This window comes from Planococcus citri, chromosome 1, assembly GCF_950023065.1.
Source record: "Planococcus citri chromosome 1, ihPlaCitr1.1, whole genome shotgun sequence".
Lineage (NCBI taxonomy): Eukaryota > Metazoa > Arthropoda > Insecta > Hemiptera > Pseudococcidae > Planococcus > Planococcus citri.
This window is the reverse complement of record NC_088677.1, coordinates 59,526,694-59,598,782: the sequence shown is the minus strand read 5'-3', so window position 1 is coordinate 59,598,782 and position 72,089 is coordinate 59,526,694. Positions and strand designations below refer to the sequence as shown.

At 35.4% G+C, this 72,089-nt stretch overlaps 3 protein-coding genes and 1 pseudogene across 3 annotated transcripts in view; all 4 read right to left on the bottom strand.

The window, feature by feature from the left end:
- Positions 1 to 31,280: 31,280 nt before the first annotated feature.
- Positions 31,281 to 60,102, bottom strand: LOC135835465 (uncharacterized). Its single transcript, XM_065349732.1, has 12 exons — positions 59,663 to 60,102; positions 58,955 to 59,449; positions 58,644 to 58,865; positions 58,314 to 58,562; positions 58,077 to 58,239; positions 56,962 to 57,041; positions 55,821 to 56,321; positions 55,511 to 55,732; positions 55,199 to 55,447; positions 54,957 to 55,116; positions 36,105 to 36,267; positions 31,281 to 31,466 (listed from the first exon to the last, which is right to left on the bottom strand). The coding sequence occupies exons 1-12, from the start codon at positions 60,033 to 60,035 to the stop codon at positions 31,281 to 31,283; spliced, it is 3,063 nt and encodes a 1,020-aa protein (XP_065205804.1). The 5' UTR covers positions 60,036 to 60,102.
- A 2,307-nt stretch (positions 60,103 to 62,409) lies between these two features.
- Positions 62,410 to 64,822, bottom strand: LOC135833132 (cytochrome P450 6k1-like). The gene is made up of 5 exons (XM_065346778.1): positions 63,967 to 64,822; positions 63,291 to 63,782; positions 62,984 to 63,205; positions 62,656 to 62,904; positions 62,410 to 62,579 (listed from the first exon to the last, which is right to left on the bottom strand). Exons 1-5 carry the CDS (start codon positions 64,337 to 64,339, stop codon positions 62,416 to 62,418), a joined length of 1,500 nt encoding a protein of 499 aa, XP_065202850.1. The 5' UTR covers positions 64,340 to 64,822; the 3' UTR covers positions 62,410 to 62,415.
- Positions 64,823 to 65,430: 608 nt separating this feature from the next.
- Positions 65,431 to 68,188, bottom strand: LOC135835455 (cytochrome P450 6k1-like; annotated as a pseudogene).
- A 2,168-nt stretch (positions 68,189 to 70,356) lies between these two features.
- The window catches only part of LOC135833131 (probable cytochrome P450 6a13), a 2,228-nt gene continuing 495 nt past the window's right edge, over positions 70,357 to 72,089 (bottom strand). The window contains exons 2-5 of the mRNA XM_065346777.1: positions 71,476 to 71,970; positions 71,161 to 71,382; positions 70,817 to 71,065; positions 70,357 to 70,740 (exon numbers count right to left, since the gene is read on the bottom strand). Coding sequence (XP_065202849.1) covers positions 70,577 to 70,740; positions 70,817 to 71,065; positions 71,161 to 71,382; positions 71,476 to 71,970 — 1,130 coding nt within the window. The 3' untranslated portion in view covers positions 70,357 to 70,576. The remainder of the gene's footprint in view (positions 70,741 to 70,816; positions 71,066 to 71,160; positions 71,383 to 71,475; positions 71,971 to 72,089) is intronic.

Here is a 72,089-nt window from a genome sequence, read left to right as displayed (position 1 = left end):
TATCTGAATTAATCATCCATCTGGCATAGTCCACTCCAATTTTTTCTTCTTTTGGGAATTGAACGCATAGACAGGAATCATTCGAGGATTTCGAAATTTTGGTGATCGATTCTGAATTTTAAATAAGGTAATGGAGACTCTGAAAAATTAAAAATATGATTTATTTTTCGTTACAGTGTAGTATGTATAATTATTAATTTCACGTTGATAGTGAAGTAGTCTGTTTTCTTAATTTTTTGACTTGTTTCAAATCATCAAATGCTCCTTCATTTTTCTATTTACGTATTTCCATCGTTTTTCGAGTGAAGTTTGTAACAAATTCATCTTGACTAGTTCGCATAATTAACTCAAAGTTGATTTTTTACTGCGTGCAGCATGTTTTCACAACTTTGAACTGTTATTATTTTCGAACGCTGGAACCTAAAGCTGCGAATAAAAATTCATCTTGAAGAGCACACAATTCTGAACATTTTTGTTTTTTGAAATACCTTTATACTTGCTGAAAATATCAAGTAATTTCAATATAAAGTTGAACATGCTGTAAAAATCCGAGAATAAAAACAATCATAAAACCGTTATTATTGCATTACATTCGACAAATTTTTATACCAGTTGATAGCAAATTTTAGTATCTTCAAATCTTGTTCAACAAAAATTTCACCTTAACCTCTTCAATTCGTTGAAAAATTGAAAAATCATGGGAAAATTACGCGACTATCATTGTAATAATGTGGAATCTTCTTCCAAGTGACGTCACACGTCTAGTGCGGAAAGAGGGACGTATGTAGTCGCCTTGTTTTTTCGTGTAAAACGAGTTTTGGTTTGGTGTAACCTCTTGCAAGGTATAGATGTTGATTTTTAGAATTCTGAAACGCTATCTGAATCGAGGCAATAAAATCCCCCCCTCCCCCCTAAAAAAAGACCAAAAAGTTGATGGTTTTTGTACTGAAATCTTTCCCTCTCATACCCAAGTTCGTACCATTCAACTAGCAGTTATCTGAAGATGAGTTCAAAATGTAAAAATCTTACGTGTGTATTTTTGAGGCTAACATTCACACATTTCTGGACTTGACTAATGCGATCTGAAAAGAAACCGAAAATTTTGTTCAATTCAAGAAGTTTTACCATTCCTATTTCTACTCTTATTTTCTGCGAATCGTTGGTGCCTTCGAATTCTTATCTTCGATCCGAGCGATAAGACGTGGTGAACAATTGTGTGGGTTTTTTCATTCGCATATCGCTATTTCGCTTCACTTCAGTTCTATTTCGTTGGTTGTAATCACGTCAAAATGTGCACGATGTCTTTTTGATCGGGTTCTCTGGTATTTTTCTCGTGAAATTTCTCAATTTTTTTCGATTGTCGTCGCGATTTGGTCAAGTTCTGTTCGCGAATCGTTCGCTTAAAATTTTTTCGTGATTTATCGAACCGTTTGATGTGAAATTCGTGTAGAATTGGCTCGTTTGGAGTGAACGAAAGTGGATATTTTGGTACCGAAGATGAAGGTGTCAAGTGTTGAAAACTTTCAATCAATTTTGACTCAATGGTGAGTGTTTTTTTCTGTATTGAAGTTGATGAAATGTGAGATTATTATTGTATTTGATGAAGTTGTAGGTATTTACGTAGTTTTTAGTCATTTGTGACTAATTTTTACGTTCATTGTGAATTATTGTGCTGCTTTGTTAGTTCTTGTTTGTTTACTTTCAAGTCTGATCTTGGCTGCGGTCTGAATTTTTTGCATTTAACTACGTCTACGTAATACCCTATGTGTGTATTTCTTTTTTGATTTTGTCAACTGTTTGTGTTATTGAAAATTGATTACACGTATGGATTCGTAGTGAAAAACTTACATATCGAAGTGTAGAAATTGTAAGGAGCTGATGTCGATTTTGAAAGCCATCTTGCCCCTGAATCAGAACTGAACTTCGTGTTGAATTTTTCAATATTTTAGATCCAATTTCTTGCGAAGGTACAGTTTGATTTTTTGGATAATTACAGGAAAAAAATCAAGTACTCGAAGAATTTGAATTTTGACTTCGATTGCATTTTTTAAAATTCTAGGTTTCGGCCCCTTACTTTTGATAGACGTGGTTATGATTTTTAGGGTCAACTGGTTTTTAGAATGAGAATTAACACGCCTTTATAAACCAATAATTCGATTTTCTTCATTTTTTTCTTCCTCATTAGGAAGCGATTTCATTCTAAGAAATACGACTTGATAAAATGTTTTTCACTGTGGGACAAAAAAAACCGTACGAATTATCCCGGATTTTCATGAAAATTTACAAAGCAGTTTCCTGTGAGTGGGAAACAATTTTGAAAAATTTTGAGCTTCCGTGTCGAGTCCTTCGAGCAAGGTTGCAACGAATTTACGTGTTAATTAGGTTCGAATCTGAATCCACGAATCACTATATGTACTTTTTGCTGGATTCAAATCATTGGGTGGATTCGTAGATTCGAATCCGGATTTTCTTTATCCAAGGAGTAATGGTTTATAGCTGCTGTGAAGATGAACAATATAAATTTTTCTTCTCAAATTTATCCTATTGAAAATTGCTATTGAAGAACAATGAAAATAATAGATAATGAACATTAAATTTGACGAAAATGAGAAAAACTTTGGTTTATATTTTTGAAAAAAAAATTTCAATGAAGTCACTATACTATACTTAAAAAATAAATATTGTATTAAAATTGAAAATTCGAATCTTAAATCAGATTGATCTGGCGGCGGCGCCGGTTGAAATGAATCTACATCAACGACGTCATCCATTAACTCTTCTTGACGTCTAGACTTCAATTTTTTGGAGAACTAAACTCTCTGTTAAGTTAGTTGACCTTGAGGACGACGATTATTTTTTATACGGTGATTTTTCATCGAAGTAATTTTCGATGACGATTTTGTCTCTGTGGTTGTTTGAATCTTTCATCCCTCAGGTCTATTTCGGTTAAGTTGGTTATTCGGAAAAAATTTATTATGGGATTGTTTTTCGATGACGATTTTATTCTCGCTTTTCAAATTGTTTCTGTTCGAATAAAACAGAGTAGAGCGTAAATGCCTCAATATTCGAGGGGAAAAGTTTTAGTTTTGTGAACTTGAACTTGGATGTTGTTTTCAGTTGATTTGAATAAAAAATTAGGTAATAAAAATGAGACAAATGAGTAAAATGAAAAAAAAAGTTGGAAACGAAAATTGAAAACGAACGAAACAAATCCATCAAACAGATTCGAATCATTTCAGGGGAATTTGTGAATCCCTGTCGGTTTTTCGGATCCAAGAGCGGATCCGAATATCCTGCCTGCAAATAGTCTTATCTCTCTTCTTTAACCATTGGCTCTGGAATTCGGTCCCTTCGTTAGCCTTCTACCAGCGGTTTTATGAGAGACTCAGAGGGGAAATGATGGGATCAAATATGATTTATTCGAGTTTGTTCAGATCAATTCAGATCTGGTCCGTTCTGATCAGATATAATTAGACCCGGGGAAAACTTTGCTTGCAAGCACTTATTGTCATTTACGAATTCAATGAATAAATTTTCTTCTCTGAGACGTTGCTGAAGTTGATTGTTGGTTAATTGATTCTTCGTTGTTCTTTTTCTGTCTACCAATTTTAAGAATTGAAGCCATATTTTCTTAATTTTTGATCCAATCATTGATGATCGAATATTACGAGAATATGAATCTGCGCGTGAATGAGCATTAAATTCCAGTTGACCGAAATGCCTGATCTTTTGTACCTATGCAATTGCACCAACTGCAGTTTAATTTTTCCCTCGAGACTTTATACCTAGCGTTGTTTTCATTTAATTAAGCTACAAAGCGAAAATAATTAAAGTACGGTTGTGTGTAACGGTAATTTATAATCTTTTGATTAGAACGTTGTACTACTTTTTAGCCAGCCGCGCCGGCGAGCTGAACTCGAGAGAGAGGCACAGGACCAGGGAAAGGTGTAAGTTTTCGAAGGATAAAATGCGGCCTCGGTGCGCGGACATGCAGCGGAGCGGGCTGGAAAAGTTATTCGCTTCTCTCGCCTCAACGATAAGTTAATGTAATGAACACATTAGATTAGGGATTTTACAGTTAGCAGACTTTTAAACGAGGCCAAAGTACAGCATACTCGTAGTCCGTGCAACGAGAACGTGGTCTTGTCGAGGGTTCTGGACGTGCAACTATAGGTAGTAGTCTGAGTAGGTAATAGGTACAGGGTGTTCCAGAATAACCTTTCACATTTTGGTGAGCACTGATCTGCGTTCAAATGGTGTTAGGGGAATGGTAAAAGCGGTTCCAGGTAGCCAACACATGCCGAATTATGTTTCAGTATTAATTTTTTACCATGGAGAAGTGGACGGCTGTGCAGCGCGCTTTTATTGTAAAGGCCTTTTTCAAAAATAATGACTCTTACATTAGTGCAATTCGTGCCTTCCGCAAACATTTTAAACTTACCGGTAAAAGTGAAGTGCCATCGAGGCCAACAGTGAAATTATGGGTAAAAAACTTCGAGAAAACCGCTCATGCTTGTAAAAATAAGCCTACAGGTCGGAAAAGATCAGTAAGAACGCCAGAAACAACGGACCGAGTAAGGCATTCAGTACAGACTACCCCTACCACTTCAATACGTAAACGAGCGTTAAATTTAAAAATCAAACCAACTTCTCTGCAACGAATTTTATCTGAAGACCTCAGTTTCCATCCATATAAGATTTTAATCATTCAAAAGTTACAAAAAACTGATTTTGTGAGAAGAAAATCATTTGCCGAGGATATGCTTACAAGAATTGATACTGGTGAGATTCCATTGAACTCGTTACTCTTTACTGATGAAGCTCATTTTTATCTAAACGGTGATGTGAATAAACAAAATATGCGCTACTGGTCGACAGAGAATCCGATGATAATACACGAGAAACCTCTACACTCCGCTAAGTTGACTGTTCGGATGGGCGTGGCTAAATTCGGTATAGTGGGACCGTATGTGTTTGATGAAACGGTGAACGGTGAGAGGTATCGCAAAATGTTAAACGAGTTTCTCATTCCTGAATTGAAACGCAGACACAAGTATAGAGTTACTTGGTTCCAACAGGATGGCGCTACCTGTCATTCCGCAACGGACACGATTTCTTTATTGCGTGAGCATTTTGGTCATCGAATAATTTCGCTGAACACAGAAATTTCATGGCCACCTCGATCCCCTGATTTTTCAGCATGTGATTTTTTTTTATGGGGTTACCTCAAGTCAAAAGTATATCAAGATGATCCTAGGACTCTGAAACAGCTCCTAGATAATATTATTCGTGAATCAAGACTGATTAGAAGAGAAATGCTCAACAAAGTGTTCAATAATTTTAAAAAACGTTTGGTCGATTGTGTCAAAAATGATGGAAAACATCTTGGTGGAATAATTTTTAAAACTTAATTTATAATGAAAACTCAAATATATGGTCTAAAAACGGCACATTTCTACTTCATTTTGGTTATAAAAAAATTTCCGTAACCATTTTTCTCTCAGAGCTACTAATAAAACAAAAGTGAAAGGTTATTCTGGAACACCCTGTATATGCAGAGAGGATGGGGTAGTAGATCTTTTATTTGGTTGGTTGGGCACTGGAGCTTGAGCCTATTAACGTTAAAGGCTGTATCGCTGACGTTTGCATTGCGGCCACACTTGGTTGCAAATTTTGCCTATTGCTATCTTTCGGAATTAAATATTCCCCTTTCCGTCGTGTTCCGGGTGCTCGCCGCTCGCCGAGTCGGCCAGTCCGCGTTTTCGCATTTGCCCACTTTCAAAGGAAATTATTACAAGTTTTGCGCGTTAATTTTGAATTTGTTTTATCGTCTCGATGCGAGATACCGCGTATCCCTTTTGAAAATTCCATCGCACGTTACCCTTTACCAAACCAGTGTTGCTAATTTATTCGCCTCGATGTAGCTAAATAGGGCGAAGAGACGGTTAGCTCCATACTTATACGTTCAAGTGTCGAGTACACATATTTCGATGAAAACAGAGTATTAATTATCGAATATTGTATACCCTGGTCCTCCTCCTAGCTGTGTTTACCTCATTAAAAATCATCGCGAAATAATTCGAGAAAACGAAGCTGCGAATAGGTAGCAACGTCCAGCTTACCTAAGTCAAAAGGAACAAGTTTATTGACCAAGAAACCAAACGTCAAATTGTTCGAGCAATTCGGCGAAGTTGCGTCGACGAGACGTATTTTCTAATCAACTCGTATAGTTTTGATGTCGGTGTAATAAACTTGTACGTGGCGACGATAAAGAGCTAACCTTTGAGCTGAACAGTTTCTCTAACAATATACACTTTCAACCCTCGACGACGCTGAATAATTTGCCAAAATCTATATTGGCAAAGTTTTCTTGACCTAGGCATCGTCTTACTCTTAGTCGCGACTGAGAGAGGTGAATTTGCAACTTGGACGATGCTGCTGGCGCTCAGCTCGTTGAATTTAATCGTCGTCGCCGGAGCGTGCTTCCGACGAATCCGATTGCTCAAATGCCAACTAAGCTCGTCGTTACGAGGTGTCATTCACTTGTTGCTCGAGATACGAGTATTCTATACCATTATTAAACGATGAGCCGACACTTTCATTAAGTATCAATTTTTACCCCTTCGAAAGTACCGTTTTGTAAAATTAATCAACTCGGATACAGCCTATGAAAGATTCATCTTTCAATACGTCTAATTATAAAGATCCTACCTGACACCTTGCAAAATTTCGGATAAAGGTGTAATTTTCGACGACCACGTCAAGGACATCCTGACATGTATCTTGATGTGTAATTGATGATTTGACGACCTTGATTTCATCAAATTCTCAACGGTGTCGTGTTACTAGGTAATGGGTGGACTGGTATAATTTAATTTTAGATCTACAGTGTACCCTTTTGCCTTTGGATTTGTATAGTGGTCTGGCCCAGGCTAATTTTACCATGTTTAATCTTCGGCTATTCAGACTGACAACCGACTAACGAGATAGCAATTATGTAACCCACAGGATACGTTAATAAGTCGCTTATTGACGCCTGCTATAATTACAAAACCTTGTTTGATGGTTTGTTCCTGGGTTACTAGAGAAGTCGAGTCGAAGTATGTGTTGTAAATGTAAATAGAGGACAGAAACCTCGTTTAAAAATTACTAAAAAATGGGAAACTATACCAAATAGTGCAAACAATATTGTCCCGTGTACATAAGTATAAATGTAATTGTATGGTTATGTTGAGGCACAAATCAAAAAGGGTGTTCGAATGTCGTAAAGTTATTACGAAGGGTGTTGAGCGTATAAGCAAGGGTGCCAGGGATGGTAGTTTTCATTCGTCTGAATGTACATTCAACGATGAATCTCCCCAGTTTAAAAGCTTGCTCAAATACGACCAAATATAAATTACTACAAATGAAAAATCTTTCCAAGGGTTGCATACGGAGTGTGCATTCCGGTACGATAAAACTTTTTGAAAAATTTTAGCATCTTTTTTGGCAGAAGGGGTATAGTCAAAGCTGATGCTTTATTGCAATTAGATACGCGTTTCCTTGCTCAGTTTATATTAAAACAATACGACAGACATTTTTTAACTGGACAGAGAAATTGAAAGAAGGCCCTGAAATACACCAAGCAACAAAAATCTCAAGATGCTGAAATTTATTTTTCGATTCTTGGCGAATTTTTGAGAATTCAAAGTGGGCCACTCTTTTCAGAAGAAGAAAAAAAACATCAAAATTTGATCAATTTAACATAAAGGGCTGAAATTTAGTTAGTGCCTGATTTTTGACCTCCCGAGTTGATTGATGATGGTTTTGAATAGTTTTAGCGCCTCTAGCGGATTTTTGGATATTTCAGTTTTCGAAAAAATGCTGTAAAGCTAGGATGGAAATGAAATTCAGCACATTTTTCATCCTTTCGATCAATTTAAGCACACATTTTTAAAATCTTTTTGTGCCAATGAAGAATCCGAAAATCCTCTAGATGCTCATAATAGGTCGAAACCATCGCCAATCGAATCGAGAGGTCGAAAACAGGGTACGAACAAAATTTTAGCATTTGATGTCAATTTGATCAGATTTTAATTTTTTGTAAAGTGGGAAATGGACCAAATTTGAATTTTCAAATATTCACTAAAAATCGAAAAATGAATAGACTTTGCGAGAACTCCTTCATTTTATGTACTTTGTTGGTTGTCAAGGCTTGTAGGAAATTTGCAAGTTCATCAACGTCAGGAATGTCACCAACTTGTGTCCAGATTTGTAAAATTTCATCTTTTTTCGCCTTGTTGAGCAATTTATTATTTTTCAGCAGTGGTGAGAATGGCCCAGTTAATTTAAATGAGTTGCGTAACTGTGTCGGAATGGATTTTTAAAATATTTAAATGTTATTACCTATATTTATAACTTTTGCTAAAAAAGCGAAAACCATTATTGATATATGTAATTTTTTCCCCATTATGAGATGATGGCCGATTAGCGAACAGTATCTCAACTGCAGCTTCCAAGCTCCTTTCTCTTGAGCTATCAAATCCTTGTTTCTCTCGTATTCTGCTACCTCGTCCCTTGACCCAATTTGAAATTTCGCTGAAGCCACTGCTGAAAATTACTTACCTAAGGAAGGTAAAAAAAACGAAAATCAGCAAAATGACAAACATACAAAATTAATTTGATTTTCAATTTCATTGTGGGATAAAATGAACGAATTTCATTCAATTATTCGAAAAAAAAATTCCGATTCAATCGCACCTCATGCTTCAGGAAGTAACCGAATATTGAAAAACAAATTCCAAAGTACATATGACCATACAGGTGTAGACACCATTTGAATGCTCCCTTACATTCTTACTCCAATTGGCGAAAATTCAAAGTACTTAATAAAATATGGAAAAATGAGTTGAAGAGATATTGATCAAACTCCTTGACCAAAAACAGGATTCAAAAAAATGCTCCTTACTCGCTTGATTCGTATCTACTTATTTAGTGTAAAAAAGTTTTTTGGGCCAACCAAAATTGGTATAGTTTTTCATCTTGTGAATGGATTTATTTGGATCAAACCGGTTGATGCAATTTTATCAAATCAGTACGTTCACAAGTATAAATCGTGATTGTGTATTTGAATAGATTAAACCTGATCATTTGAATTAATTAGATCCTTATAATTGAAGACGTCATAACAAAAAGGGGTATATATGACACATATGTCCTTTTTGAGACGAATCCATATTGTTATTCTTTAGACCTTTCTCTATCATATGAGACCACCCCCGCTTCATAAAGTCGAAAAACCAGTGAGCTATCGCCATTTTAAAACTGGGAAGTCGATTAAAAATTTACTTTTTCATAGATAATGGGTTACTCATGGTCGATTTTGTGTTGTTAACCATTATTTACCTGGTTTAAATCCAAAAATTTGCTCAAAAACATTTTTAAATCAAGAAAAAAAATTGGCCAAAAAAACTTGTCTTTTTTGCCATTTTTTTACTTAACATATTATAGCGATCATTTTCCAGAAATAATGGGTTACTCATGGTCGATTTTGTGTTGTCAACCATTATTTACCTGATTTATATCCAAAAATTTGCTCAAAAACATTTTTAAATCAAAAAAAAAATTGGCTGATTTTTCGCTTTAAAAAGGACATATAATTTGAAATGTTTGAGCGCTTCCCGCTAACACACAGTTTTCTCCAGACTGATGGTTCATAGCATTTTGTATGGTTGAGTAGTGGGAAAATAAGATAAAATCGTCACCATGTTCAAATATGCACATTTCTAAACTTGACAAGCACTCAAACTTTCAAACAGCTTTTTCTCAAAATACAACTTTCACACATATGTCCTTTTTGCTATGACGTCTTCAATTTCCACGTAGTATCTAGTATGTTTGTTTGTACGTGAATGTAGAATGCAGCGAATCAGCAGAAAGCAAAAACTCTTGCAATCAGAGTATTAGTTTTGCTGACGAATCTACGTAATTTGATAAACGGATGTTCGTACTATTATGCTTCTGTCTTGAAACGCTTCGCTTTCAAGCTTTACTATTATTTGAAGTTGGAGTAGCTTTTTTTCAGTAAAAAAAAGAAATGCGGAGATACAAATTGTTTTAGTACTTCCAATGAGTTATTCCTCCAGGAGAGAAGGTCCCAAAAAACATCAAAATTTGATCAATTTGACATGAAAGGCTGAAATTTAGTTAGTGCTTAATTTTTTACCTCCCATGTTGATTGGTAATGGTTTTGAACCTTTTTATGGCCTCCAGCGGATATTTGGAACCTCCAGTTTTTGAAAAAATTCTGTAAATCTAGAGTGGAAATGAAATTCAGCGCATGTTTTCATCCTTTCGATCAGTTTAGGCACATTTTTTCAAAATCGTTTTGTGCCTGTTCGAATCCAAAATTTTCTCCTGCGATTACATTTTTATCTGACGAAAATGAAGAATCCGAAAATCCTCTAGAGGCTCATAATAGATCAAACCATCGCCAATAGACACGAGAGGTCGAAAACAGGGTACAAACAAAATTTTGGTATTTGGTGTCAGTTTGGTCAGATTTTGACTCTTTGTAAAGTGGGAAATGAGTAAAATTTGAATTTTCCAAAATTCGCTAAAAATCGAAAAATATTTTTGTTGGTGGTGTATACTTTGGGATCCTCTTTCTGGTTCGAAAATGTTTGTATCGGTTGGGATACATTGAGAGATTGATTTGTCCGTTTGATATATTGTATTGTACCTAGTAGTGAGAATTGCCCAGCTATTTTAAAGAAGCAGGGTAACTGTGGGGGAATGGATTTCTACATAAAATATTTGAATGATATGTTACGTTTATAATTTTTGCTCAAAGAGCGAAAACCATTACTGAAATAATTTTTTTCTCAATTCATTATGAGATGATGGCCGATCAGCAATCGGTTCTTTTTTTTCAATTGAACCGAAACCACTGCTAAAGATTATAGAAATTTATCTAACAATCCAATCGTCCTTGAACTTTTTCTTTATTTGAAAAAACAAATAAAATCAGCAAAAGAACAAACATACCAAAGTTTTGTGATTTTCATTGTTAATTTTTGTTTCAATTTTATTATGGGGATAAATGATTATCTTTCATTCAATAATTCAATGAACGTCAGAAGAAAAATACCTACGTATTGAAAAGCGAACATTAGACCATAAATAAACCAAAAGTAAAAACCTTCTTGCAATCAGAAGTCGGGAAGAACAGACTTACCCTACGAATTCATCGTTATATGAGAAATAAGCTCGCGAGCTCGCTTGTTGCTTTTTAATGGAGTTCCATTCCTTTTTTTTCTCGTTCCTAACAGATGAAGAAGTGATTTTTCCAAAAATGTCAATAATAGTTTCGCCGTACCTAGCTATTGTTCGACATGCATTTTGTGAAATGGTATCATTTGGATAAAAGATGACCGATTTATTTTATCTTAATCGAAAATGGTCTTAACATACCCTCAGGAGTGTGTATGATTCTCTCGTAGAGTACGTATGAAGTTCACATAGCTGCAAATCTATATAAGAATCATACACACTGTGAATCTGGGTATGAGCCTTAATACGTAGCCTCGAAAGTGTGCTAAGAATTTTTTGAAACTTACCGGATACCGAATCTGACGTCAGTGTCCGATCCAGGTCTACCGCAGCATCATCATCAGAATGATACGTTTGTGTCCGATCCACCTTTATGCTTCTGGAAGTAGGTAATCGAATTGAAAAACAACTTCGAAAATATGGCCCTTGGTGTAGACGTCACTTGAATGTTCCTTTACATTCTCACTCTTAATTTGTCAGTTCCAAAACATGAGGAAAAATGAGTTAATGAGAGTTTGGACAAACTCCTTGACAAAAGACTGGACTCAAAAAAATACTCCTCACTCAACCTTCCTCACATTTTATGCATATTTGCGTGATTTAAAACAGTTTTTTGGGCTATCCAAAATTTCAAATCACAAAGAATACCTACTTTTGATACGGTAGATCAATCGATATAGTTTTTCATCTCGTGAATGGATCTTACTGGGTCAGATCTGTTGATGCAATTTTATCAAATCAGTTCACCACTAGGTATAAGTCATGGATTTATCAAGTTATTTCAACTTGGATTAATGTATATTTGAATAGATCAAACCTGATCACTTGAATCAATTAGACCAAAATAATTTACATGTATATTTTGTGCATAAATAAGTGGAATGCAGCCAATCAGTAAAAGGCCAAAACTCTCTTGCAATCTTTGAATAAGTTCATTGTTGCATTGATAGAGATAACGTTTATTATGTTTACTTGGGGGTCTTGGCTTTCTTACTGAATATACAGGAACTGGAACTGAGGTGGAATTTCACTTTTTGAGATTCATTTGCTTGTAGGAAATTTAATTCTCTGCAACTCTCGTTCTTTGCAATTTTGCCTTAGAACGCTTCGCTTTCAAGCTGCACTATTTTGAAGTCTGAGTAGCTTTTTTTACAGTAAAAAAAATGCAAAGATGCAAATTAATCGACACTTCTATAAAAAATTGACTTTCAGCTATTTTAATGAGTTATTCCATCAAATGTTGCCTATCATCAGACGGTAGTAGAATAAAACTTATTATTCAATTTTTTATAAGTTGGGTCCCAATTACCCCCTCTATTTTCACCGTATTACGTAATCATTTTCCAAGAAGTGCACACTTGATACAATTTTCATCTCCGAATGAGTCGAATTATTTTCGATGAAGATAAAATAAATCGGCCATCTTCTATCCAAATGATACGATTTCACAAAATACAAGTCGAACAATGTATAGCTATAGGTACAACGAAGCTATTATTGACATGTTTGGAAAAAGCGCTTCACCTGTTAGGAACGAGAAAAAAAAGGGAATGGAACTCCATTAAAAAGCAACAAGCGAGCTCGCGAGCTTTCGTACGTCACTAATCACAAGTAAATACGCGACAGGATGAAATTACCTCGCAGAATAAAAATTCCGCTTTGAGATGCCTGGAAATTTTTTTTCACTCTTCTACGTTTCGCTCGCCGAGCTGTTTTTTCGGTACAGAAATAAAATAACGTTTCCAATTCTGTTAGGCCCCTCATCGTCGTCGTCGTCGTCATCGTCGACAACGACGAGAAATAACAAGAATTTTCAATTTTTCACGGCAATCAACTACATTATATCGTAATATTCTTAAAAAAGTAATTTCAGAATAAGGCAATTTTCAGACTTTATGAACTAGAAATAATAAATACGACAAGACTTGATAATTTTCGGCCCTAGTATATTGTACGATACGAGATGGTGGAAAAAAGGAGTGGGGAAGAAAACTACGCTATGCTAGAGAATACCGACGAGGGAAAAAAAGAAGAAAAAACCTCTTGTAAAAAAAATACCTCATCAAAAGAACGTCTAAGCAGGGGTACCTATAGTATAGGTAGGTTTCTTCTTTCGAGTAAATGAGGTGATTTCTTGTGAATATGAAAAGATTTCTTCAGCGGCGTGGCGCGGGCGATGGCGGCACAGGCGAAAATCCGCCGCAAAGGATTATTAAGCAACGACTTTGTTGTTGGCAGTCCGCACACCGAGCCACGTTTCACCGTAGGATCTAATATACTCGTACTGTATAGGAGAGCCAGGCAACTCGTCGACTCTCTATCGATAATAAATTGCCAGCTTCCAAAGAAAAATTTACTCCGGCTTCTGTAGGTATCTTTTCTTCCCTTTCAATTAGGCCTTTTCACGTTTTTTTTTCATCTCTTCGCCACCCCTCCACTTTCTCGTTATCTGTTTCGACTTCGACTATACAGTACAGAAAGAGCCTCTCGTTAAATCACTCCATCCCTCTTTGCCATTTCATCATCGTGTGTATCGAGTTATCGCTTACAGGGGGGTTCACCCGGTCTAGATTCAGAATTGGTGGAGATGCTTTCTGTATATAATATAAGTAATACATCTGTGATCAACGCCCCAATATTCTTAATATTCCGTTAGCGCCAAGTACTTATACTCCGAAGTATAAGAAGTTGCCAAGCGAAGGGAGCATTTCCGCTTGTTTCTTTCGATATACCACTCAATCGCCTATCTGATATTTTGGTACGCAACGTGACTCCTGCAGTTTTTTCTATCTCGTTTGGCTCGGTTCGCTTTAACTTGTATTGGGCGATGTTTCGATATGATATTTTATCTCATTCTCGTACCCTTCTCGCATACAGTATCTTTTTATTTTATTCGCCATTTCGTATTATAGTATGACCTGCTCTGATCTCGGCATCAGTGTGTCATCATATATTCCCTATACACTTATCGTTTTGCCGAAAGCGAATTGACAGTTTTACTCGACTGTGTAGTAGGGTCGTCGAAATGTAAGAGTATGTGCTGTGGTGGAAATTGTGTAATGGGTAGGGCCGGAATTTCTCTATGAAGTATGTAGAATCTGTATTGTTTTTTTTTTTTCTAAAATCGATGAATTGAAAAATTAGGATCTGCCCATATTTTTCCATAATTTTCTTTTCGAGCATGAACAATTTTAACGACTATTCTGTCGGTTGAATTACAATGCAATTTGGTTTCAGTCTCGTATGTCTAGGATTTTCCCATAAGAGGTCAAAGTAAGAAGATTGTTGGTATGAAAAAGTTGAAATTTGAGATAATTTTCAAAAATTACATCTTACTCGATTAAATTGTCGTCTTCAGCACCCTTCAACAAGGAAGTCCATTGGAAATCTGAATCATCATTTTCTGAACGCGCATCTTTGGTTCTTTTTGTTCTCAGCTTCATACTTAATAATTATGTTTTGTATCTGAAATGAAAATTTGGTATTTTGTGCCATTGAATACCTTATAGGTATTATGGGGAGAAAATGAAACATTACTTACTCTTTTTTCTGTCTCATACAAGACGTTAAATAGCCTAGTTGCTGCAGGTATAGTAGTTGAAGAAAAAAATGGTCAACATTTTAGTTCGGGCGATGGCGTCTGCAGAATACATTTTAAGCTGCTTATATGTATCTGATATCGTTATTTTTTGGCTGTTGTTTGGAGTTCATCAGTTGTCACATTTTCTCGAGAAGATTTAATTCAATTTAGATAGCCCTTTGGAGGTTCTTTTGGTTTCCATGTTAGGTAAACAAATTGATTTGAAGAGTGTAATGGAGTATCCTGACCAATTGGCCAAATCACCAAAAAGTTGGAGCTTTTTCAAGTGTTTGATTTTCCAAAATGATTTTTCTTTGAAAGCTCAAATTTTTTGCGATTCGGTCAATTGGACAGAGTACCCTATTTACACTCTTCAAAGCTATTTGTTTCTTCAACATGGGAACCTAGAGAACCTCCAAAGGGTTAAGAAACCATCGCTGAAAATTATTTCAAATGAAACACAAATATTCACAATTGAAAAATCTAAAACGGAGGATAATGACATCGTTTTTGGATTAATTCTGCTATAATTAGTTTTTTTGTCAAAATCAATAAACGCCAACTGACGTTTTCCCATACGGCGTCCGTCCACTCAACTGATTCTAGTGAAAAAATTTGCCTGCTTTTTCACCAAATAATGAAATAAGAAATTATGTACCATGGGTTGGCCATCATTTGTTGGAGTAATTTTAACAAATTAACTCATAGGTGGGTCAAGCAGGTAGTCGCGGATAGTGGATCTAACGAACTTCGCCGGCTTTCAAGGAGAGCGGCTTTGCCGTTTCATACCCTGAAAACATCAATAAAAAATGAGTCGCAGTCTCTTGTAAAGTACAAGCACCCAGGATGAATACGATCCACTCAAAAAAAAATTTATTTGAATATAACTCACACAAGTACATACATGATTATTTGGATTTACTCGTAAAAGATATATAATTCTGTGAGATACTATTTTTTCTGTTATGGCTGGTACTTTGACCTCCGAGTGAAAATGAGGTTATTTCCTCCCAAATTTCAATCTGGTGAACTGTAAGACTCCTGTGTGCGGAACCGTTGCTCTTCCACTCTCTTGGTTTTTTTCTTGAGTTTTATTTCGATGTGACGTGACATTTTTTATGGAGATTGAAAGATGAGACGTCAACAAGAAAACGCGACGAAATGAACGCACCTCCAAGGTCTGATTTCTCATCAAGACAAGGTAGTACCAAGCTATCTAAAAGTAGCTTGGTTCATCATTAGTCGAAGGGACACTCAGTAAGCTCAACTGTTCTTTTTTTCTTTTCTGCTGCCATTTCTAGATCAGGGTGGACGCTGCGCTGGTTTTGAAGGCATTTCTAGCCTGCGAAAGGCCCTCGACATGTCCTTGTGTCTTCTCCCTTGGCCCGTAATTTCTCTGTTTTGGGTGAATCAAAACTGGCGAATCATGAATAGTCGGTATTTGGCTTTTTGCGAGTATCTTGGCCGTTGCAGGAATATTTATACCCTCGCTACAAATCAAAGAGACGAGGTCTTCAGATCTCTAGAAAGCCTAAAAGTCGTTTCTAGCAAAAAGAGACTTATTAACTCCGGGCGTCTTCGCATTAACGCCCTTATAACAATCGAAACTGAAGTTTGCAGTTTTCAGGAGCCAGATTCTTAAAACGCTGTCGAAACGAAAATTGGTGCATAATGAACAAATTTTGGGAGGGGAGGACAGGTCAGGTGAGAGAGAGTGCACGTGCACCAGACCCGCAAATTTTTGTCACATAACGACAGGAATGTCGGGGCCTGCGGCTTAAAATTACAAAACTGTAAAAAATTACTTACTGTCGTTATTGGTAAACAATTGAAAAATAGCCTTGTTCCATCATGAAGTTCAGGAGAATTTCAGATTTTTAAATTCGGGCGATCGCGTCTGCAGAATACATTTCAAGCTACTTATGTACTTATATCCGATATCATTATTTTTTGGCAGTTGTTTGGAGTTGAAAACGTACTTGTATACATTTCAAAAAATCATCTTTTTTTGAATAAATTTCAAAAGTGTTGAAAAACTGTTTCGATAGTTTTGATCATTTTTAGGAATAGTCACAAAAAGTGTACTTTCTATTAACCAAAAAATATAAAAATGGAACACTTTTCAGAAAAATGGAATTTGCACTTATCATGAAATTTCAGTTTTTTGAGGAAAAACTCAAAAACTATGCATTTTAGAAAGAAACTAACCGCATTACGCGACGATTGGAAATTTAATTCTTTAAAATTTTGGTCGTATGTAATTTTTTTGTGGAACCCTTAGTTTCGCCTCCAGATCGATTTTAATGAAAACGTACGACTAAAAATGTTTTCTTAACATTGAAATATTTCTTCTTTAAGAACTCCCCCCCCCCCCCCAATATTCCTATGCTAAATGAAGGTATGATTGTTTGATCTTTAAAATGAGGTACTTACTATTCATCCTCTACATTTAATTATAATTTGATGAAAATAAGGAATCAAGTGTTTGAAAAAAATGAAATCGCTTTCCAGTAAAATTTTATTTTTTTGAGATGCAACCTTATTACTTCAAAGGTGCGATTTTAGGTCCAAATTTGAAAAAGTTACCTGCAGTTGTTTTCCTCAATAATTATTTGAAATTTTGGGGCAGGATTCATAATGGTATATTTTTTGAATTCAATCTTATAAAAATCAAAAGTCTTTCTATCAACAAGAAATGGAACTGAAAAATCGGAAAAATTACTTTGTTAAATTGATGCCAAATGTTCAAGGTGAGATCATGTTGATTATGACATCAAACGTTGTTAGTTGAATGTTCTAATTTGCGAGTAGTAGGTAGGTACATTCTACTTGATAAAAATTATTAAAAAAATCAAGAATTGAAAAATCAGCTTCAAGTTGATATTTAAAAGCGAACTTAGCAATAGCCACCAATGCTACCATCAATCAATACGGTGAAAGCAAACGTACCTACAAACTCTCTTGCAATCAGCGAATAGCTGATGGCTTGTTATTTGCAATAGTGCAACTGGTGCTCCGTGGTGTGTACCTATATGTGTTTTTAATTATTTGACTTCATTTTAATAAACGTAGTAGGTACACATTCTACTTTATTAATTATAAAAAAGATCAAGAAATGAGAAATCAGCTTCAAGTTGATATTTAAATGCGAACTTACCAACCAATGCAACCATCAGTCAACATGATGAAAGCAAATGCAAAAACTATCTTGCAGTCAGCGAATAGCTGATGGCTTGTTTTCTTCTTGAATCGAGGCCTTTGACATGTCCGTGTGACGTGTGTCTTCTTCTTTGGCAGAGTATTTGGCTCTTTTGCGGGTGTTTATGGCTGTTTCTGAAATGTAAAAAAAAAGAGAAGATGAAAAATCTACAAGTTTGGAAGAGACTTGTAAATTCCGAGCTTCTCTGTATTAACATGGTTGAAAAAAATCTAAACAGAAGTTTGCAGTTTTCTAATAGTAGAGCCATATTCTCAAGTGATTAATTTTCCAATTGTGGTCACTTCAAAACCTCACAACCGACATCATTACAATAATAATTTTTTTTATCCGAAATGAAACATGAAAATGATAGGTACAATGAAATGATATACAAACGAGAAAAAAAGAAAACAATACTTTCTTCTCTTTAAAGATAAACAACAAAACATTTTTTTAAACCAAATTGGCGTTTTAATAATACAGAAAAACATTTAATAATACCTTACTTATTATTTTATTTGAATTCTACATGACCTATTAGCGCGTTGTAAAATATTGTCATATTATGTAGTATCTACGGGTTTAACATAGACAGAGAGAGCATCCCTGACTATAACTACGATCGCGCCGTCTGTCTTCTTAAACCTCAGACCCTACCCTTTGGAAAATCACTATATAGGAATTTCCATAAGCGGACACTTCAATATCTCCTTCAATATTGAATGCACATTTGCACAACTACATATTTTTGAATCTTAGACCTTACCCTTTCACTTTGTATACCTATACCTACTTACAAAAACACCATTGTTAATCACATTCTATCCAATGGTGAACTGATCGAGAATAATTGTGGTTGTAAATTTCTGGAAAAAATAACCGATTTCTAACATTTTGAGTGACATTGAACCAACTGAATCGTCTGGAAACGTTCTCTCGGGATATTCCCGAAAGCTTTTTCGGGCTCTGTGAAGCTTTTGAATGATAATGGAACAACTGAAACAAGAATTTTGAAGCTCAAGTCTGGTCATCTGGTGCCGAGAATGGAAGCGTTCTTTTTGTTCTTAGCTCCTACTTGATTGTTCTTTGTGTCTAAAATAAAAGTATGGTACATATTTTGTGTCATTGAATACCTTTACCTTCTAGGTATATGGGGGAAAAAATGAAACATTACTGACTGTTTTTTTTTCTGTCTCATACAAGATGTGAGATAGCCTTGTTGTAGTAGGAAGTTAAAGAAAAAGTTCGGGCGATAGCGTCTGCAGAATACATTATAAGCTATTTCAGCTACCTACACACTGCGACAGTGAATATTGCTGGACTTGAAATCTTAAAAAAAAGACAAAAAATAAGTTCAGAAAATACTTGCAAATTGAAGACGTCATAGCAAAAAGGACATATGTGTGAAAGTTGTATTTTGAGAAAAAACTGTTTGAAAGTTTGAGTGCTTGTGAAGTTCAGAAATGTGCATATTTGAACATGGTGACGATTTTATCTTATTTTCCCACTATCTAACTATATGAAATGCTATGCACCATCAGTCTGGAGGAAACTGTGTGTTAGCGGTAAGCGCTCAAACATTTCGAATTATATGTCCTTTTTGAAGCGAAAAATTGGCCAATTTTTTTTTTGATTTAAAAATGTTTTTGAGCAAATTTTTGGATTTAAACCAGGTAAATAATGGTTGATAACACAAAATCGACCATGAGTAACCCATTATCTCTGAAAAAAGATCGATATGTTGAGTAAAAAAAAAAAAAAAAAAAGACAAGTGTTTTGGCCAATTTTTTTTTATTGATTTAAAAATGTTTTTGAGCAAATTTTTGGATTTAAGCCAGGTAAATAATGGTTGACAACACAAAATCGACCATGAGTAACCCATTATCTCTGAAAAAGTAAATTTTTAATCGACTTCGCAGTTTTAAAATGGCGATATCTCACTGGTTTTTCGACTTTGTGAAGTGGGGGTGGTCTCATATGATAGAGGAAGGTCTGAAGAATAACAATATGGATTCGTCTCAAAAAGGACATATGTGTCATATATACCCCTTTTTGTTATGACGTCTTCAATTCCAAGCTGCGTTGTATTAACATCCTTGAAAAAAATCAAAACAGAAAATTACAGTTTTCAAATTGATGAAGCCAGATTCTTGAAACGCTGTCGAAACGAAAAGTGGTCCTTATAAAACAAAATTTGTGAGGGCGAACCGACCCGTGTGAGGGGGTGCAGAGGGTGCACATGAACCGGCAGGGCCATCACATTTTTGTCAGATGACGGTCCAGGAATGTAGGGACCCGCAATTGAAAATTTCAAAACTGTAAAAAAATTACCTACTGCCGTTTTTGGTCAACTCCACAATGTCAAATAATGGTCTTTGTTGGTATAGAAATGTTGAAGAAAATGTCAACATTTTGAAATTCGGGCGATGGCGTCCCTAGAATACACGTTAAGCTGCTCATATCTGATATCGTTATTTTTTTGGCAGTTGTTTGAAGTTAGAAATAGAAACGTATTATCTCTTTTTTTGAATACATTTCATGCACACAAAATGTTGAAACAGTTTCGGTTATACCTACTTAGTTTTGAACACTTTTAGATAGTACGATCGCGCTGTCTCCTTAAACCTCAGACCCTACCCTTTGGTCAACTTTTCAAAGCTGACACCCAGTAGCGGTCACTTTGATAAAAATTGAATAAAAGCTTCTAATTTTATTTTGATGTAAAATCGAACCCAAAGATGGTGTTCTAATGGCAAATCAACATTAAAGAATGTAAAAAAAAGAGTAAATTAAGTGATGAATTTTCCAATTGTGGCCAATTCAAAACCTCAAGACATATCAGTGTACAACTATTACGATCACGCCGTCTCCTTAAACCTCAGCCCATACCCCTTGGAAAATCACTATATTGGACTTTCCATTAGCGGACACGCTTCAATATCTCCCTCAATATTGAATGCACAACTACATCTTCTTGAATCTCAAATCTGAGACCTTATCCTTTCACTTCGTATATTTACAAAAAAAGGCTATAATTTGTTTATCACATTCTATCCAATTGTGAACTGATCAAAAATAATTGTCGTTCTAAACTTTTGGAAAAAATAACCTATTTCTAACATTTTGAGTGACGATGAAACAACTGAAACAAGACGTTTGAATCTGAAGTCGGGTGCAGAAAATGGAAGCGTTCTTTTTGATCTCAACTCTTACTTGATTGTTCTTTGTGTCTAAAATAAAATAAGTTATGGTATTTTGTGTCATTGAATACCTTCTAGGTATTATGAGGAAAAATGAAACATTACTTACTCTTTTTTTTGTCTCATAAAAGACGTTAAATATCCTTGTTCTAATAAGAAGTTGAGAAAAATGTCAACATTTTCAAGTTCGAGCGATGGCGTCTGCAGAATACATTTAAGCTGCTTATATCTGATATCGTTATTTTTTAGCCGTTGTTTGGAGTTGAAAACGCATTTCAAAAAATTCTCTTTTTTTTGAATAAATTTCATACATTATACTTACAAAGTGTTGAAAAATTTGACATTTTAAAGATAGAAATAGAGCCACAAAAATTGTATATTCTATTGCTTGGTACCAAAACAAAGTACGATTAAGTAACAAAGACTGGAAACAGCCATATATTTGACTTTCCATTGGCGGACACTTTAATATCTCCCACAGTATTGTGTGTCCAACTACATTTTCGTGAATCTTGGACCTCATCCTTCTCACTTCGTATGTTTACAAAAACGCTTCTCATGAATATTGGAATTGAATTGTGAACTTATCAAAAATAATATTGTTGTTGTAAACGTCTGGAAAAAATAACTTATTTCTAATATTTTGAGTGATATTGAAACAATTGAAATAAGACTTTTGAATCTCAAGTCTGGTACTGAAAATGGAAGCGTTCTTTTTGTTCTTAGCTCTTACTTGATTTTTCTTTGTGTCAAAAATAAAAATATGGTATTTTGTGTCATTGAATACCAAGGTATTATGGTGAAAAAATGAAACATTACTTACTCTTTTTTTTTGTTTCATAAAATACGTCAGATAGCCTTGCTCTAGGTAAAAGTTGAAAAAAATGTCAACATTTCTAAGTTCGGGCGATTGACGTCTGCAGAATACATTTTAAGCTACTTAGTGCTTATTATCTGATATCAGTTATTTTTTGGCCGTTGTTTGGAGCTGAAAATTAATAATTTCAAAAAATTCTGTTTTTTTGGATACACTTCATACATACGGAATGTTGAAAAACTGTTTAGATAGTTTTGTTGAACATTTTAAAGGTAAAAATAGCACAAAAAGTGTATTTTCTATTGGTTTGTACCAAAACAAAGTACCTACGAGTAAGTAACGAAGTCTGGAAGAAGCCATATATTTGACTTCCACTGTCAGAAACTCTAATATCTCCGACACTTCCAACAGTATTGAGTGCTTAACTACATTTTCTTAAATTATAACTTACCTCTTCACTTCGTATAATTACAAAATCGCTATAATTTCTTTATCATATTCTCATAGATATTGGATCCAATTGTGAGGTGATCAAAAATAATTGTCGTTGTAAACTTTTTGGAAAAAATTACCCATTTCCAACATTTTGAGTAATATTGAAACTATACTGAAACACGACTTTTGAATCTGAAGTCTGGTGCAGAAAATGGAAGGTTTTCTACTGTACTTAAGTACCTACATATGTATTTATTCTTCGGGTGTGACTGGTCATCCGCTAACCTATAAGCGAACCAAAACGTTCAGACGTAATGAATACGTAAATTAATTATATGTAACGCAGTGCTATACATATAACTCACCAAATTGGTAACGACGCATCGAAAACAGTTCAAGACTTTTGATTCTCAAGTTTGGTGCCGAAAATGGAAGCGTTTTTTTTGTTCTTAGTTCCTACTTGATTTTTCTTTGTGTCTAGAATAAAAATATCAAAGATGGTATTTTGTGTCATTGAATACCTTCTAGGTATATTATGGGGAAAAAATGAAACATCACTTACTCTTTTTTTTTTCTGTCTCATAAAAGTCGTCAAGTATCCTTCAGTGGCGAGGCGTGCGTTTTAATACTGGTAGGGAAGCAAAGTTGTAGTGACAATTTTCAAAAAATGAAGTACATACTCAAACTTCCATCCCTTGCAGAAATTCCTTGACAGTTTTTGTTAGTAAAAAATCTGACAGTTTTTTCGTCACCATCTAAGGATGTAAGTTACTGTTAGTCAAATTGTTAGTGATTTGACTGAAAATTACTCATATTTACTTTGTGAATGTAAAAAATGGAAATATATGGCTTGATGATTGAACTTGAGTGCTTCCCTGTAAGCTGCAGTGCTAGAATTGAAGAATTCTTTCCAAAAAAAATTTAAAAAACCTAAAAAATTTTCCACCTGGAGTGGGGATCGAACCCGTGATCTCCAGCACACCACTGTGTTATCCACCTGACTTACCTACTAGACCACTGGAGCTGATGGAAGGATTGGCGTTGAATGCTTTTATATGCACCTTTCAACACTCTGGACTTTGAAAATGTTCTAGTAGAATGATTTCAACTTTTTTTTTATCATTTACCAACATTGTACCACAAGCTGAATTTTGGTATATTGGCATATTTTTATACCCTGAACACGAATCCTGGGTGTACCCCACTTGTCCCTGGCTTTCTGCCCCCATTGTGGATTTTAACCCCCAAATGAGGTTTTTCTCCCGTATCTCCTCAAATTGCGGTTCTAGCCCAAAAATGGAGTCTATAAAAATTGTTCCACGTCAAATTTCCCATCAGATGGCCTACGAACCAACTTCGTCCCCCCGGGGGGGGGGGGGGTGGACCTGCAGTCGATTGAATATAGGGGTTTTTTGAATATGATCCACGATAGCTATGAAGGGTCATGGAAAGAGGTACTTCCCACTGGAATAATTTGAGGTCATAATCCATTTCCTACACTTGTGTGAGGTCAAAATTGTTGTAAAAACACATATTTCATACCTACCTATCAATTATCATGGACTCATATTCAAAAACCCCTTATATTAGATTGACTGCAGGTCCACCTCCCTCAGGGGGACGAAGTTGTTTTATAGATCATCTGATGGTGATAGGAAATTTTTTGTACAACAACTTTCATAGACCCCCCCCCCCCATTTTTGGGGTAGGACTGCAATTTAAGGGGGTAGGGGAAAACCTCATTGGGGGGCTGAAATCACAATTGGGGGAAAGGTCACTAGGAACCGGTGGGACACTAAGGAATAAGGATTCGTGTTTAGGGTGTTAAAATGGACCAGTATACCAAAATTCAGCTTCCCCCTGAGCGTTTTATTATTCGATGCTGATTGACTCTGGGTCCACCTCCCCTTGGGGGGACGAAGTTGGTTCATAGGTCATCTGACGAGAAATTAGACGTAGAACAACTTCTATAGACCTCATTTTTGGGCTAGGACCGCAATTTGAGAAGATATGGGAGAAAAACCTCATTTGGGGGGCTAAGATCCCCCTAATGAAAAAATAAATATCTAAAAATATAAAAAAGTGTCGCAAAAAGCAATAAATAAAATTTTTTGAGTCGTTGTTATTTTGCATTGTGAGCGAGAGTGAGTAATTGTTGGTAATTGTCATCACACTAGAAGTGACTATCAGAAACATTTAGACGCTGTCATGAAACTAACCGTAACTGTAAGTAACTATCAAGTAGCCACCTTGTCTCTGACAAAAACTGTTGGTAACATTTGGAAATCATCAAGAAACTAACTGTTACTGAGTACAACTGTCAGCAATTGATGAAAAACTGTTAATTACTAACAGTTCTTAACAGTAACTGTTATAAAATTGTAAATTACTGTCAGTCATTGTCACAGAATTTCTGCAAGGGATAGCCTATAATTTTTAAATCAAGGTAATTTGTATAACAAAAAAAAGTAACAATTGCACCTCGTCTCATCGCTCTCGATTCGGATCTTACAGAGCTATGAACGCGCGCATGCGCATAAAACGCAGAACCGTAAATATGAATTAGCAAACAACTAGAAGCAACTAGCGAGTTGCTTCCAAAGAATCACCGTTCGACGCTCTAACGCACGCGTTAAGGATGGCAAACATGATTCTTTTTTCCCTTGAAACTGGTTTTTTGGAAGCAATGTACAGTTTGCTTCCAACACACAGATTTATGATTTTTGTAGGTAATAGAAAGGGTGCATCGGATGACATTTGAACAAGATAGTATTTTGGATTGTTTTAAAATATTTTTTCATATTTTATTGTCAATTTGTACTGATATTTTTTAATTAATATAATTTTCTACAACTCGGAAACTTTAAAGGGAAGCATTGCTTCCCTTGCTTCGATGGACGCTTCGCCACTGGTATCCTTGTTCCATCAAGAAGTTTAAGAAAAAAAATGTCAACATTTTCAAGTTTTTAGCGATGGCGTCTGCAGAATACTTACATACATACAAAGTATTGAAAAACTGTTTAGATAAGTAGTTTTGAACATTTTTAAGATAGAAATAGCCACAAAAATTGTATTTTTCTATTGATTTGTACCAAAACAAAATATGAGTAAGTACCTATAAGTAACAAAGACTGGAAGAAGCCATGTACTTATGTATTTGACTTTCCATTGGCGGACATTTTAATATCTACGACATTAATGAGTGCCTAACTATATTTTCTGAAATCTTACGACCCCCTTCACTTTGTATATTCACAAAAACGCTATAATTTCTTCATCTCACTCTCATAGATATATTGGATCCAATTGATGAGCTGATCAAAAATAATTGTTACAGCTCTTGAGAAAGCGTTATTTTTGTTTTCAGCTCCTACTCGATTATTTTTTGTATCCAAAATGAGAATATGGTATTTTGTGCCATTGAATGCTTTCTAGGTATTATGGAGGAAAAAATGAAACATTAAATTACTTACTCTTTTTTTCTGTCTCATAAACAAATTTTCAACAAAAAAATAATACCGAATTATGTTGGCTGTTTTCGTTTTGTTTTGTTTACACTGCATTTTCAACTCGAACCGAACATGTTATCAGCCCATATGCCATAAAGAAGAAATACCTAACTTGTGTTTGGTATTCGTAAAAAACTAAAAATCACGAATTTTTGAATTTATTATTTAAATTTAATTATATGACAGCACAACTATTCATGTCAACTGAATGTATTTTTCGGCCCTGATACTCATTGCTACAAAGATCAAACCTAGAGATGTGCACTTTTCAGAAAAGTAATTTCGGTGAAATGAAAAGTGAAAAGTTCATTGAAAAGTGTGAAAAGTTGTGAAAAGTGTGAAAAGTAAATCGTGTGAGTCTCATTTTAAAGCTCTCCGCAAGAGCTTCAAATTGATGTATTTTTTGCCTATCTAAAACACAAAAAAACAAAATCATTTTTTTCCACGTAATTAATCGAATAGTGGTAGTTTTGAGCTTTTCTAGAGCCTCTAACATTTTTGGGGTTTTCAGTTTTGAAAAAAATGTAGTGAAAAATATCAAAAATGGGTGCTGAATTGCGAAGGTGGAGGAGTGGAGAGAGTGAAACTTGATATTTGACTTCATTAATGAGATCAGTGATCTCTGATGAGTAAATTGATTGGTCACTCGATTTTTTTTTTAGTAAAAACTGAAAAGTGAAGTGAAAAGTAGAAACTTTTCTTTTCAACTTTTCATTGAAAGAAAAGTACTTTTCACTTTTCACTTTTCAGACTGCACATCTCTAATCAAACCAGATTCGTCAAACGACTGACCAAATGTTAGGTACCTATATAGATAGCTGAATACTGGTAGGATGAACAAGACTTTTTATTAATAAAAATACGAGTAGTTTAAATTCAGATTTCTTTTAAAATTGATAATTTTTCAGCAAAATTTTAGAACCATCAACCAATTATGGTGAAAGCAAATGCAAAAACTATTTTGCAATCAGCGATTAGCTGCTGGCTTGTTTTCATCTTTATAGATGTACATATATTAAATTTACATCCTTGTTCGCTCGCTTCGATTTGAAGAGACGAGGTCCTCAGCCCACAGGAAGCTCAACAGCCGTTACTAGCCCCAACCACGTATATCTGTACCTCGCAAATTTTTCTCAGTTTGTTCAGCGACACTGCTACAGTGAATATTGCCGGACATGAATTGTAAAAAAAAGAGAAAATGAAAAATTTTCAAGTTCAAAACAGACTTGTAAATTCCGAGCTTCGCTGTATCAACACCGTTGAAAAAATCAAAACAGAAGTTTGCAGTTTTCAATTAGTGAAGCCAGATTCTTAAGTGATTAATTTTCCAATTGTGGTCGTTGTAAACTTTTGGGAAAAAATATCCTATTTATAACATTTTGAGTGACATTGAAACAACTGAAACAATGCTCCTGAATCTCAAGTCTAGTGTATGGCACCGTGGTAATAGTTGCAAGCTTGATGGACGACAGGAATGTACGTCGGGGCCCGTGGCTCAAAATTACAAAACTATAAAAAGTTACTTACTGCCGTTATTAGTTAACAATTGAAAAATACAATAAATTGTTGCTTGAGTAGGAAGTTCAACTCTCCAAAAGGGTTAAAAAACCATCACTGAAAATTATTGCTATAATTATGTAGTCTGTTTGTCAAAATCAATAAACGCCAACTGACGTTTTCCCATATGGTGTCTGTCCACTAAACTGATTTGAGCGAAAAAATTTACTTGCTTTTTCACCAAAAAACGACAATCGAAAAATACATTTTCCTTACTTCATCAGTAAATTCATAAAGATATCAACATTTTTAAGTTCGGGTGATGGCGTCTGCAGAATCATGGAATATTCAGCTATGAAAATGAGAGTGTTGTGTATTGAATCGAAATTATGATGGCATGTAAAATGTCTTAGGTGGACTTCAGCTCTTGAAATGTCTTTTAAATTCAACTGTTTTTTTGTTTTATTTTTTCGTTTTAGGCTGATCTTGTTTCGTTCAAACGTATTAGGTACGAGACATTTCGAACAATTTTTTCTTAAACAGCTTTCGGGGGGGGGGGGGTGCTGTGACAATAAAAATACCTACGTACACGGTAGGTATACGCTGAAATAGAAGAGTTTTCAAATTTAAACGCAAACAGGCCCACGAAATCAAGTTGTACGAGGTTTTTTTTTTTTGTTTTTATTATTGACTTTTTTGAGTCCAGTGTGTCTTCAACACACAAAGAAAAAACCCCTCTCTGCAAAAAGTATGTATACGTACTTATCTAAGGTGGTGTATAGGATTAGATGCACGTTTTTTTTTCCTTTCGTGTTCTGTGTAGCTTGTAGTAGTTGGATAAAATTTAACTATCGCATCTTATAGACTACACTTTCAGCTATATTTTCCACTATTGACGTTTATAAAGACGTGTAAAAAATCATCAGTCCTACCACACGAAAAAAATTTTTCAGAAAAAAACTCACAGTTTGGTTCAATTAACCTTATCATTAGGTTAAATTGACCAATGAAAACAATACACCAGAGTTCAGTTCACTATTTTTTACACGTTGATAGTGAAAAATATTGTTGAAAGCACACTCTACATGATACAATATTCAAGTTTTATGCAAACCAATCACAAACCACACACTGGACACAAAAAAGTCAATAAAAACCAAAAAAAAACCTCGTACAACTTGATTTCGTCGGCCTGTTTGCGTTTAAATTTGAAAACTCTTCTATTTCGGCGTGTACCGTGTACGTAGGTATTTTTATTGTCACAGTTTTTTCCCCTCACAGTCTTCTTCTTTCACAAAGCATGGTAAAGTTTAGATATAAACCGTACAATCTTTCGTATTTTTTTTTTCACCACCGTAGTTATTATTCTTTTCTCATTTTGTTCATTTTTTTTTCGGCTACGATTACTCGTCTGGTTGTTTTCGTCGTCGTTGTCGTTTTTTTTTCATCGCTGTCTTTTAACGTCTATGTGTGTGTGTTCATAACGAAAAGTACATTTTAACACGAATACGAAAATTACGATTTTAATCTTCGTTAATAAAAAGTTATTCGTTTCAAATGGTAAACTTTTTAAAGTTAGTTTGCCAGATGACGAGAGAAGGGTGGTAGGGCTGAAAGACGCACCGTAAACGACAACAAATAACAGTTTAACTTTCAAACAAGAGAAATAACGTTACCAAATTCGTCTTATACATAGTACGATGAGGAATTTCACCATTTTGCCGCCACCGTTATCGTCGTCGTCGTCGTCGCCTTCATCGTCGTCGTGTTAGACTTGTACAAAATAACGAGTTTTCCTCTTTCTCTCGCTATGTGTTTTTTTTTTTTTTCATTCGCTAATTATTTCACCCTAAAAGAACATCTCGGCTGGAATTTTTCCACCGCGTCAACGCTATTGAAAGATTTCCACGACTAAATTCTCTCTCTCTTTGCGCTCGCGTTTCGTTATAGGTAGTTAGTTAGGTACATGGAACATACCAGGGTGAGAGAAAAGTTGTATTTTTAAACGCCTCGTGCTTCTGCTTGGCTTTTTCGCGTTTTTCCTTTAGCTATGTTTGCTAAATACGCGTTATTGGTAACCCACGAAGTGTACGAGGAATTTTAAACGTGAAAAGGAGAAAATTTCGTGTAGGGTGGAAAAGCTGGCTCTGGCTGAAAAAAAAAGAACAACCTACGCGTTACCCAATGTTACGTTTTAATCAGCAAATTAACTTTTCGCCGTGTACGAAAAATCATCATCGCGCTCTCGCGGTTCATTTTACCAGCGCAGCGTAATTTAACGCGAACGAATGATTTGTACGATAGTTTTAGTACGAGTACAGTGAAGATGGTGAATTTTTTAATGCTTGTTTGTTTGTGTGTGTGTGTTTAAAGAACAGCAGCGGCGGTGTGGAATTAACGAACGGTGAAAATTTAAATATCATTTTCGCGAATCGAGAGTGTACTACGAGTACCTACGCTCGCTGTGTTCATTGTGGAAATTTAATTCCTTCCAGACGAGCATACGTCTTAATCTCTCGTACTCTATCTTCTCGTTCTCTTTCCTTATGCAGTCTGTTGATTATTCTGGCGCAGCGTCGACAGCTACGGCGATGCTGTTCGAACAACATTCGAGTATTGTAATTTATGTCGGTAAATATTTGGAGAAAATCACGAATAGTATATACCGGATCGTCGAAATTGCTTATGAATTTCGCGTCGTGCTGCGGAGAAATAGGTTGAGAGTGGAGAAGAAATTTTCTCATAGAAATGATGGCGTGTCTCGACGTCGTCTTAAGCGTTCGACTTATGTACGTAGGTACTTGGAGACCGAAGAAAATGGATGCGATTTTTTTTCTTTCGTTTGCTAAGTGACGAGGAAATTGATGCAACGAGATTGTGTGCAAAGGGTATCTGAAATTGTCTCGGAGTTTGTGAGCTTTCATTAAGCTCTCGTTTTATGCATTAAATTATCTGTAAAATGCTGAATTCATCTTACCAAAGAGGAAACTTTTGGGGAAGTCCAATATTACGGTGAAGTTCGACTTCACGAGGGGACTTCTGAAATCCGTGATTTTAAGGAGCATGGTCTGAAACCCTGATAATCAGAATTTTGGTGCTTAAACTGATTTTTAGGCAAATTTTTGATAATCTAAAATTCACAGTTTTCGGTCCTTGTGTTTTAAAAAAATTCATTTATTCAGTGAAAATGATGAAAATAAGTCCCGAAGCAAATATGAACTCCCTCGAACCGAATTTCACAATTTGGGGCTATTCCGGAGCCTCCAGCATGATTTTAAATTTCTCCAGAAATGGCGTAGGTAAATTAATTTGGACTATTAAAAATCACGCTGTGGCTTCTTTTCCACCCGATAAACGAGTTAATCCGCATTTCAGTCGATTTCCAGAAAGATATCTCCTATGATTTTTTGAATTTTGAATTTTTGCCCTTATTAAATTAATTGTGGGCTGGTCAAAAAAGCGCACTCGAAATGTCCGCCTGAGTGTCTTAAATGTGGGTAAGCTCGTTGAACCAGTCGAGAAAAGGCCACAATTCGATTTTCAGCGGCCCAAATTAATCCCCGCGTCTTCTAGAAAAATCGAAAATTGCGCTGCAGGCTCCAGAGGGTGACCGGAAGTAACGAAATTTTATTCGTAAGAGTTGGTTTCAGATTCAGGACCAATTTTCATCATTTTTTATTCATAGATAGACGTTTAGAAACAAAACAATTCAAATAACAAGACTTTAAAAAACTTACACATCTCGAAGTTTTTCGCTGATACTTCCGATTAAGGTGGATAACTTTTCCACATCAGTCTCCACATCAACTAGTCTAGGTAAACGACTCGTGCGAATTATGCCGCTGCCGTCGACGGATTCAGAGTATACTTGCGCTCTCCTAGCAGGTAGGGTCATCTCGAATTCTTGAGTTCTAATTCTCTAAATATACCAAGTACAAGTTGTTAGATGTAAATAGAATACTAGTAGCAAACACAACTGTACGTGATCAAAATGAACACAAATATCAAGTACATGTTAATATTGTTAATAGATACTAAATACAAATGAACGTGATCAAAAATTAATGAAGTTTTGCTTTTGGAGAAGGTTTCAAATTTTGAAAATAAAGAAGGGCATCTTGTGAAGAGAAAAAAATTTACAGATTGCATTCTTTCAGCTTGAAATCTTAAAGGGAGATTTTATGTTCTGTAAAATGTTATGTATGTGATGTACTACTGGAATTTCCTTCTAGCCCAGTCAAATAGCGGAGAAAAATAGGTGAACCCAAACATTATTGCGATCAAAGGTTTTTTTTGGTGAATATTGTGTAGGGTGGTGTGCTGAACAACATACTAAAAGTCCTCGCCCCTACCGCTCGAGCTAACCCCACCACAGTGGATCAAAGCCCCCCAAAATCAGTTTTTTGTCAAAAACTTCTAAAATATTGACTTTTGAGTAAAATGAGCTCAGTGGTGATTTTATGTCCTCTCCAATACCTATCAAATGAGCTATCGACCAACTCCCTAGCCCCAAGGGAGGTGGCGCTGCGACCCCTCAAAGCGCCACGATTTTAATAATTTCACAATTTACAACGTAGGACTTGGAACCTGATCTAATTGATTAAATTGAGTCAAACTTGGGGAATGGGATCCTTTTGAGAGCTAGAGTTGACCTCTGGAGTGGGAAGGGTCAAAGTTGAAAATTACCAAAAGGTCATTTTTTTTGGAGGCGCATAATATGACCTCAAATAGATGAAAAGGGTCCAAAATCATATCATTGGTCAGTACTCCCATTGTGATAAACATATTCAAATTTCAGCTTCCTAGGTCATCTCCACCACATTTGAGGCAAAATTAAGGTAGAAACTCCCTATCTTATTGCCCCTGTTTTTGGCTTTTTCCACCTTAAAAAGAGTGGGAATTATATAGGAAGCTGAAATTTGGATATGTTGATCACAATGAGGATAGGGACCAATGATATGGTTTTGGACCCTTTTCATCCATTTGAGGTCATATTATGCTCCTCCAAAAAAATGACCTTCTGGTAATTTTCAACTTTGACCCTCCCCACTCCAGAGGTCAACTATAGCTCTCAAAAGGATCCCATTCCCCAAGTTTTAGTCAATTTAATCAATTAGAACAGGTTCCAAGTCCCAAGTCATGAAATTTCAAAATATTAAAATAAAATTATGTCACTTTGAGGGGTCGTAGCGCCACCTCCCTTGGGGTAGAGAATTGGTTGACAGCTCATTTGATAGGTATTAGAGAGGAGATGAAATTATCACTAAGATCATTTTACTCGAAAGTTGATATTTCAGAAAATTTTGACAAAAAACTGATTTTGGAGGGCTTTGATCCACTGTTGAGGGGGGAGGGGGTTAGCTCGTGGTGTAGGGGCGGGGACTTTTAGTATGTTGTTCAGCATACCACCCGCCTACACGGTATTCACCAAAAAAACCTTCGATCGCAATTATGTTTGGGTCAAATTGAATTTTGACTGGACTATATCATGAATCGAGCCAATAGGTACAGGTTACTGTAGGTTGATTTGATTTGGTATACATTTCAAGTAGATGATCATTTTCTCGGTAGTTTTTTTGCGAAATTTTGAATGTATGGGCGCGATGTAGAATTGCAATTCTTTCGCATTGGAATTTGGTATACACTGAATGTAGTTCTTAAATGGTTGTTGTCCGTCCATAATACTGAATATTTTGGTGTGGAAGAATATTTGCATGAAAACTATTCTCAATTACGTGTCGATGCATGCATTTTAAACAAATTGACGTTTTCTGCACTCACTTGCGTTTCTTATTGGGTCGCCGAACTCCGTATAATGGAGTCGCATCATCTTTATGCCGATTACGAAAATGTTTGTGGTACGCTGACATGGATGCTGACAATTGTACTTGCTTTACCTGGTCTGTTGTGGTCCGTTTGAATTTCTCCAGAAGTAACCGAAATTAAATTGGATTAGGTATTAAAAATCATATGCTGTGGTTTTTTTTTTGCCCTGATAAAACGATTTAATCCGCATTTCTGCCGATTTCCAGGAAGATAAATTATTTCCAGTGCTTTATTTTGAATTTTTTCCCCTTATTAAATTGATTTTGCGTTGGTCAAAAAAACACACTCGAAGTGTCCGCCTGAAAATTATCTTAAATGTGGGTAAGCTCGTTGAACAAGTCAAGAATACGCCACAAGTTGATTTTCAGCTTCCCAAATTAATTCCCGCGTCTTCTGGAGAAATCTAAAACCGAGCTGCAAGCTTCGGAGTGACCGGAAGTAATGAAATTTTATTCGAAGCGTTGCTGTTTCAGATTCAGGACCGATTTTCGTAATTTTTTATGCATAAATATGCATTTTAAGAATGAAAAACAATAACACTAGTCACTGAAACTGGTCAACTTTGGATTTTCAAAAATTTGATCTAAAACAAAGACTCTTATTTTTTACTTGTAGGAATTTCATGCCACTTTTTCAATGTCTTTTTCATTTGCTCTTGCATTGGGTTTCGATTAGTTATTGATGCGTGATGTCATTTATCTAGTCAGACTCTTAGTCCTGACTCAAATGAGTAAATTTCGAGTAATATTGAATCTGATCACAAAATAGATATATGCCTGTACCTAATCACATGATAAAGAAAAAAAACTAACTCCAATTGTATTTTACTTTGTTTTAGGTGAGTTCAAATTTCCATCGTAAAGAGTAATAAAATATAGAACATGCGCCCTCATGTATTGAAATACGAGTAAGTAAGTCATTCGATGATCTATACTCGCTTTAGTTGACGGAACGAGGCGATTATCATTCATGCTTCAAACCTTTTAGCGTATTTCTTGATCATTTTATTGACGTTTAATAATTGATATTTTGAACTCGAGTGTTTTTTAAGTATACTTACTTTTCTCGCTGAAATTGGATATGATTTTTAAACCTTAGGTAAAGAACTCAAATTTTCTCGTTTTTACTTGTATTGAGCTTCAAGTGATTGGAGATGTGGTAATTTGTGTATGTACTTTTCCGCATTTCCAATGTTTAATGGTTTCTCAAAATGACACATGTCAAGTTCCAAAATCTTAATTTTGGATTCAACAACTCTATGAATCTGAGGATTTATCTAGAGCATTGAATTTTCAAGAGGTTGGAAACTTGACTGAAAACCGCGAATGAAAATTATTAACTTACTTTTGCTCTACGTGGGACACAATCTCGCTCAGTTAACTACCGGAAATCGATTTTGTTTTCGTGGCGGGATACTACCCTCTTCTTTTTTCGGGACGGTGCGATCCTGTTCTGGGGCGGAGACTTTTATTATACATAAATGTAGTAGCGTGGATCCCGGAGAAAAACGTGTTGAAAGATTTTGACCATATTCTGTGGAAACCTTCGTCGTTCATTTTGAGTTTAACTTCGCTAAAAAAAAATTTAGCTCTAGAAGTGCCCATGGAGGAGAGATATATTAGGTTCTCAAAGAGGGAACATTTTCGGAAAAAATCGTGGATTTTTCGCTTTAGCCTCTCTGAACGTGTCTTGGGAAAAATGGCTTAGTTTTAAATGATTCATGAACTGCAGTCTTCCGAATTAAATCTTTATCCGAATTACCTACTGAACAAGGTAGATTTTCTGGTTCTGGTGATTTTAAATGTTTCGAAATCGCCGAAGTATTTTTTCTCACAAAGTATTTTTTTGACGCTTCTTATGCCTACTCCACACACTTGGTGCACCAGGTCAATAATTTCGTATTCAAATTTTTCTGGGTTTTCGCGTTTCACTTGGCAGTAAGTGTTATAAACCAGTGTTTTTTCCTCTTTTAAAATGGGTTTACCTTTTTTATGCTTGATTGTGACGAGTTCTGCAGCACTTGATGACTCGGGAAATTCACTCGAATTCGCAATAGAATCACTCATTTTAAATATTATAATACATTAATTTAAAATTTTATTTTCAATCAAAATTCCAAAAACTAATTTAAAAAATGTAAAAATTGTAATTGATAAGTACTTGATCATATTATTTAAATTATTATAATACTTGAAACATTTTTACTTAAAAGACTATAGACGATAGATACGGCGTCTTCGGTGTTAATTACGTTGTCTTTTCTCCTTTCTTCTCCTTGAATTGTTGGAGAATTTTTATTTTTGCACATCGTAATTAATAATTATCCAATAGGACTTTAAAATCCTGATTCTAGTCGGTCGGGCGAAAAAAAAATGTGTGTGGTGTACGTGGACTTTATAATGTTGCTAGGTCGTCTAACCGAATGGCACACATATACAGTTACCTTACAACGAACCAATAAAACAATAGAAAAGACACAGATAGCAACTCTTCCATTGCTGGATGGTTAGTTACTCTGGGGAGGTAGGCAGTTATCTCTCCCAAAGCCATCATTCTCTTGTCCTGAGGCAGAAAAGGGACGACGAAGAGTCTATGCAATGCGATCAAAAATTCAAAGTCGACTTACTGTAAAATTTAAAATATTACTCACCATGGCTTATTTTTGAAATTTTCTAGCGAGTAGACAGCTAACCTCGAGAATGTAAAAGGGTGAAAAAATCCATATACTTACTTCTCTATCCGATGGCGGAGCCACAACAGCTGACTGAGGGCCTGCGACAATAGCTGGAACGATAGCTGGCACCTCTACGACAGGATCCTGAAAATTGACGATTTTACTCTGGCATTCGTAGAAGTATTTTCTACAATAGCAGTTCTTAGAAACGCATCCTCCGCTGAGGTTAAGAAAACAATTGGATGCAATAGGTTTTCACCTGATCTGATGCGTTTGAACACATCAGTGTAGTCCTTCAAATCATCGTTTTTGAGGAAAACGTAAATGAGTGGAAACTCCTAAAAAAAAATAACTACTCACGATGTAATGTTGTGACGAGAAAATTACCAAAATACGTTTTACTGAATCACATTGAAATTCCTCATAAGTTTTGCGAAAAACCGGACTCTTTGGGGATAGGTAAGGATTTCACTTTACCGCCAGTAATTTTTGATCCAGAACAGCGAGTGCTTGTTTTGTATCGTCATCGTCAATATTCATTGAAGAATTCGCACCAACCATAGAGGGTAATAGGATTTGAGAGATTGGTTAAATTCACCTCCCTCAATAATTCTTTAGATATTTTTGTTGCTGGTAGGTACCTTTACAATTTTTGGGTTTTCAGGGTTCTACTGAGCTGTTGAAAATTAGCCCAACGCTTATTTTTGTGTAAATTCGTGTTTTGAGACTTTTCCTTCTCAAATTGTAGGTAAGGTACCTACTTCGCAATTGAGCCAAAACATCGAAAGATATCATTTCTGATGCTTAGGAAATATTTCGGAATACAGTGGTGCAAATTTTTCGGTCATTATGGTCAATTTCAGAAAACCACAACTGTAATTTTTTTTGATACTTTTCTCGAGTTTTTAAAATTGGCAATAATGACCCATAACATTGGTACCACTGTATGTATTCCAAAGCATTTCACCTATTTGCAGAAATGATTCTTTACGTCTTGATTTAGCATAATTGATGCAAAAAATTTTCGGAAGATAAAATTTTTGAAGCTCAAATTTACTCAAAAATATTGCTATTTGCGATTTTTTAACCACTCAGTAGTAGTTCAACAGTGGACTCGGATTTTGAGGGCAATGGTCCAAGTCGACGCAGAATCTCAAATACTATCATTTGGACCGGAGTCATTTTTCCGTAACGGGTTAGGTATAGGGGATTGCGAGAAAAATTACAATTTTATCGACATGGGTCCCCTCTTTGAGAACCCTCATCTCCCCTCCCGAGGCATCTCCGGAGCTAAAATTTTTCTGGGTCAAGTTCGATTCAAATTGAAGGTCTCCACTGAATTTGGTTATAATCCTTCAACAAATTTTTTTGTGGTCTATTCCAAGATACGTTATCTTTTTTTCAGACTACCCTTTTTTTTTTTTTTGTTCTACACAAATAATTCTAATGCATACCAAAAGTAGGAATACATCTTACCATTGACTATTTTGTGTTTCCTAGCTTCCCATTGTGAGGATGCACGTACGGTTCGGACTTTTGAATTTTGATTGCCTTCTCACAAAGTGCGTTGTCGCAACGTAAGCGACCAACGCGCGCATTCTGAGACGCCTCAGCTCGTTTTACGTAATCGAAAAAACAGACACCTACTTCGGAACGGTGTTTTAAGACAAAACTAACGTTAAAGTGCGAGTGGTCGTCGAGCACATTCATTACGTAAGGTAGTTATTTTTTATTGAAAAATTGAAAATAGAAAGAGAAAAGTAAAAAGTACCTATGCACTCAATTGCTATCCGATTGAATGTTTTTCCAGGGAAAAGTTTAGGTGATTTTGATTGTTGAGGATAAATTGAATTAAACAATTTATTTTTTGGAGGCGAGGGATCACACATTATGTGCACTCCTTGTATTATAATTTGAGTAATGAGTATGTTCAAAAAGTCACCACGAACCACGATTTGGTTACTCGATTCTGCGAGATTTACTCGCAATTTTATGAAGAAAATCATCTTCGATTAACTTTAGAAACCAAACATAAACAACAGGCCTCGGAACTCGTCGACAGCTCGTCTTGTGTTATTTGTGTAAGCAGCACGAACTGCTACATTGGGCCATTATATGCACCATGAGAATGGAGAAGGCATTTGAGGAGAGTAATTTGCTGTACATGGTGATGAGGTAGTTGCGTTTGGTAACCCTGCTCTAATTTATACACGCCGTTAAACGGCTGACAGGTAGAAAAAGCTCGGCAGCTTGAGAGACTGGGTTGGGAATATAGGCGAAAAGGGCGGCGAATTATAAAGAGAATGAGAGATTCAGTCGAATACAACACCATACTACTACTACCTACTACTACATGTGCAGCATACTGCATACTCTAACGCCAACTGTAGGTAGTTGTATGTATTCGACAAACGTTTATTACATGTTAAAATGTTAATCGTCGGTAAAATGTAAATATGTCACACGCAACTGCGCGCCTGCCGCTCACGAGTTATACCATACCTACGACGACGAGCCGGGTCCAATGTGTTTAAATTAATAACCCGATGTTTATCTGCGTAATTATAAAACGAGAGAAGAGAACCGGTGGGCGTAATTGATGTTTTCGCACTTATCTTCGGTAATTTTACTATACTATTACTCGTTTTGCTTCGCGTCGCCTTATGTACGTGTGGGTACAGTTGTACTCGAGTCTTTGGGTGTTTAAAATTAACGTATTAAATATTAATAACTAAATATACTTACTTGCTTACTACAATGTTTCTGTGTAAGAAATATAGTAACCAATATTCGAGTACTAGCTTTGTAAATGTGAATTAGACACTTTTTTTCTGTTAACTAACCTTTTTCTAGCTAAATGATCGACATTATCAGTAATAGCGCCACTACTGGTGCACCCACGAACACCCATCAGCAGCAACACCAGCAGCAATACAGAAGGGGTTCTAAATCAACACTAATTACTCTCCACGATAGTATTCGGTGTTCTCTTTTTCATTTCCTTTGCTCGGTTTACTAAATTCATCACCTTTCTCCGTCGAACGCAACGCAATGTACAGAAAATCGTGTGTAGATGGGATTTTGAATAGAGCCTTTAATTCACTCATTGAAAACGTTTCTGGTTTACGATTCACGTTAACTCTCCGCCCACCTCACCTCTTGCTGTCCTACGTAACGTAGGTTAGGTAGGTACCTACTGTACCTTGTAATAGCATTGCAGCCTTTTCCATGGCGATGGCGTGTAAATGAAAAGCGCAACCAGCGGCAGAAATATGGAGAAAAAAACCCCTTCGAGTACCCGGAAACCAAAATCTAATACCTTTGTATAGAGCGAATGTTACTGGTTAACAAGGTCTTTAACGAACGATTGAATTTCATAAAACGATTAATAATTCGCCTTTTGCGCACCGCTCGACTCGTTCGTCGCGTACAGAGGTGCACCGTGCGCTTACTTAACTACTCTCATTTACAGACACACATGGAAACCTGATAAATGCTCGGGATTGATGATCACGAAAAACTCGTCGTCGTAGGGGTGAGTTTTTCTCTTTTTGCTCACCTCTAGTGAAACCACTTCGATTGTATTTCACCTAGGTCATGTTTTATGAGACCGATCGAGTTGCTGAAAATACGAGTATGAAGTGTATCGTTTATGTGGACAAAATGGTGGAAAATTTCGCAATTTTATATTGAAGTTGAAGAATTGGTGAAGTATTCAGAAACCGCCCCCGGGGGGGGGGTAGAAGAATCCCACGGGAATTTTTAAAAATGATAATAGTGAATAGTGCATCGTCTTAAAGTATAGTGATTGATATTATCGATGTCTGCTTTGATAGCGTATAAAAACTCGAAATATTACAAATGAGGAGGTGGATAGCAAAACGCAATAACTCCAAAATTACGAAAATTGAGTTTGATATCTATCCTTATGTAAAATTCAACGGGGAATCCATTCCCGGTGTCAGATTTTGTCCATCAGTTGAATATCATAGCGCAATCGAGGAAAACAAGTCTGATTTTAGAGCTAAATGCATTGAAAAATGAGATTTTGTTTGCAAAACGCAATAACTCCACTACTTTTTATACATTTCAGTTGCGCAGATGTGGTAACACTGTTTTTTTTCATCGGGTGGGTACTGAAAATCGTTGGGTAGGAGTTACTTAAAAAAATGGTGCTTTCGTTGCCACTCTCTGAATGCCATATCACACACAGGAATTGTTTGAATTTCACATTCCAGTTTTTTAATTGTTTTTTATCGAAAATTCTCGATTAAACATCAATTTTTTCAAATAAAAAATACGTTTTTTTTGCAGAAAAACACCAAAAAAAAAATTTTGCGTTCAAAACGCAATAACTTTTTTTTCTTTTCCTCACTGTGCTTACCCAGGTGACCGAAATTTTGAAATTGAGTGGAAATTTTATTTGTGGCACCTTCCCCTTTCATTTGACACCAATTTCGGAACTCGACCCCCCACCCTTCCCCTCCTGACAATTTTTCCTAATTTCCCAAAAAAACCAAAAATGGAGTTATTGCGTTTTGCTATCCACCTCCTCAAATGATCTGCACCATATTTGATGCATAGGTAGTTACTTAGTTAGGTACATCTAATGAGGTTCATCTTTTGTATTCTTAAACTGTGAAAAGCAATTGCGACAGCGACGATGTTTTTTGGTGAATATTTTATTTTTTTATTTTGTTAGGTACCTTCGACTAATTCGAGCTCTTGAAATACAAAGTCGATTAATTTGGTGTCTAGCCCAAAAAGTTATTTGATTGTTTGTAGAACTTGCGTTTCTTCGGATAATCTCCGATGAGATTCTTGATTCTTGAACAAGTTTCATAATCTGTCTCAAATTGTTGACCAGCAATCAAATGAGAAAAATCATCCTTCGCCGCATAGTTGTTTTTTAAATTTTGGGATGGCTGGTGTTGAACTTTTCAGTGATCGCGGAGTTGACGGTTCTTTTGAACAACGCTGCATTAGCTCCTTCAGCTCAGAAGAGTTTGAAATTATGCCGAACTCAGAAAAAAAAATTACATACTAATTTCTTGAAAAAAATCGTGGTTTTTTGCTCGAAACTGTTTTTTTGGGAAATGCTTCAGAGATGTCTTGAGATTCGGCGTCGACCTAGGCTACTTCCATCAAAATTCAACAGTGATCCGACCTTTAGAATTCTACTGAGCGGTTGAAAATTTGCTGATCCCGTATTTTTGGTAAAATTCTTTTTATACTAGTAAAAATGTTCTATCTTCTAATATTTCGCATTAATTAGTCGAAAAATATCATTTATGAACCCGAATAAAATATTTTGAAACGCATGTTTTGCCAATTTTTTGGTAATTTTTGTCAAATTCAAAAACCCTTGAAAAATTGGTCAATTTTTTTGCTACTTGTCTCAATTTTTTAAACATTGCGATAATTATGACCAAAGAATTAATAAAAATAGTACTTACCTAAAAAAAATTTACCTATTGATTTTTGCTTTTTTTTGAAATTGACGGACCTTAAAATTGGCACCACTGCGTTCCAAAATATTTTACTAGTTTAGAAAATATGATATCTGTCGTAATTAACGCGAAATATTACAGAGAAAAATACCAAAATACTAATTCATCCCCCAAAAAAAGAACGATTAGTAAATTTTTAACCGTTCAGTAGAACCCTAATAGTGGTCCAAGATTTCGATGGGAATTACCTAGGTCGTCGTAGAATCTCAAGTACTTTTTTCCCAAAACAAGTTGGGTAAAGGCTAGAGCGAAAAAGCTACGATTTTTTCAAAAATTTCCCCTCTGAGGACCTGTATTTCCTCTCTAGAGGCACCTCCAGACCTGAAAACTTTTCTGGGTAACATTGAACTAAGTTGAAGGTTTTCACTCAATTTGGTCAAAATATTCCGACGTTTTTTTTTCTTTTGCAAACCACCTTTAAGTAGGTACTTATAGTTTTGGAAAAAAAAATTGAAAAATTGAAAAGCAGTCGAGTTTCTGTATGATTTGAATTGTAAATGATTTGAACCATGGACAGTGGACACTCTTGATATAACTGAGTAGGTACTAGGTAGTACATATATATAGTTCACTCTAGAACAGGCCGACGGATCGGCGATACAAAGTGTCCGCGGGAGGGGGGTTGGTTAATCTAACGTTGGGTTGTGTTTTCAACTTGACAAGGTGCGGGAGGGGGGTTGGTTAATCTAACGTAGGGTTGTGTTTTCAACTTGACAAGGTGTTCTAAAGTTATTTGATGAATTCAATTTCTCGAATTTTCGCAAATTCTTGTAAGCTCAAATTTGGCTCATGATGAATTGTCAGATTTCATTTATAAAATGGGATTTCTCAACTTCTTAACGTTTTTGTGGAAATTCCCGCCCAGATGTGTACTTGAAAACATGAGTTTTTTTTTTAGGAACTTCGCATTGAGCTTTTTAAAAAAAAATTTCTGAAACTGAATATCAGAGAATCCGTAAAATTCTCTGGCCATAGTGAAAACTTCATTCAAAAACAATTTGCGATGAGCGATAGCTTTCTCGCAATCAGTATATCAAAGTGACAAACGAATGATCATTTTGTTAAGAAAAAGTTACTGGCAGTTGATTTCTCGTCAATGATGATTTGAAATTTTAGAGCGGGATTCATAAAAAAAATTGCATGGTACTCGTACAATAAAAGGAAGTGGAACTGAAAAATCAGAATTCTTTTTTAATTGATGCTACATGTCCAAGTTGAGATTACGTTGATTATTCCATCTAAAGTTGTTTAGTTGAATGTTCTAATTTACGAGAGACTTTTTCGACTTTATTTTTTTATAATAGGTAGGTAGTAGTAGTTACATTCTACTTTATAAATTATTTAAAAGATCAAGAAATGAGAAATCAGCTGCAAGTTGATATTTAAAATCGAACTTAGCAACCAATGCAACCATTAACCAATAAGTATGATGAAAGCAAATGCAAAAACTATCTTGCAATCATTTCAGGCTGGTGATATGAAAAGCCTAGAAAAGTGATAAACTCTTGATTGAATATATGTACTTGCTAAATGGTTTGAAGCGCATAAATTAACACCAAATCTCAATAAAACGAGTATTGTCCATTATCCGTTTAGAGAGGTTGTTCCAGATCTGAGTGGTAGTTGCTTCCTGCATGAATATTGAATGTGGAGGTGTTAGTTGCCACTGTAGCCCAATCAATCAGGTTGAAACTGTGAAATATCTGGGAGTTGTCCTGGATTCAAAATTGATGTAGGGGGAACATACTCGAGTTTTGCAGTCAAAATTAAGAAAATTAAATGGGTTGATTTACTATTTAGCTGGATTTTTTTCCTCTTTCCATATGAAAAAAATTTATTATGCACTGTTCCAACTCAGTTTTGAGGTATGGGATTTTAGCATGGGGGCGAGCTGCGCAACAGTACCTTGAGCCAATTAGACGACTGCAGAAGCACGCAATCAGAAATGTAACCGGTTTGGAAAGAAGAGATTCAACTGTTGAGGCATTCAAAAATTTGAAAATCTTGAATCTTGATCAAATTTATGTGCAGGTGTCGGCAGTATATGTGCATGAGAACAGAGATGCTTTTGGGGTTGGTACATTGAGGAGGGAGGGGCTGCGAAGTGCTGGCTTAGGGCCAGACCTCCGCTCATGGAAACAACAAGAGCAAATTTATGCAGATTCTGGTCTGATATTTTTCTATGTTTGTGTGTCCTGTAAAGGACAAGGAACCACGACGACGACGACGTCAGTTACGTAACCTATCGATACTCGTATATTATTGTATGTTATAGAGAAAGCCCCGCCGTTCGCGTCTTGGACGCATTGGTGTGTGGATATTTTAGTATTTGCAATTTGCATGTAAAAGAAAAAAGGAAATATACCTCTGATCTTGTTATCGCGAGTTAAAGGAACCAAGTAAAGAGGATCGATCGAACGATCCTTGACGGAGCGTCCGATCGTCATAAGAATTTTACAGGTTCACCTTGACCATATGGAGGGGTGGTTATATGAATCCCTCCCTAGAGGGGAAGCTACGTTATAACCACCAGAGGGGCAATTATGACGATTACCACCTCAGGCGGTTAGGCCATACTTGTTTATCACAATCTTTAATCATTTCTTTGATTTCAACGTTTTTAACACATACCTACATGTACGTGTACTTTTCCAATTCTGCGATTTTTTTTTAGCGTCTGATGCTGTAATAAGAACTAAAACAAAACAGGATTTTCATTGCAATAGATTGAATAATTCCGAACATATCGCGAACCTTCTTCTCCTGCTCTCATTATGGGACAAAATGCATTCTTTTCCTGTTTATTTTTTGGGCACCAAATATGAAAAATTCCGCACCTCAGTGCTTCGTGTCATTTCTACACTTGATAAAAAACATCTCGAAACAAAAATTGAGCAAAATCACTCTATCAGTATAGAAATTGACCAGCATTTTATTTCAAAAAGTTCTTCTCAAAATTCTTCCTTCTCCGCCTAAAGAATTCGTTTGTTTGGTAACACACCGACAAGTATGTGTTATTGAATTCACCTGTACACCAATACCAACCACCGAGTAACCGAATTTTCGGGGTTATTAGCAGGAAGAGAGTGGTGTGAAAATGGTGAAAAATACCAAAACGCCGTAAATATTTTATGTAGATGGTATAAAAATGGCGTAGGTATGATGCTGAAGGCATCGTGCGCATGTTTTTTTATAGCTGGTCAGTGTCTGAAATATTTATCATTTCGGTGATTTATTCGTGAAAACACGTTGACTCTTTTGTGTAGCTCTCTTTTATGTGTCTTGGGCCTTTGAGAAAATAAAAGAACCTGTGTAAGTTATAGGATACGTTTCTTCCTACTAGTGGTAAGTAATTATTGATATCATCATTTAGCTGGCATTCGAATGTGTACCTAATTCGTTTTCCATTAGATGGTATTTTTTGAGGAAATTTTCTCGAAATGCCCATTTACAAAAATACCCCCCCCCCCCTCTTCGAGAATAAAAATCTCAGATAATTCAATCCATTCAAACTTGTAGTATTCAAGCTGATGAAACTTTCTTGTATCAAAAAAATCGCAAACTCATCCCTACCCTGTTTTTTGCTATCAGTTTTCCTGTCTCCTCGCTGTTGAAGTTATGCTAAAGGGTAATTTTTTTGGTTACCCAATTTTCGCATTTGTTTGTGTAAGGTCAAGTCGCCAATCCAACCTTTCAAAAAATTACTTGCTCAAACGACAGTTTTGAATCAATTTGTGTGATGCTGAGGTTCTATGTATTTGTTCATTTCTGAAGCTTTGTTTTCAAAGTCAACGATGAAAAGGGGGATCAATTAGAGTTACTTTTTGTGAGATAATTCCACAATCAACGTTTATTATCGATCTATTAAAAAAAGTTAGGGTAGGCATGTTGTCGACTCGGGTTCATCTTGAAAACTCACCCTACGCATTAAACTGATCCGCGATGTGTATTTTGTAACGCTTCGCAATTACATAGTATCGATCGGTCTCGAATGAACAGCTTTATCGCCCTCATATAGTATATAGAGTATAGTTAAACCGATGAAGCCAAAGAAAGACTTAATACAAGATCAAATTACCGCGCCCATTCCTTGTCTGTGCTATGCCCATAGTCTAATAGTCGTTCACACTCACACATACGAGGCGACATCTCGAAGAAAGTACGTATGTATTGAGGTGCTTAACTCAGCTACTTTAATATCGTTCGCGAACAGGCTTAAACATCTGCAATAATTTCCGCTCGAATGGAAATAAATAAGAAATGGCCATGCGCCAAACACTATAATATAATAAAATACCTACTACAATATAGTGTAAAGGTATAAAGTAATAGGTATGTAGTAGTTTCTTAAGTAGAGTACTATAGAGAGATAGTACGTAGACGAATATTAGGACCCGATTTTCATTACCCAACGTTTTAACCAACTGACTATTCTATTCTACTGTCGTGTTATTGAATTACCTGCTCGGTGTGCCGATTCGAAGACGACTTCTGAGAGATGCCGAATTACCTCTGTTTCTCTCGGCGACATGATTTTCTTATATTATTCGCCCTCTTATATAATGCGACAAGAATTAAGCAAAAGCGGTACAGCAAAATGCGTAGTTGATGTTTCATTATTATTATTACGATTATTAATTATCACGTCAAAGTATATTTACGCCGATTTCAAACTTTTCGCAAAGGTTTTCTCTCTTTGAACGTTCGTTATTCGTCGTGTGTTATTTTATCGTCGTCGTCTTCGTCGTAGCAGATGAAGAACTTGTGACTGGAAATTTCAACACGCTAGCATCAAAGCTTCTCCGGTATATTTATTTTTAAAAAAATACAAAATTTTCAGTCGCCAACCCTTTCTAAGCGGTCGAAGAGGTGAAGAAAGGGAGCAGACTGGTGAAAAATAACGAGAATTGAGATCATGTTTCAAAATGAGCGAAAATATCGTCTGTAATGAAGGACTCGTGACGAAGAACGATGAAAAATAACGACTCGATTGTACGAGGTATTATGACAAAATTATGACGAAGGAATGGGAGAAAAAAGCGAAAAGCAAATTTCGATAAATTTTCATATTACAGCGAAGTGAATATTGGTATCGTGTTGCTGCGCTAAAGAACATTATCAATTGTTTTTATCATTGGGGTTTTGTTCTTGGAAGCAAAATATGTAGTGTGATTTGTCGTATCAAGGTGTATATGAATTTTACTTTCTGGGTAAATTTTTCTATAATTTGTGATTTGTGGGTTATTTTTCCATTTAGAGAAGGGGGGTTTCAAGATGTTAATTTAACCTTAGGTATATATGTATTTTAGGGTGGAAATCGGAAACGAAATCTCGAAAAGTGCGAATCAACAGCTGCATTTGAGCCTCATAAATGCGTTTTTTCTTCCTCATGTCGGAGTAAACTTCTAACAGGATTACTGAAAAGATTGTTTTCGAATTGGGGCTCTGAAAATGATTCAAGTTTCTAAAAGTTGATGGATTTTATGAAAAAATAAGTATTTACGATCTGCCAATAATGGGATTTTTACCCACTTATTATCGTCATTATTTTTTCCAAAGTTTTGGAACTACAAAACGTGATAGGTTCCTGAAAAAAGTAGTGGGTAATTTGCATCTCTTTGTTTACAATTTTTTGAAAATATAATATTTTGAATTTAATATTATAAAGATCAGGTAGATACAGGGCTGGCACTTTTTCATTTTCCCGCCCGGTGCAAACTCTAAATGTTCATAATTTGGTGAAAAGTGTGAATCACTTTTGTAAGGGGGGGGGGGGGGTAAACAAAAAGCACAAAAATCTTGTAGACGATTAGCTGTGATGAAAGGAAAGAGGTGAGATTGCAGCAGTACCACTGCGTTTTTTATACAAACACCTGAGCATGGAAAGAAAACTGAAAATGTTTCTATTGTTTTGATTTTTCAAATTCTGATATGGATTGAACAAAATTTCGAATTGAACTTCAGAATTTCTTTTGAGCTGAAAAAAATCGATTGATCCCTTAATTTTTAATGAATTTTTGATATTTAATACAAAATATAGCTTCAAACTCCCCATCTTCCAAAATTGGTTTTTGAGATCGGCCCAATTTTTTCACAACTTTCTCAAGTACGCATGAGGGACGTTTCAAAAATATAAAAAATTACATAATAGATCAGATTTCATTCAACAGAATTTTCCAAGTTCGAAAAAATTCAATAGGCAGGAACTCAGGGTCAATTTTCAACAAGAATAAAATTGAATGATTTTTAAAAGAAGAGAATGATGAAAACTGGAACTCCGAAAAAATATTGTGAGCTACCTTTAACTATGTATGTAATCAAAAAAGTATAATTTGAATTCGAATCATCATATCAGTTTTGGCATTTTTTTGGGGAAGGGGGTTTGTATAAAAACTTGTGTATTTCTTTTACACAAAGGACCTCATTTTCTGAGTAATCTCCCACTCCTTTCATCGCCAATTTTTCGTAAAAATTCAAGATATTATTTTTCTTTTTACCTACTACTTCTTTACATGACAGAGTGGTCAGCTATGCAATCTATGCAACAGAAATAAAACTTCCATTTTTTTTAAAAATTGAAATAATTTCAATTTGAGGGGTGAATTTTGATTTATTTTGAAATTTTTATGCAAGAAATAGGGTTATTTTTGGAAATGTTTTGCTATATTTTTTTTAAAATTGAAATATTTTTTAAATTTGAGGGATTTTGATTTGATTTGTATACAAAAAATAGGTTCAATTTTTGAAATTTTGGCCCGGTGCATTGCACCGGGTGAAAATCTTCGCCCGGTGCAAGCGCCCGCTTGCACATGGACTTCCGCCGGCCCTGGGTAGATATGTGACTGTCAAGAAATGAAGAATCAATTTTTAAATTGATGCTAAATGGGTGAAGCTATTTTAATCATACCATTAAGAGTTCTCCAAAGAAAAGGTTGAAAGCATTTATAAATTCATAATAATACATAATGCATTCAAGAAACCAATTAAGGAAGAAACAATAATGCAAAAATTCTCTGGCAATCATGAACCTGCTTTCTATACTTCTCCAATTTTATGGCAAACCTTTGATTGTGACTGAGTGTTGTCATCCGAGCTGTTCGATTATATTTGATAGGGATGACCTGGTTGGATTTATGATCAGATCCGAATCCCCACATCCAATATGATCAGAATTCAGATCAATGTTTTGATCAGATACGATCTTCTCACACCTGATCAAATTTAATAGGGAAGACCTGATTAACCTTATCAGATCAGAATGAAGCTGATACATATAACTTGCTTGATAAAATCAGATCGGATCCGAACATTTCTCAAATCTGATTTGATCAGATCTGATCATTTGATCAGATATTCAGATCAAAGTTTTGATCTTATTGGATCCGCCCAGACCTGACCAGATTTTTAATAGGGAGATCTGAGCGGATCTGATCAGATCTGATGTGACCTGATTGGATATGATCAGATTCGAACATTCCCTAGATCGAATTTGATCAAATCTGCTCAGAATTCAGATCAACGTTTTGATCGGATTGATCTGTTCAGACCTACAAATCAGATTTGATAGGAAAGACCTGATGGAATCTGATTAGATTCGAATAGATCTGCAAGGAAGCTGCTTAATCAGACCAGAGAAGATAAGATCCGGACATTCCTATATCACGTTTGCCCAGATCTGATCAGAATTCAGAATTTAGATCTAAGGTTCAATCAGATTGCACCTATTCAAACCTGAACAGATTTCATATAGGAGAGACATGACTAGATCTGATTTGAACATTTCCCTGATCCAATTTAATCAGATGTAATCAGAATTCAGATCAACGTTTTGATGGGTTTAGGTCTGTTATACCTGATCAGATTTGCTAGAAACCTGATACGACCTGCTTCATGATTAGATTCGTAAATTCTCCAGATCTAATCAGATCTGGATTCTGACCGAATTAGGTATGTTTGGACCTGATCGGATCTAATGAGAGGGGGAGGGAGAAGACTTGATTGCATCTGATCAAATCTGAGTTCACGTCCCTGCTCAAACTTTGACAGTAGATTCCCCACACTTTGTAGATTCATATGGCACCTCATAGCAAAGTCACATCCTAAAAAAGTTACGAGATTACTGCCTAGAATATTTATTTCTAAGAAATTTTATAAAATCATTTGTACATAAAGCAAAATCATAAATAATATTAATATACTTAATGTACTAATTAAAAATTGAATTCAACTCTCGATGTATTCGAAGTTGGAGGAAATCGAGTGAAGAAGAGGGATTGAGATTAAACAATTTTCCATGCATTTTTACGTAGATTCAAGTTGTATGGTGCATTTGATTCATCATCATCCACCTCGAGTTTCCTTTCCTGTCATCTCAATCACTATACATACTCGTATTTCAACCAACTTCGACTATACGCTGTATCGCAGGTCGATGTACTTGACTCCGCGACCTCGTCAATTTCCCCAATCGCTACGATTTCTGGGTGGCTTGTTTTCATTTTAATAATTTTGATTCCACAATTACATCAATTAACTCGACTAACTCAACCGTTGTTTATTACATTCCTGAGCCGGCTTATAATGTGGGCAGCTTTAATTTACTATTTTGCATGTACATGAGACTCGACAGCTGATCACTGATCAGCGATGTACAATCGAGCAGAATGTCCGCAATTATGTAATTATTACGTGTATGGATGCTCGTAATAATAAACACGTACTCGTTGCTACGATATCTTTTCCCAACACTCGAGTAAATATTATTAGCTCATGCGATACTCCATTCGTATCGTGTAAGTGCTCGTATTATTATGTAGACGAGAACTGATCATGTGGACAGTCGTCTGACCACAATCTGCGGACCACAGTTCGAGTTGTTTAAATATTCGCATCTGTTGGTATTTTTTATAATACGGAATTCGCCGAGAATATACCTTACCTACTTCGAAGCCTCCTTATTTTCACTATTCATTATTATAATGAGAATTTACTACTTACAGTTTTAAAAGTGGACCTTACACGCTGATATGTGGTACTTTAATCTGATCGAACCTCGAACCCTTATCACTTGTGAGTTTTAATCGCCACAGAACAACAAAACGCAAACCAATCTCTGGTCCCTGAAACCACTAAGTATGTAGGTGTAATGTGGGTAGCCTTTTTAGATGTTCCTTTGAATTACTCCAGCCTCAGAACCTACGCTTTAGTTTGTCTGTCCCGTTAATGTGTAGCAGGTTTTTTAAAATATGACAGACACACGACTCTGAAGGTCGATATATAATAGAGGGGTGGCTGCCTTATATTAAGGTGCATGTGTAATATACAATACACTCATAGTACGTATATACGAGTCATATGCGTTAAATAATAAGGGTAAGTTATTTACGATTAGGAAAACGAACGTATGTTTTGAAAAAAAAAAAAAAAAAAAAGGCAACCTAGTCGATGCTAATGGTGGGTTTGTGTATACGATAGGCGGGAATATCGCTGCTGTTTTTTTTAATTTTATCGCTAATTTCACACATCGTATCACGATGGTGCAAAGTGTTACGAAGCGAATTACCTACTAGAGTGAATACTTATTACAAATGTAATACTGTATTTTTCTTATACAGTTGTATTTTTTTTTCACGAACGATTTACGATTCTGGTAAGTAGCTGGTATAATACTCGTATTCGATCCAGAGAGCAATTCTTCTTTATGATATGGTTTAATCAATCGGTGTTGTATGCGAGTATTATTACAACTTACAAGCACGGCCTATCCGGTACGATTACAGGATATTTATCCCCTTTGGCTTCGGCCCATCGCGGTATTCTTTCTCGGTATGGTAATGAATGCTCGATAGCTCGATGCACGATTTAAAATAACCGTGAATTAACACGAACCGTTTAATTTTTGCCAGCTAAATGGTCTCTGCTGCTGATCTCGTTACGTGTAAATTGAGAACGCACTTGTTCGAATGGCTTTTATTGGATTTAAACTACGAGACATATATTTCATTGTGCAGTATTATGAGCTGTAGAAGGAGGGGGAGAGGGTTGAGAGTATTAATGAGGGGATTACACTTATTGGTACATTTGTAAGGAATTTTTTTTTCTAGCATGGTAGGAGCACATTTGTGTTTGGCGAATTACTGTTGGTATCTATTGGAGGAAGTTTTCTTTCTTTTTATTTTGACTTGTTGGAAAATTGAAGAGTGCTTCCTGCCAATAACGTTGATATGTGAAAACAAATTATTTTGAAGGCGTGGCTTTCCGATCTTGAAGCTTTGAACGGATTTTTTTGAGTTTCCACATTTCAAAAAATTGCAAAATTTGTTACAGCTGGTTCAAATCTGTTTGTTTTCTGGTAATGGTAATTGCTCATTTTTAAAATGAGAAAAGTAGGAAATTCTGCGTTTAGGAAACAAAAATTTTAGAATATAGAGAGAATGATGAAAACAAATTTTATTTAACAAGGGGGCCCATTGAAACCTGATTTTACGATTGAAAAAAATCTAGTGCTTTTTATCGAAATATCCTGCTTTTTTCAATTAGGCTTTAAATTTTCAATTTATTTCCTTTTTTGTAAAATTTTGAAAAAAATGTTGACGTTTTTCCACTTTGCTGATTTTTTAAAAAAATTTCAGAAATAGTCTTTAACAGATTGAAAGTACAAAAAATTTCAACCAAATTTTCGCCTTTAGGCAGAAACACATTCATTAACGTTCTCTCCTTTTTGAAGAATGAGGATGTTTTTTTTTTTTTTTTGAAGAAACGTTCAAAAAGTATGATAAAAGCGCTTTTTTTGTTACTCCAAACTGGTGATTTCCCAGAATTGTTATTTGGGAAAAAAATTTGAAATCATTACGCAATCACCTATGGCGCAATGAAGTATCTAATAACCAAAAAATCAAGTGCAAAAACTCTCTTACAATCAGCGAATAGGTAAATAGCTTGTTACAGTTGAAGCTTCAAAACGAAAAAATTCAGATGGTGTATCTCTTGGAGGGAGTTTTTTTTTCTTTTAAGTATTTGACTTGTTGAAAAATTAAAGAGTGCTTACTGCCAATAACGTTGATATATTGTAAAAACAAATTATCTTGACGGTGTAGATTGGATCATGATGAATAGTTTTGGTAAAAAGTTGAAATTTGATTCATGCTCTTATCGGATTTCATCACCGTTTCGAACCGTTGTGTAGCTTTAAACGGATTTTTTAGGCTTTCCAAATTTCAAAAAAATTCAAAATTTGTTACACCTGGTGCAAATCTGTTTGTTTTCTGGTAATTAATTGCTCATTTTTAAAATGAGGAAAGTAGGAAATTTTGAAAAATTTGAAATCATTACGCAATCAGCTATTATAGCGCATTAAAGCATCTAATAACCAAAAAATCAAATGCAAAAACTCTCTTAGCTTGTTAAAGTGTATTCCTTGTACAAACGTGAAAAAAGTCAGATGGTGAAAAAATTTTCAACTATTTCCTCTTCAAAGAATATTGAAATGCTTCATTAACGATGAAGAAGTGAAAAATTTATGTGTTAGATTTTAACCCTCTCCTATCCCCCCCCCCCTCCTCAGAAAAAAGTTGTGAAGTGTTTGCAGAAATACCTTGCCAATGACGAATTGAAATGGTAAAAGTATTTTTGACACCTTCTTCACTCCGAAAAAATCCCAGAATGTCCAAAAACATTGAAAAAGCGACAAATTAACGGGCAAAATATCCCCCTCCCCTCCTCCTTACGAAGAAGTCGTAAAGTGTTTGAAAAATGCCCTGCCAAAAGTTCTGCTTGATTCCTGCTTTTTCATTTTGAAATTTTGTTGGACACTTTGCAATAAGGCAATAAGCAGAAACCCTCTTGCAATCAGTTACTTCTTTTAAAAAATAAAAATTCCTGTGTCCGTTTTTATGTAAGAATTTCCTAATCCAATTCAAGAGTGCTGTAGTTACCTGTACAGGTAACAAACACGTGAAAAAGTCACCAAAAATGGAAAAATCAACTCCAGTTGCTGAAAAAGTTGAGGAATAGAGGGGTTTAATTCAAGTTTATGAATCCAATTATTTCAGGCTTTTCTGCTCGGTTTAATCAGATTTTGTTTTTTGTTTTCGTTATCATGGGGGAGCAAATTGATCAGAATAGAAGTTCTGAAAATTCTTCAATAGTCGAGAAGTGAAACTCAGAGTTTGAAATTTTAGTTGATGATGATTTTGAAAAAAAGAATACTTTATTGCTTGTACTGTTTGCAAAACATCTAACGCATAGCAATTTTTCAATTTTTGTTTCAATTTTTCGAGCTGCAGTTCTTTTGTTGAAAAAAAAAATAGAAAATGTTTTAGTTGTCACGTTACAAACTTGCAAGTTATAAAATTTTTCTGAAATTTTTTCTCCGCTCTCTTCAATTCAACTTTATGAAATGGGTATCTTGGCTTGGTATCTACGTGACATTTCACCCCTTCTACCCCTCTCCTGGGCGAAAAAATTCATCTTTCATCCAAAGCACTTGTTCTTTTTTAAAAAATGAAGAAGTAAGGAAATAGGAAGTAAATAAATCCTAATTTGCAATCCGTACGAAAAAAATTCCCTTATCGTTGATTTATATCACGATACACGAGAAAAATGTGTGCGACTCCAGCAACCACATTAAGTTGGGCGCGAAAAAGAAGGAAAAAAAGACCTAGCATCCAAGCTGTCACTTATTGTATCTCTCTGAACTGCAACGAGAGCAAAGGCGACAACATGAAAACGTGGCCAACAGTGTGGAGGGAAAAAGCAAAGCTCTTCTTCGCTTTCTTTACTCTCAACGGGCGAACGATTTTTGCGTCTTTTTATTCCATTACTCGACTGTCTAAATTTAATTTCAGCCGTTCGTTAATCTGGCTGTTTTTCTCGTCGTTTTCTTCCCCGTTCTGCGGCCAGTCCGCGACACTCTGAGCTCTAACAACTTCCTTATTTGCGAAGCATTGACCGTGTCTAAGGATGTGATTTTTTTAGCTGGCCTTTTGTACAGTTCTCGTATACTCGAGTCGTCCGACATCAAAAGAGACTTTGAGAGTTGTTGTCGAAATTTTATAAATTGCTCGAATGATTTTAATTAGTCGAGTTGGTAGTTTTAAAAGGGTACGGAGCTGAGTGGATTTGCTCATCGTGAGGGGAAGGGGTGCGTTTTGCTCTTTGCTATTATGGTGATTTTTTTTGAGTGCTGAAAATTTATCCTACATAAGTTGATGTTTTTAGATGTCTTATGACCTATCTGTTATAGAACAATGTGTAAATGAGAAATCGGAAAATTCTTATTTATTCGGGAAAGAAGTTAATTACGAACTGAAAAAAAATTTAAAATAACTTCCCTGGACACTTCCGTTTGATTCAGTTTAAGAAAACTGTCATTGATTGAATAACTACGAGTAACATTCACTTTTTTCTACATTTTAAAAATATCTCATGTTTGACAGAAGTGGTAATCCGGAAAGGTTTATATTCTAACGGATTTCGAGTCATCGAGCACGATTCGAAATTAAAATCTCGAAGTAAATATACCAAAGCCAATTTAACAGTCATTTGGCCAAATCTTGATCCTGGAAACATTTAAAAAAGAAGTATAAAAATTAAGAAATATTATTCTTCACGTTTTACGTTGAAAAATGTCTTCTCTTTTACCGATGCAATTTCTGGGACCATCTCCAAAAGGTAGGTATGCATTTCGTCCCGGATAACTACATGGATCTTTGAACCGATCTGGGTCAAATAGTTCAGGATTCGGAAAATACTCAGGATCTGAATGTAATCCTGCAATAGGAATCAGCACCTCGGTACCTTTTTCGATTACCACTTCAGAATTAGGTATTTGGTAATTTTTAGCACAGACTCTGCTCAAACTTCCTACAATTGGGTATTTCCTCAGAGCTTCTGTAACGTATCGTGTGTTTAGGTTCATCCAGAAAACCTAACTCTAAAGTGTTTGGTTGTTACCTGAGACCACTTGATTCAGATATGGCATGCAATGTACCATTTCATAGGTAATTTTTTGATCGTATTTTTGCAAATACTCGTCGATTTCATGTTGAACTCTTCTCTGCACATCTGTATAGAGAGCCAGTTCGAATAAAGCTCCGTTCAGTACCATACTCGACGAATCAAATCCAGCAATAAAAAATAAGAAGCTCTGCGCTGTCATGAGTTCATTGGTCATGACTAAAAAGTGAATCAAAATTAATAAATTTTTGTTTCGAAAAAATTATGTATAGGACAGGTGCAATAGAAAAATAAAAATTTGTCTTACTTAGCTTGTCTTGGTCTTGCTTCTTGATTACGACGTGTTGTTCACCATCACAATCTCTCATGTTGATCAACAATTGGAAGAAGTCGTTCCTGCTCACAGCATTATTTTCACGATGGTGAAGTAGATCTTGAGTAAGTTTATAGAAAAAGTTTATCGCCGATTTATTGAACAAACGCAATCCTAGTTTGTTTTTTAACCATGGGAATGCTGACCCAATAATCCAAGATAGTCTGTTGTATAAGCGAGTATCAAAAATGCTCAAAGCCATTGATCTGAATATCGAACTGCCATCTTGAATGGTACGAGCTTTTAGGCCGAAAGCACACGAAGATATTACTTCAATTGTGTAACGAGCGGTGAACTCTTTCATGTCAATTGTGTTGTTGATTTCGATTTGTTTGCTGATCTCTTCGCTCAACTCTTTGGCGCATTCTTCCACCAAACTGAACATATATTTCATTTTTCCAGAAGTGAAAGTGGGTGTCAATTTGGTCCTTAGTTCTGTGGGAAAATTAAAGGATTATGAGTTGTTTTCTGAATGAAAATAAATTCAAGAAGAAACCCTTCCCTCATTGACTTCATTTTATCAGTGGGTAGGAGGGATAATTTTTGGAATCGAAGTCTTCATAAAATTTCATCTTGTGAAGCTAGGATGCTAAAATTTGGTACTGAGCTTATTTTCAAGTCCTAGCAAAATTAATTGAAAGCAGTCTCAAATAATTCTCTGAGATTCTGGAGCCTCCAACAAATTTTTGAAATTTGCAAATCCTCATCAGAATTTTATTCGTAAAGTCAGGTCACCTAAATTCAGTATGGGTGCTATTTTCAACGCCTTCTCAGACCGACGCGACTGAATGTGATTTGGAGTCGTCTTGAGCAGTTCTGGAGCTCCAAGTGAATTTTTGAACATTATATAGTTCTTATTGAATTCAACTTAATGAAGGTACGAAGCTCAAATTTGGTATAGATCATATTTTGACACGCCCTTTTCATCGATAGAAAGCGATTTGGTAAATTTTTGAGCAGTTCATGGAGTCTCCAGAAATTTTTGAAAATTTCAATCCTCGCAAAATTTTATCTACCTGATTATAATTTCAACGCTTATTTATTAATTAAAAAATGAACGCAACTTCGCACTTACTTCTCCAAAGTGATCCATGAGCACCAAAGATATGCATAGTGATCGGTTCACTTCTCGTCGAATATTTCCAATCCTCCTCGCTGGTAAAAGAACTCGAAATCTTTGATTAAAATTCTCTTGATCAATTCCGAATCACAAAGCATCAATTTAGGAGTAAATTTCATGTAAAATCCGCCGAATTTATGACCTTTCAAACGGCGATAAATTTTCGAATAAAAATCGACCATTGGTAAATTGAACCAATCAAGATCGAGTGTATTTGAAGCCACATACGGAATTTTTTTACGTTTCCAGTAATTATAATGGTACTTTAGAGCGACATTAATTGCCAACAGCGTTATAAATATGAACTGCAACACAGTTATCCACATTCTTTCGAATCACTTCTTCGCACTTTTAAAAATGAAAATTTACTGAAAATTGTTTTGTTTTTTTTTTTCACACGAAGCTTTGTTTGGTGCTTATTTTACAGTTCAGTGGTTACCTACATGAGATTATGGTATCAATATTTGAATGGTGTAAAATTGAAAAAAAAAAAGTAAATGTGCTGATAAATTATCTTACATTTTCCTGGTTCGATTGTTTTTAATGTTTATGGCAGTTTTAAGTAGATAGGTACCACATACTCATTTATGATCGCTGGTCAGCGAGCTACAGAATTATTACCAGTGTTACCATTTACATTTTTTTCAATGTCCAGTGGAGAGGAAGACTGAGTTTGAGAATTTCTGAATTTTGTAATGCTAGATTTCTAAAGCTGTGATTGCTGGTTGGTTTTGAAAATTTTGACCACGTGAAAAAAAAATTCAAGTTTTTTTCCCGCCAATTTGAAAAACAATGTTTTTAGGGCTCTTCTTCAAAAACATTTTTAAAAAAAACAACAAACAAACTATTCAGGTTGAAATGCTTCATGTGTTTGCCTAACGAAAAAAAAAGAACTGATGCATTTTTTTCAAGCACATTTGCAAATTTTTATTCAAAAACATTCACCGGTTGATGACATTTTTCAGGGTATATGATTAATGCAGCTTATTACAATGAGGAATGCAGTTAAATAAATCGACACAATAAATGAAAATTATTCGTTATCAAAAAATTTCAAACTAAGGAGTATTCATCTTTTACTACATTTTAAAAATATCCCGTGATTAAGAGAGGTTGCAACCCTGAAAGGTTTATATTCTAAAGGAATCTGAGTCATCGAACACGGTTCGAAATTGAAATCTCGAAGCAAATATACCAAAGCTAATTTAACAGTCATTTGGCCAAATCTGGATCCTAGAAACATTAAAAAATGAAAATAAAAAATCAGAAATATTATTCTTTATTTTGAAAAATGTCTTCTCTCTTACCGATACAACTCCTGGGACCATCTCCAAAAGGTAAGTATGCATTCCGACCAGGAGAACTATTAAAATCTTTGAATCGATCTGGATCGAACTGCTCAGGATTCGGAAAATACTGAGGATCTGATTGTAATCCAGCAATAGGAATATATACTTCGGTACCCTTTTCGATTACCACTTCGGTGTTTGGTATTTGATAATCTCTAACGCAGATTCTACTCAAACCTCCGAATACTGGGAATTTCCTCAAGGCTTCTGTAAAAAGATGAAATCATCTAACCTCCTGTCTCAGAGCCCAGGGGGAAGGGAAGAGTTACCTTTGCTGATACATCTCACCTGAAACCACTTGATTCAAATATGGCATGCTTTTGACCATTTCGTAGGTAATTTTATCATCGTATTTTTGCAAATACTCGTCGATTTCGTCTTTAAGTTTTTTCTGTATATCTGTCAGGAGAGCCAGTTCGAATAAAGTTCCACTCAGTACGAGATTGGACGTACCAAACCCAGCGACGAAAAAAAAGAAACTCTGCGCTGTCATGAGTTCATCGGTCATTGCTGGAAAACGAATCAAAGTTCATAAATTGTTATTTCAGGGGGTTTGAAATGAGTAATAGCGCTGACAACTCATCATACTAGTATCTTACCTAAGTTATCTTCACCTTGCTTCTGACCTTTTTGTTGATCATCATCATCTCTCATATTGAGTAACAACTGAAAGAAGTCATTTCTGCTTTCGGAATTATTTCTGCGATAATGAACCAAATCTTTGGTAAGTTTATGGAAAAAGTGTATAGCCAATTTATCAGATAAATATAATCCGAAAATTTTTTTGAACAAAGGGAATACTGTGGCAATATTCGCTAATAGTCTTTTTGGTAAATTACTATCAAAAATGCTTAAAGTCATTGATCTGAATATCGAGCTGCCATCTTGAATAGTTCGAGCTTTCAAGCCAAAAGCACACGAAGATATTACTTCGATGGTGTAACGAAGAGTGTAATGTTCTACGTCCATTACGTCGTTGTTTCTAGTTTGTTCTTCCATCTTTATGCTCAACTCTTTGGCGCATTCTTCCACTAAACTGAACATGTGTTTCATCCTCCCGGTAGTAAAAGTGGGTGCTAATTTGACTCTTAGTTCTGCGACAAAATTTTAAAAAAGTGGGTCATTTTTTCATTGAATAAGGTTGATAGGTGATCGCTGAATCGTCAGCACGATAGGTGGATGAGTAGGTATTTTATTAGAAAGGTGCAGGGAAGAGAAAAATCAATTGAATAATGGATTCACTTGAAATGATTAAGAGATGAGTAATAATCTGGCATTTTTATTCATTAATTTAAAATTGTACTTACTTTTCCAAAATGGTCCATGAGCATGATACATATGCATAGTAAGAGGTTCTTTTTCATCGTGAACAACTATACCAGCACGTTTATTAAAGTACTCGAAATCTTTGATTAAAATACGTTTAATGAGTTCCGGATCGCGAACCATCAACTTGGGAACAAATTTATGGTAAAATCCGCCAAATTTGTGACCTTCCAAGCGATGATAAATCCGCGAGTAGTATTTCACCTCTGGTAAATTATACCAATCAAGATCGAGTGCATTAGAAGCCACGTATGGAATCTGTTTACGCTTCCAGTGATTGTAATGATATTTCAGACCAAAATAAATTATCAAAAGTGTCGAACTGAGCAAAACCTGAACCACGACCAGCCACATTTCCGTTTGGAGTCACTTTTTGACACTTTTAAGAACAGAAACGAATGAATATACCGACGTAACTGAATTTTTTTTTTTCGTCGCTAGTAGCTCTATTCAGCTTTTATTTTACAATAATTTCGAGTTTACATAAGATAAGATATTTATTCCCTATACTTGAGCGGTGTAAAATTAAATATGATCTATGCGGACGTGTTGATAATGAATTAATTATCGATATGTCTTTTTTCTCTTTCGATTGTTTTTCAATTGTTTTGACCTCATGAGTGTTTGAGTTTATACTTACTAGGATAAGATATTTATTTTATTCTTTATACTTGTGCGGTGTAATATTAAGTAGGTACCGATATGTGTTTTCTCACTTTAAATTGTTTTCAATTTTATTGTTTGGATGTTACGAGTGTTTGAGTATTCATACCTACATTATCATCGCCTCTCTTTTTTCACTGCTCAGATCAAAGAATTTCGAATCTCTATTGCTGATTCCACAAAGAACTGATTCTGATGGTTTGAAAATTCATCAAGGGTTTCACGAGAGAACCCCTCGAGGTGTCTGCATCCGGTTTGCACGGGACCACGTCTTTTAGAAAGCGTATGGTCTTAAATCCTCACAACAAAAATTTCATCTGCGCTGATTGATTTTTCAATTTTTGGTGAATTGTTGAAAATTCAAAATTGATTATTTTCACGATTCATAATTGATTATTTTCACGATTCATGTTACGTAGTAAAGAAAGTTGTCCATTTTTATTTAGTAAAAATAATTTTTGTCATTACCGGTGATTCTGAAGCCTCTATCGCAATTATCGATCTCTCCGAAAGGCGTGAAAAATCAATTTAGGTAGCTAAAAATCGAATTGTGACTTATTCTCGACCTGTTTAAAGGGTTCTTCTATATTTGAGCAGATTTCTATGCGGAAACTTCGAGTACGTTTTTTTGTGGCCAGATTATCTATCCGAAAAAAATTCAAAAACTCGGAGTTTTTAGTTCGCAAAAAAAAAATCTTACCCCTCTCCCTCCCCGAACCCTAATTCCAGCTTTTTGAGCCATTCTATAGCCTCCAGTGTAATTTTCGATTTCTCTATAATTTTAAAATTTTTGGAGAAGGCATAGAAATTAATTTGCGAGGTTAAAAATCGAGTTGACGCCTATGTTCTATCTATGCGATTTGGTGAACATCTCGAATTTGGGTTTTCAACCAGTAATTTTATAAAATGGGGAAAAAATTTAAAAATTCAGAAAAACTATTGTAGGTAATAGCTTTTACACCATCATCATCAATATTCAGTTCAATTCAACAGGTAGCCAATCTGCAAACAGCATTTCAATACAGCCAATCAGCGTTTCAAATATTAGTGGCTGTTTTTTTTTTTGTTATTTATATTGTAGTACTCGTAAAATTAAATGATCGCAAATATTGATGACGAAATCAATTCTTCAAGAAGTTTCAACCATACCCAAGTATTTTCAACTTATTAAAATTTTAAAATCGAAAAATTGAGACTCTCCTTCCTCCAAAAAAAATCTTAGGACGTCTGTCTATGAACTTTAAAAAAGTGACAAAATGGCGACTAAAGTATCCCCCTTTCAAAGAAGAAGTCGTAAAAAGTTTGAAAAATGTCCTGTCAAAAGTCCTGCTTGACACCTGCTATAAGCCAATGAGCAGAAACCCTCTTACAATCAGATACCTAGATATTCTATTTTACATGCTTAGATCTGCTTCTGCACGATTTTGTTTTGATCATATTAGGTTCTGAAAGTTTTTCTAAAGTCGAGAAATGTAACTGCTCAGAATGTAATATTTTGCTTGATAGTGATTTTTTTTTAAAAAAAGAATATTTTATTGCTTGTATATGTATAGTTTGTAAAACATCTAACGGTATAGCAATTTTTGGATTTTTGTTTCAATAATATTTCGTGAAGTGCTTTTGTTGAAAGAAAATAGAAAAGATTGTATAGTTTTCGCCTTACAACTTTGCAAGTTTTAAAATTTTTTCTCTGAAATTTTTTTCTTCACTCCCTTCAATTCAACCTTGTGAAAAAGACATCTTGGCTTGGTATCTTATATTTTTTCAATATCTACATGACAATTGCACCCCCCCCCTATCCCCCTCTCCATGGGTAAAAAAATCATATTTTATCAGAATTACTCGGTCTCTTTTAAAAAATGAAGACGTGGCGAAATAGGAAGTACCTAGATAAATCTTAATTTGAGATCTGTACCTAAAAAACCCCTTATCGTTGATTTACGAGTATTATGTTATGATACATAAGGTATTGGGTGCTCTTCAAAGAAATCGATAAAAGAGACACAAAAGAAAGTGACTGAAAAAAAGTATTCATCAATTTCGACTTGAAAAATTACAAACAAGAGAGTATTCATCTTTTACTACATTTTAAAAATATCTCGTGATTAACCGAGGTTACAACTCTGAAAGGTTTATATTCTAAAGGAATCCGGGTCATCGAGCACGGTTCGAAATTGAAATCCCGAAGCAAATATACCAAAGCCAATTTAACAGTCATTTGTCCAAATCTTGATCCTGGAAACAATTCAACATGACAGCTGAGAAATTGAAAAATGTTCCAGTGAATTTTACAGAAATCCTTCTCACTCACCGATACAATTCTTAGGACCATCTCCAAAGGGCAGATACGCATCGCGACCGGGATAACTTTCAAAATCTTTGAATCGATCTGGATCGAATAGCTCAGGATTCGGAAAATACAGAGGATCTGAATGTAACCCGGCAATAGGAATATACACTTCGGTACCCTTTTCGATTACCACTTCGGTATTTGGTATTTGATAATCTCTAACGCAGGTTCTACTCAAACCTCCGAATACTGGGAATTTCCTCAACGCTTCTGTAAAATGATATCATCACTTAACCTCCTGCCTCAGAGCCCAGAGGGAAGGGAAGAGTTAACTTTGCTAATACATCACCTGAAACCACTAGATTCAAATATGGCATGCTTTTGACCATTTCGTAGGTAATTTCATCATCGTATTTTTGCAAGAACTCGTCGATTTCGTCTTGAAGTTTTTTCTGTATGTCTGTCTGGAGAGCCAGTTCGAATAAAGCTCCACTCAGTACGAGATTGGACGTATCAAACCCAGCGATAAAGAATAGGAAGCACTGCGCTGCCATGAGTTCATCGGTCATTGCTGGAAAATTAATTGAAATTCATAAACTATTATTTCAAAGAACTTCTAGAATCTGATGACGTTGGCGAGACTCGTCATATCTTACCTAAGTTATCTCCACCTTTCTTCTGACCTTCTTGTTGATCATCATCTCTCATATTGAGTAACAACTGGAAAAAGTCATTTCTGCTTACGGAATTATTTCTGCGATACTGAACCAAATCTTTAGTGAGTTTATAAAAAAAGTCTATTGCCAATTTGTCGGATAAATATAATCCGAGAATTTTTTTCACCCAAGGGAATACTGCGGCGATATTCGCTAATAGTCTTTTTGGTAAACTGCTATCAAAAATGCTCAAGGCCATTGATCTGAATATCGAGCTGCCATCTTGAATAGTACGAGCTTTCAGGCCGAAAGCGCACGAAGATATTACTTCGATGGTGTATCGAAGAGTGTACTCTTTCACGTCAATTGCGTCGTCGATTCTAGTTTGTTCTTCCATTTTTTCGTTCAACTCTTTGGCACATTCTTCCACCAAACTGAACATGTATTTCATCTTTCCGGAAGTGAAAGTTGGTGTTAATTTGATTCTTAGTTCTGCGACATAATTTTAAGACGCTGGTTAGTGATTTTTTCGGTGATTGAGTTTGATAGATGATCGCTTAATTGTCAGCACTATATTTTGAAATAAATGGAAAGTTTTTTGGGGGACAGGGGAGGGGGATGAAAAATCAATTGAATAAATCTGGAATTTTTGTTCATTAATTAAAAGTTTTCTTACTTTTCCAAAATGGTCCATAAGCGTCAAACAAATGCATAGTGAGAGGTTCCTTTTCATCATAAATCACCGAGCCTCCACGTTTATAAAAGTAATCGAAATCTTTGATTAAAATACGCTTAACGAGTTCCGGATCGCGAACCATCAACTTGGGAACAAATTTATGATAAAATCCTCCAAATTTATGACCTTCCAAGCGATGATAAATCTGCGAGTAGTATTTGACCTCTGGTAAATTATACCAATCAAGATCGAGTACATTAGAAGCCACATATGGAATCTGTTTACGCTTCCAGTGATTGTAATGATATTTCAGGCCAAAGTAAATTATTAAAAGTGTTAAACTAAGCAATACCTGAACCACGAACACCCACATTTTCGTTTTGGGTTCACTTTTTCACTTTTTTAAGAAAAGAAACGAATGAATATACCGACGTAACTGAAATTTATTTTTCGTTTCGAGTAGCTCTGTTCTGCGTTCATTCTACAATTCTGAGTGTACAGAAGATAAGATACATATTGCTAGCACTTGAGCGATGTAGTATTATGTACACTTGATCTTTGTGAATGTACCGATAAATTATATTCTCTCTCTTTCGATCGCTGTTCAGCTTTATTGCCATAATATGATGTTACGAGCGTTTGAGTAGGTAGGTACCTACCTATATATATCATGTGCTTGTCTATATTTTCAAGTCGGCGTAATTTCTCCGCATATTATATCTAATCGGTATGCTCGATGCTACAAAATTATTCCTTACTAATAAAGAAACAAATATAAGTACGAGTAATTTCCTATCTGTCTTCATCTTTTCTTGTTGCTCCTGTTTGAGAAAGTATGATAATTCCAATGCTTACATAAATAATATTGTTTTTTTCACAATCACTAATTCTGATTGCTCTAAAATTCTTCGAAGTTCTCTGGTTTATTTTCTTCTCGACCAATATGAGAAAAAGTATTCTAGTTTCACTCTGAAGAAAATGGTGAGAAATACCTATACTGAATCATCATTCACTTTGGAAATTGAAGAGTCTTCAGAACGAACTTTTATTCTTGATATGCATTTCCTGAGTCAAAGTAGATGCAAAAGCAGATAGAAACAAAAAACTCAAAAGAAAATTTTCGTAAAATTTTCAACACCTGAAAGTTTTTCCAATCACATTCTCCTTAATTTGTTTTTAGTGTCTAAGAAGGCAAAATGCAAACACTGCATTTCATTTACTTTTTTGACAACTTCGATAGCTCTTTGAAAAAACTTTCACGTCATGACAAAACTGAAATGAAACCGGATCAAATGTTGCGAGGGTTTTCAGTCATGTAAAAAAAATCATTTTGAAATTTTTGTTGGAATAGAAGAATTTTTATTTACAATTTTTGTGTATCATCAATGTTTCTTGAAAGAACAATTTTCATTTTGAAATACTATATGTATGTATAATTGTATACTTATGTACTACCTACCGAACTTGTATGAAAAATATTCAAGTTTAAATTTTTGTTGATTGCTGGAAATGTCAAAAAATCTTTTTTTTTTGCCTATTCTTGAGGGCAAACGCAACCTCGAATGGTGGTGCGAAGTATGTATTGTATAGAGACATTTTTTCGTAGCTCGCAGGTAGAAGACTGTTCAAAACGAATGATGATTTTAATGCCTTCATTGGGACCTACCTATAAATAACTCTAGATCACTTTTAAATGAATACTAACTTGCGATTGAAGAAATCTCAAAATCAGAACGGATTCATTTCTTATTACACTTTAAAAATATTTCATGCGCAACCGTGGTGATGAACCGTAAAGGTTTAAATTCTAAAGGAGAACGTGTCATCGGACATGATTCGAAATTGAAATCACGAAGTAAATATACTAGAGCCAATTTAACAGCCATCTGTCCAAATCTTGATCCTACAATTATTCAAAAATACAGTTGGAAAATTGAGAAAACCAATGAGATAGGTAAGTATAGAAGAGATTCTTATATCTCACCGATACAAGTTCTGGGGCCATCTCCAAAAGGTAAGTATGCATTTCGACCGGGATAGTTATTGAAATCCTTGAATCGATCTGGGTCGAAGAGTTCCGGATTCGGAAAGTATTCAGGATCTGAATGTAATCCAGCGATTGGAATTAATACTTCGGTATCTTTTTCAATGATTGTTTCGGTATTCGGTATTTGATAATCTTTAGCACAGACTCGGCTCAAACTTCCAAGAACTGGGTATTTCCTCAAAGTTTCTGTAAAAAGTGATAATTATATCATTAAAAAACGTTTGAAAGTTGGATTGGATAACTTTGAGAAATCGATCGCTGTGTTGGGTAATCACCTGCAACCACTCGATTCAGATAAGACATACTGTTCACCATTTCGTAGGTAACCTTGTTGTCATATTTTTGCAAATACTCGTCGATTTCATCCTGTACTTTTTTCTGCAAATCTGTCTGGAGAGCCAGCTCATATAAAGCGCCACTCAGCACCATACTGGACGTATCATATCCGGCAGTAAAAAACAGGAAGCACTGCGCTGTCATCAGTTCATCGGTCATTACTGAAAAATTTGTCAAAATTAATTCATTATCGTTTCTAAATCTTGAAGGATGGCGACTCATCATATGTAGTCACCCCATGTCACATCTTACCTAACTCATCCCCTCGTTACTTCTGGCTTTCTTGTTCATTATCATCATCATCATCATCTCTCATATTCATTAACAGTTGGAAGAAATCGTTTCGGCTTACAGAATTATTTTCACGATGATGAACCAAATCCTTGGTAAGTTTGTAAAAAAAGTTTAACGCAAACTTTATTGAATAAGCGTAATCGAAGGATTTTGTTCAATTTAGGAAATACTGATGTCATGATTCTCAATAGCCTAATGTGGGAACGAAAATCGAAAATGCCCAAAGCCATCGATTTGAATACTGAGTTACCGTCTTGAATAGTACGAGTTTTTAGACCAAAAGCGCACGAAGATATTACTTCCATAGTATAACGAGTAGTGAACTCTTTTACGTCAATCGCGTCGTTGATTTTAATTTGTTCTTCAATCGTTTCCTTCAACTCGTTGGCGCATTCCTCCACCAAACTGAACATGAATTTCATCTTTCCAGACGTGTACGCGGGTGTCAATTTTGTTCTTAGTTCTGCGACAAATTGAAAGAAACTTATTAGTCATTTTTTCGATGAAAATTAGTTCGATTGATAATGAGATCGAGGAATCAATAATAAGTTGGTAGAAAAATCGAATTGGTACCTATGTAATTCAGAAAAATTGTACAATTTCAAGCATCACTTTATTTTTTAAAGCTAATTTAACGAAAATGCTCCGCCCTTCTCTCAACTTTTGAGGTTTGCCGTAATCAAGAACCGTGCAGAAATAACCAAAAATTCACTTTTTTTTTCCATTGCTGGAAAGGGAGAGATCAGGTTGAATGGTCTGAACTTCCGAAACATACCTAATTGTAATTACATTGAAAAAAAGGGTTAACCCCTGAATATACCCCCGTGCCAAAATAAAACAGGTTTGGATTTGAAACCTGCGAAAAGAACATCCATGGGCACTCTAGTATACGCTTAATATACAGTCAAATCTCCTAGATATTTTCAACCCCAAAAAAAGCTCAATAGCTGGGCATTTTTTAAAGGTACCTATAGGATAGGTAGTGATACGACATTGCAATGTGATTTCGAATCTGATTCATCGATCAAAAATTAAACTCAATAATCCCACTTACTTTTCCAAAATGATCCATAAGCGTCAAACAAATGCATGGTGATCGGTTCCTTTTTGTCGTAAGTTACTGAGCCTCCGCGTTTGTAAAAGTTGTCGAAGTCTTTGATTAAAATATGCTTAATCAGCTCCGGATCGCGAACCATCAACGTTGGTACGAATTTCTTGTAAAATCCGCCGAATTTATGACCTTTTAAGCGATGATAAATTTCCGAGTAAAAATCGACTTGTGCTAAATTATACCACTCGAAATCGAGTATATTTGAAGCTACGTACGGAATCTTTTTACGCTTCCAGTAATTATAATGATATTTCAGACCGAAATATATTATCGATGGTATTATGATTACTACGAACTGCAACATCGTTACCCACATTTCTTTTGAAGTTTGTTAATACTTTATGAAACTGTTTAGAACCGAAACGAATCAGTGGATTGATAAAACTAAAATTTCTTTTTCTTCACCTACGATTTTGAGTTTTATACTCGTGGAAGATAAGATGGATGTTCATGCATGATGACGAAAATGACGTATGAAAAAAAAACCAACCGTGTGAATGAGTACAATTTAATTCGCGATCTTTTTACACAGAATACCTACATTGCTACACAGTATTCGTTCGGAGAGCAAACGTGTGGTGTACAAAGTACTGAAAAATTATTGCTTAGGTACGATGTAAAACGCTAATCTAGTAGATAACCTTTCACATACAAATGCTGCGTATCGAACATCTAAAGGCAAAATAATTAGGTGCATGAAAATTGCCAGAAACAATGATTACTTTATCAATTCCTACTTAAAGTTGGAAATGTGTCGATAAATCTTTATCTATTTTTTCCATTGCAATCGCTGTTCAACTTAATTATTCTGACGTTGTGGGTGTGTGAGCACTCATTACCTACATTAATACGCAAGTCCATATTATAATAAAGTACAGTAGGTTCCGCTTACGTTGCAAATCGCAGCGTTCTAGCCCTTTTTCAAAGGCGGGATGTCAAAGTTTTCAGGGCGATACCTAGTACCTACCAAAATGGAACTTTTTTCAATGGTTAAGGATTTTGAAAGGTTTTTTGGCGATATCATGAAAATCAGTGTTGACACTTTTTTTCGTACGAAAAATTAGCTCGAAAAGTTTCAAAATGTAGTTTTCATATCGTTCCGACTCTCGAAAATTCTGAAAAAAATAGACGTAAGTATTATGGACAACTTTTCATGCTGAACAACATATGTAAGTATTAAAAAATTGGAATGGCAAAGTCGATTCAAAAAAATTGAAAGTTTGCGAAAAAAATGCGATTTTTTAATTTAAATCATGAAAAAAAGTTTTGATTGGTGAAGTTGACCCATTTGACCACAATTTTTACGTATCCGTTGAAGAAGTTGAAAAACCCCTTTTACTCGATGAATTAAACTCATCACAAGAAAAAAAAAATCAAAAAAGATTCAAAAAAAGTGAAAGAATTAAAATTTTTGTGCTATGAGTATAATTCTTATGTACTTTTTCATGAAATACGTCAGAAAGAGCTCAAAATAAGACAACTGAATGAATTTAAACTTTTTTTGATGTTTGGTATTGAAAATTGAATTTTTTCGAATTTTGATATTTTGTGATGAGTTCATTTCATCGAGTGAAAGGGGGGTTTTCAACTTTTTCAACGGATACGTAAACATAGGAGTCAAATGGGCCAACTTCGCCAATCAAAACTTTCTTTCGTGTTTTTAAACAAAAAATCGCATTTTTTCGCAAACTTTCAGATTTTTAAAATCGACTTTATACGAAAACATGCCATCCCAATTATTTAATATGCTGTTCAGCATGAAAAGTTGTCCTTGATACGTATGTTTTTTCAGAATTTTCGAGAGTCGAAACAATATGACAACAACGTTTTAAAACTTTTCGAGCTAATTTTTCGTACGAAAAAAAGTGGCAACACTGATGTTTATGATATCCCCAGAAAGCCTTTTAAAACCCCTAACAAGTATACAAAAAACTTTGACACCCCCCTCCCCCCACAGCCTATGAAGAAGGGCTAGAGGGCTGCGATTTGCGCCATTGGTCATTCTTTCGGAAGGCCTTTCCACAAGAAAAATTTCAAAGAAATTGCCGACCCCCCCCTTAACACTTTTTTGGTCGAATTGACGTGGAATGACCTCTATGCTAAGCTGAATTCCAGTTGAAATTTCATCATTTTTTGATGTTTTTTAACGTTGATTTTAAAACTTTTTCTATTTTTTAATTACGTCAAGTTTTTTAGTATGTTTTAAACACTCTTGTGCGATTTTTTAAAAATTTCACAGCATCACCCAATGCCTTTTTTTTTCTAATTTCAAATTTGTATTTTGCGTTTTTATGTCATTAAATACCTTTCCAGCCAATATCTCAGCGTAATTTGATCAGTGTGTGAGAAACTTTTCAAATATCACTAAAAACAATGAAAGATTTCCTAACTTTCTCCAGTTACATCACCCCGCTGAAAGAGATCGTTTGCACGCTTATCTATCAAAAAGGGAAAATTTTGGAAGAAAAAATTGAACTGCAGAACTCTGAAAAGTTACGTGTAAAATTTGTTCGCCCAGTGACTGGATTACTCAATTTTACCCCATGTATCATGATGTGTTTGCCTGAAAATAGGAAAGAAAAGAACAGAGTGTATTTTTTTTTCAAGCTTATTGGCAAATTTTTTATTTGAAAGCACACCAGTTGATAACATTTTTCAGGGTATAGAAATAATGCATTGTTTGAGAAATCGGCTTAATAAGTAAAAATAATACTTCACCTACTTACTAACATGCGATTGATTACAAGATCGCGCATTTCAACTTAGCATTGGCTGGTCAGCAAAGCCGCAAGACGGCGATCAAGTGATAGAAGAAAAATTATTCATCTTGTACTACATTTTAAAAATATCTCGTGATTTACAGAGGTTGCAACTCTGAAAGGTTTATATTCTAAAGGAATCCGGGTCATCGAACACGGTTCAAAATTGAAATCCCGAAGCAAATATACCAAAGCCAATTTAACAGTCATTTGTCCAAATCTCGACCCTGGAAACATTCAACAAAAGAGCTAAAAAATTAAAAATATATACTGATGAATTTTACAGAAATCCTTCTCACTCACCGATACAATTCTTGGGACCATCTCCAAATGGTAAATACGCATCGCGACCTGGATAACTTTCAAAATCTTTGAATCGATCTGGATCGAACAGCTGAGGATTCGGAAAATACTGAGGATCTGAATGTAATCCGGCAATAGGAATATATACCTCGGTGCCTTCTTCGATTACCACGTCAGTATTTGGTATTTGATAATCTCTGGCGCAGACTCTACTCAAACTTCCAAGTATTGGGTACATCCTCATCGCTTCTGTAAAGAGATGAAATCATTTGACCTACTGTCTCCGAGACCGGAATGAAGGGAGAGTCACTTTTGAAAGATCAAATGCTATGCTGATACATCACCTGAAACCACTTGATTCAAATATGGCATGCTTTTGACCATTTCGTAGGTAATTTTATCATCGTATTTTTGCAAATACTCGTCGATTTCGTCTTGAAGTTTTTTCTGTATGTCTGCTTGGAGAGCCAGTTCGAATAAAGCTCCACTCAGCACGAGATTGGACGTATCAAACCCAGCGACGAAGAATAGGAAGCATTGCGCTGCCATGAGTTCATCGTTCATTGCTGGAAAATGAATTAAAATTCATGAACTATCATTTCAAAGAACTTGTAGCATCTCAAATGACGATGGTGTTGGCGAGACAAGTCATATCTTACCTAAGCTATCTCCACGTTGCTTCTGACTTTTTTGTTGATCATCATCATCTCTCATATTGAGTAACAACTGGAAAAAGTCATTTCTGCTTACGGAATTGTTTCTGCGATAATTGACCAAATCTTTAGTGAGGTTATAAAAAAAATCGATTGCCAATTTATCGGATAAATATAATCCGAGAATTTTTTTGACCCAAGGGAATATTGTGGCGATATTCGCTAATAGTCTTTTCAGTAAACTACTATCAGAAATGCTTAAGGCCATTGATCTGAATATCGAGCTGCCATCTTGAATAGTACAAGCTTTCAGTCCAAAAGCGCACGATGATATTACTTCGATGGTGTAACGAAGAGTGTACTCTTTCACGTCAATTGTGTCGTCGATTCTAATTTGTTCTTCCATTTTTTCGTTCAAATCTTTGGCGCATTCTTCCATCAAACTGAACATGTATTTTATCTTTACGGAAGTGAAAGTGGGTGTTAATTTGATTCTTAGTTCTGCGACATAATTTTAAGAAGATGGTTAGACATTGTTTCGGTGAGTGAGTTTGATAGGTGATCGCTTAATTATTGTCAGCACTATATCTTAGAATAAGAATATAAGGAGTTTTTTTGGC

Bases quoted from the DNA above. Each gene is read 5' to 3' on its own strand.
- LOC135835465 (XM_065349732.1), bottom strand. From the start codon at position 60,035: ATGTGGCTGGTCGTGGTTCAGGTTTTGCTCAGTTCGACACTTTTGATA. The intron at 58,866-58,954 runs GTAAGATACTAG...TTCGTTTTCCAG, and splicing joins GCAAGGTGAAGATAACTTAG to CAATGACCGATGAACTCATG. The intron at 58,563-58,643 runs GTGAGATGTATC...ATCTTTTTACAG, and splicing joins TTTGAATCAAGTGGTTTCAG to AAGCCTTGAGGAAATTCCCA.
- LOC135833132 (XM_065346778.1), bottom strand. From the start codon at position 64,339: ATGTGGGTGTTCGTGGTTCAGGTATTGCTTAGTTTAACACTTTTAATA. The intron at 63,206-63,290 runs GTAAGATATGAC...TTAATTTTCCAG, and splicing joins GAAAGGTGGAGATAACTTAG to CAATGACCGATGAACTCATG. The intron at 62,905-62,983 runs GTGATGTATTAG...ATCATTTTACAG, and splicing joins TTTGAATCTAGTGGTTTCAG to AAGCGTTGAGGAAATTCCCA.